General features: G+C 35.6%; 2 protein-coding genes across 3 annotated transcripts in view; both read left to right on the top strand.

Moving 5' to 3' along the window:
* The window catches only part of LOC128210869 (interferon-induced helicase C domain-containing protein 1-like), a 36,623-nt gene extending 13,980 nt beyond the window's left edge, over nt 1–22,643 (top strand). The window contains 22 exon segments of the mRNA XM_052915223.1: nt 2,992–3,132; nt 6,717–6,854; nt 7,354–7,549; nt 7,551–7,681; nt 7,964–8,578; nt 8,689–8,796; nt 9,444–9,779; nt 10,010–10,081; nt 10,466–10,723; nt 10,891–11,013; nt 11,643–11,693; nt 12,714–12,868; nt 13,351–13,535; nt 13,867–14,056; nt 15,592–15,661; nt 15,664–15,759; nt 16,004–16,099; nt 16,688–16,860; nt 17,192–17,330; nt 19,552–19,784; nt 20,944–21,124; nt 21,458–22,643. Coding sequence (XP_052771183.1) covers nt 2,992–3,132; nt 6,717–6,854; nt 7,354–7,549; nt 7,551–7,681; nt 7,964–8,578; nt 8,689–8,796; nt 9,444–9,779; nt 10,010–10,081; nt 10,466–10,723; nt 10,891–11,013; nt 11,643–11,693; nt 12,714–12,868; nt 13,351–13,535; nt 13,867–14,056; nt 15,592–15,661; nt 15,664–15,759; nt 16,004–16,099; nt 16,688–16,860; nt 17,192–17,330; nt 19,552–19,784; nt 20,944–21,124; nt 21,458–22,092 — 4,322 coding nt within the window. The 3' untranslated portion in view covers nt 22,093–22,643.
* A 17,921-nt stretch (nt 22,644–40,564) lies between these two features.
* LOC128211524 (antiviral innate immune response receptor RIG-I-like) lies at nt 40,565–69,187 on the top strand. Of its 2 annotated transcripts, XM_052916418.1 has the most exons (22): nt 40,565–40,677; nt 41,739–41,879; nt 49,040–49,177; nt 49,692–50,024; nt 50,304–50,918; nt 51,035–51,142; nt 51,562–51,690; nt 51,862–52,197; nt 52,460–52,531; nt 55,294–55,551; nt 55,716–55,838; nt 56,657–56,767; nt 57,815–57,969; nt 58,285–58,469; nt 58,757–58,955; nt 61,654–61,822; nt 62,075–62,170; nt 62,739–62,911; nt 63,404–63,542; nt 65,239–65,466; nt 66,926–67,093; nt 67,420–69,187. In XM_052916418.1, the coding sequence occupies exons 2-22, from the start codon at nt 41,741–41,743 to the stop codon at nt 68,052–68,054; spliced, it is 4,509 nt and encodes a 1,502-aa protein (XP_052772378.1). In that variant the 5' UTR covers nt 40,565–40,677; nt 41,739–41,740; the 3' UTR covers nt 68,055–69,187. The 2 variants fall into 2 exon arrangements, with proteins under 2 accessions (XP_052772378.1, XP_052772379.1); XM_052916419.1 differs by lacking the exon at nt 55,716–55,838 and having other exon boundaries at nt 67,420–69,183.
* The last annotated feature ends 2,902 nt before the right edge of the window (nt 69,188–72,089 follow it).

Raw genomic sequence — 72,089 nt, 5'->3', positions numbered from 1 at the left:
ATACTCACGTGCGTTGTGTAACGCCCGCTGTTTGCGTCGCAAGTTGTGCCCGTCCCTGGTAAGGAATGTATCGCACGCTTTTTGCGTCGTAGGTGGTGCCCGTCCCTAGTAAGGAATTTATCGTACGCTGTTTGCCTAATTGAAATAAAATGAGACTTAGCTAGGATTGGGTAATTTTTATTACTGAATCGGATGACTTGATATTATCAATTCACCCAGTGTCTACTGTAAAATTTATAGTTGGTTTAATTTTCCGTGAATCACCAAATACAATTTTACATTGAACTCGAGCTCAATTTACATAAAAACAGAACATGGGGGTGTGCGTTTGCCAGGCGTGTTTAAAACGAAAGTAGAAGTATGTTTTATTTCTGAAAATTTAAATCTCTATGGCACGTCATCTCAAACACTCGCCATACTTTAACCCGGCCTTGCATTATACTACCACCGCTCTTATGGGATAAAAATCTATTTAAATCTAGGGTATTTCCTAAGTAGTGGAGTGATAAGGTAAGATTTTGTTTTGACAGATAAAAAAAATGTGTTTATTTACTTTATTCCGAATAAACATCGATTTACTACTTAGTTAAGTCCTTAGCTAAGATATTTATACTGAATTAGTGTTTTTTTTTGTATTTCAGTTTTGTTTATGATAAATGTGTAATTTTAATTAATGACGGATTCCATTTTCAATGCTTTTATATCTATATTTCACAGATTATTAAAATATTTGCTTTGGAAGATCTAATTTTAAGAATACAAAATAACGACATTTGTAGTAAAAAACATTTGAGAGGTTTATGTATTTTTAACTTTGAGAGCATTTTCTGAAAGTGGTAAAACTAAAAGCATGCCTGGTAATCGCACACACGATTTTTTAACTTGAGACTGGTGCAACTTTGTTGTTTTATACAAAAAATTATATTAACGCGTACCCTCAGAGAAACGTTGTAAAATATGAGGCTAGTATATAAGGTTATATCTCGAAGAGTTCACTAGCTACAATAATGAGCCATCAGGGATACTTTTTATTATTTTGACATTTTTTATGTATCTCTGTCATAGTAAAAAATGGTCAAAAGACATTTTGGAGGACTAAGAACCCACATGCTGCTACATGTATGTCTCGGCTGCCCTTTAACCCAACTAATGAATTAATTATCACTTGATCTTATAGGTAATTGTTATATGGATATATCATACCAAGAAATACCAGCCAATTTTTTCCACTTTTCATTTCTCTACGAGAGTCAACTTCAGCTACACATTAACCCCTAATTGACCGAGATGAAAAGTCAAATTCTCCTGTTATCATGTCTAGGGGAATTGCTGCGGTTTGAGTCAAGATTTGGAAGAATGTATGAAAATCATGAAGAAGTATTAAGAGTAATACATAATTATTGACAAGTTAAAAAGGTTAAACGTATACATAAAATATGTTATTTGGAATGTAAATGTAACCTGTATTTATCTATATGAATCTGGTCGTTTCATAGGTCGAATTGTATTTAGGGTTATGCCTTAGTAAGCGTTTATATATTGATTTTACAATGGAAGCTTGATAGGTTTCGCATTTTAAAAAAGATACAAACGCTCTTTTAATTATTCATTTTAAAACCTTTGTTGTTCACTGTATTTTTTATATAAAATTCGTTAGTACAGTCGAACACCATTGGCTAGAACTAATAGGGACCGTCGAAAATACCTCGAGCCTCGGAAAATTCAAACCAAGCGGTATTTCTTACTTTCAGTATAAAAACACATTTTCGGCCCAACGAATTCGAGCCAAACGAGTTAGAGCCAACGGGGTTGTACTGTATACGTATACACCATGAAAGGGGCAATGTGAATTCATTTTCGTATTACAGATGTTTTGTCTTCATACCGTGATCGGCATAAGAACATATTTTGGCCGACATAAAATAATTATCCTTTAGTGACTCATTTTCTGTATAACATTGAGCCCCCCGTACCCCCGCCACCTCTAAAAAATAATAAATTGACTCCCTACGATCGTGACTATTTTTTAATATAACTTACTGCTGTTATCTCGCAATAAATAACTATAAATTATGTAGTTGTGGATAAAGAGACAACGTGATTTTCGACATCCACCGCAAAAAGACTCCCTGGTATGATTTTATTTCATGTAAATGAGTCAAAATATTAGTTTCAACATATATTTTTTACAACGATTGTGAAAAAAACATTATATCAATTACTCTTGTTGGTACGATTTTAAGCGAAAGTGTGAGCGCGCTTATTAGTGCGCTTACTGGACAACCAGCCCAGTAGTCGATAAATTGTGACGTGTGCTCCATTTTTTCTAGAATATAATGACTGGGTCGTAATTCTATTTGGGATAAAATACATACAAACGCAGGCCAAATCATAATAGTCTCTTATACAACAAGAGAAATCAAGTTGTTAAATAAATGGACACAATCTAAGCTAAAGGCGCTATTTTAATACATGTACATTTATATGGTAAGAAATATAGTAAGTTACTTTTGTTCTTGATGTTTTTAATCTTTAAACTCAAATGCTTGGTTTAGAGAGTTAAACTCTGTTGTCAAGGACATTTTTAAACTACAACATCGATTTACTACTTAGTTAATTATAGTTCTGCAAATCATGTTTATATTCAGTAATAAACCATTATTGAAATGTTTGTGTTATGTTTGACAAGTATCGAACTATACAAATTGAGATGAAACGTAAAACCGGAGAATCATGCACTATTCCAAAAACTTACCAGAGTCCTTGCTCCAATGCAATTCATGCTGGGCGTAATGACCATTAAATTTCGATGATTTAACTAATAGTAGATAACTGATAAAAGTTGCCTGGAGAATCACAAAACCATTGACTTGAACATTCTGCATGTGCCAGGTATATGCAGGCATAGCCCCTGAAAACAAGGGTTTCCTTCTTAATCGAAATTGGATATGATTTCTTGGCATGACTAATAGATGGTGTATAATTGTTCAGAAATGGCAGATCAGGAAGGTGCCAGTATGGATGATCTACCTAGAGATGACATTATCAAGGCGAATATCCTGGCATATCTTCCCCGTATACGCACCTTCATTCAATCAACAGATCTTCTCAGATTGAAATGTTATAGCAAAGGTATGTCAAAATAACATGATAATTTGAAGTTAAAGCTAATCATTTAAGCCATAAATAGTTTAAATGAAAGCTGACTTGGTAAAGCCTGTGCATCACCAATGCCCCCCCCCCCCCCCCCCCCATTTCAATACATGTCCGTTTTCAGGGCCCATGTCTATGAACAGTATCAAGTCTGACTCAGAAAAGAACCTTTATTGAATAACAAAAAATCATCTATATTCCATTTCTTTTTGTACTATAAAATCAATGTCGGCTTCAAATAGTTATAAAATTCTGGATATTTCATTATGGATACTCAACTATAATAAAGTTTCAATATAATTAATATTTGCAATTTTGCCACTTGAGTCTCAGACTTGAGACAGTAATCATGGTCCCTGACCTTTAAATATGTATTTCTTATTTTAGTTCTTAGTGTGTAATGTATGTCTTAATATTATACCTGAATTTAAAATATTAAGAAATTACAAGCTGACCAGAGCATGCAATACCCACATCTTAATACATGTATACGTTACCTGAAAATGCTTCGTGTTTTATTTATTAAATTTGCTTATTGTTAAATTTGCTTATTGTTGAAAACAGTTCACGGCATGTTTTTGTGTAATTATATACTATAGTGTGCCCCTACTGTAAGTATTAAATAGTCTGAAGCAAAACAAAGCGTGTCATATCCATTTCATTGTGTATGCTATTTAGAAATGTGTTTTACTTTGAAAGCCCATGGTTTTCTGTAAACTGTTCTTAAGTATGTAGTGTATGTTTTTTATAATGATATTTGTGTAAATACTATCAATACTGCCCATAGATAACGATTACATTCCGTCATGCTCACTGCCTTTTATGTTTCTGATGTTAAAGTAATACATTTACCACAAAAGGTATGTAATCATTTCATTTTATCTTTTTACAATTCCAAACAGCTATTTTATGTCATTTTATAAGCTTTCTTCTTACGCTTAACTTGACACTGGAGTGGCAGGTATGGAATATATATATATATATATATATATATATATATATATATATATATATATATATATATATATATATATATATATATATATATATATTTATATATGATGATATTTTTTCAAGTTTAACTCTTACAATTTATGTCCAATCTATGTGACCATGACGTGTGACCTACAATATATAACGGGTATTATTGGATGGGCTTCAATGTGTCCACAATATGCTTTGATGAGCAGTTGTTGATGGGTTTCGGTAGGGTTATCATTGAGGTAAATTTGACGCTGCTTATGTGGCCCATCGAAAGCTAAATGCACCATTGCTTGATAGGAACATGATGCAGATTAAACATTTGGAATTAATTACAACACATTTTGTTAAAATTTGTTTTTAAATTATTTAATTCCTTCTGTTTGTTCATTATTTAAACTTCACCATTTCCAATAAAAAATAAGTGTTTGTTTTCTTTAAACTTAAAAAATACAAACAACATATCTGATAAAAATGTGTATTTCCATTGCTCTCTATATTTTTATACACTACGTTGTTGGGGCTATTAAAGAATCACCTTGTCCCTTTCTCCCGTCCTTCCATCCTGGGACATAAGGACAAGTCAACTTTTCACCATTAATCCATATGTTTTTTAGGTATTGACTTCAAACTTTATACACATTATGATGTTGACTGTGTTGAGGAGAAGTACTGTGCAAAAGAAACATTGCTTTGTGTCTGTATTTTTTATTGTTATAGCTCTTTGATTATTTTATACTTATTTTTTTACTTCTCTCCATCCGGCAGTGCACAAGAACCATAACTCTGGCTGCAGACCCAGTATTTTTTTAGTTATTACCTTCATTAATTTTCATACTTATGTTTTGTCCGAAGCATAACTTTAAAGTCTTTGAGGTATTGAATTCAAACCTCACTCACATATAGATATTATAAGGAGAGGTGTAGTACTCGGAAACCATGGCTGCAGTGTTTTTAGTGAGCTATTAGTTTAAATTCTAATGTGTGGTCCAGAGCATAACTTAAAAGGTTTTTGAGGTATTTACCTCAAGCATCATATAAAGGTATATCTCGTTGAGCAAAAGTGCAGTGTACATGTACCATTAATCTGGGTGCAGTATATTTTAGTTATTGCCCTTTGTTAATTTTCATAAAGTTTCCGCTGTGTCCGTCAGTCCGTCGTTCCGTCCGTCACACTCTTGTCCGGATAATTCTTCAAAACCAGTGATGGGATTGAAATAAAACTATTTTATATAGATAGATGATAATCAAAGGAAGTGCAGTTCACAAGAACCATTATCTTATCATGCATATTTATAAAATTATCTCCCCTTTACAATTTTTAATAAGTGTTGCTTGTCCGCACCATAACTTCAAAACTGCTGATGAGATTGAATTAAAACTTGGTTTACAGATAGATGGCAAGTGCAGCACACAGACACCATACTCCTTTCATGTATATCAAGGTAGCTCATTTTTAATGGAAACCTCCACTTGAAACTCTTCAATTCTAATGTTTAAGCCTATGTCGTTAAGCACAAGATTACACAGCTTTTTAGGGTTTCAAGGTAGCGGTCCGAATCCACCCAGAAGCATTCACTCACTGATAAAGTGCAAAAGTGTTTACAATTCGCAAATACGTATATTTTTATAATAATGAAATATTGGGACCATGAACATTAAATGCTGTAACATTGAAACAAACGAAAATAATTACTGTAAATTTTGATTGTAATTTCAAACAGGCCCAAGTTCTTTCAAATAATTCTACACTAAAGTAATAATAATGATGAAAGTCAAGTGTATAAATCAAAAGTCTTACCTTTAATGTAATGGTAACTTACTTTTACACACAGGCTTATACACAGTATTAGGTTACTGCAACTTTTCTTTTACCTTGCCAACACTTTAAGAGATGATGGGTAATCATCAAACGAACGAACATTATTGTATTAACAACTACTTCTAAAAGAAATAGCGAGACACATGTTTTTTTATATATATATTTATACTCAAGACGCAACCTTTTTCATACATATATAAGCTCCAATGACAGAAAGTGACAGAAAATGGCAAAAGGTTCAGTAGAAACATAACGTCATGATAATATAGGACTGGTATTGAAAATTATCACCGTGGGGGAGTATGTTCACTATTGCTGTAAACTATGTATGACCTGCATACTCAATTCACTTAATATAGAAACAGTTGATGTACCTCATAGGTGAATCCAACATGTCTTGTACAGTTTGGAATCGTTTTGATTGTTTGTCAAAAAAAATATGGATTTACCTTTATTTATGTGAGCTCATTATTAATATGTTGACAATTTTGAATACACTATATATATATGTAAGAAAAATGATTGTGTATTGTATAATTCATGGTTGTATTGGACGTGTACCGGGTACTTAAATAATTGAACCTAAAAACCAGCCAAAACGTATCTGGCCCGTGGGCCCCATATAATTCGTCAATGTTCTACTATTTGCATCCGTATCTCAGTTTCAATTTACAATCGGTTTTCAGAATTTCCATCGGATGCTGATATGTTGCTCGGCCATTGATACCAACATGTTTACGCCCGTTTTTTTTCTGTGTAGAGCAAAGAAAGAGGATATTTGAACTGTCCCGAAGGAGCGGTGATAAAGCTGTTGAGCTCGGTTTGCGAATGCTTATCTATGATATAGAGGACTGCGGGCGTTTTACCGCGTTCAAGGAGCTGATGGCCAGCGAAAACGGTACACATAAAATGCTTTGTGGTAAATGACAAAAGTTATGCGTGAACATGGAAAAGTCACTTATATAAAATGAAAGAACGGAAACTACAGAGAAAGGTACCTTAGTGTAACAAAAAAAACTATTAGAGGCCGATTGGTCAAGACCGAACAGACACTATACTAGAGACACAAATGTCACAAGATAACAAAATACATAACACAAACATAAAGTATAACAATGAAAACTACAGGAACAAGCCCAGTAGCCGAAAACTCAAAATTAAACCCTGTTTAGAGGTACAAGACAAGGATACAAACTACAGTGAACTAGAGTTCCAAACACACGCCCTTATATATAAATGATCGAGTTTAAGCTTTAACGGAGCTATAAATTTTACTTGCAATGAAATCGAAAGAGTATTTCCATACATTTTCAGTATAATTCAAATTAAAAAGACTGCCTGCCAGGTACCTAAGAGTGAAATGATGTTCATGACCAAGCCATGTATTATTATTGCAGGATATCCAAAGATTGCCCGATACATCGAGGGTGAAATTGTTGCTTCAGATGAAAACTTCAGGAAACTTTTGGACCTATTTGCTGATCAAATAGTTTCAGTAGTGAATCCAACGGAGATTTTACCAACCTTGCTAACAAGAGATCTTATAACGAACGAAGATGTTCAGAGGATAAGAGCTGAAACTTCCAATCAGGGACGCTGCGGCATGGGAAATGCTTTTTAGATTACAAAGTAGAAAGGATAACTGGTTTAAAGATTTCTTGGTCATTTTGATTGACCATGGATATAACGATTTAGCGGAAAAACTGGAGCCGGATATGTTCAACAGTAATAATAAGCCATGTTATTTTCTAACGAACACAAAATATGAAATGTGTAACGGTCTGGTTATTTCTTTGAATAAGCAGTGCTTTTATTACATTGTCCTCTTTAAATGATTTGATTATTCTTAAAACGTGAAACATTCTATTCATTAGTGTAAATTGATTTCCAATTATAATATTGCCTGAAACAGTAAACATGCGAAACCCATGAATGAAAAAACTCCTATTATAAATGAAGTGATAACAAATGTGTTTCTACGCCTCATGTTTTATATATATGTTGCAGAGATTGTTGTGCAGAAAAACGAAGACACTCGGATGTATGACAATTTAAGAGATAGCACCGTTTCTATGACTTCTGAAACAAAAGAACCAAATGCTTTTGTGGCTGAAGGATGTGAATTTGGCAGTGGGGGGAACAAACAAGCAAACACTGATATGAAAATGTCAGATTTGAATTCAGAACCAATTGCCAGCTCTCATTGCAAACCAAACGAACTTGGTGAATCGGATACCTTAAAGATGGAGTTGGACGGACTTGGCATGGAATTTATAAACATGCTACTGCCGCAAAACAAGGAGGAAGTTGTGACTCCCTCCGATGATGATACTACAAGTTTTAAGGCCGTACAAGCAAGAACCTCCAGAGGTGACAGTCAGACAGATGATGCCTTAATTGCCGATAAAAGCGAAACTGATAAATTTCAATTAAGAGATTACTTTACTCGATACCCTAATCACGCAGAACTGACGCATTTGAATATGGAAATAGAAGAAACGCTTGTTAAAGTTATTGCAAGAGACAATAATTCAAGCGGATTAAGTCCACAGAAGTCTCATGAAAACCAGACACAGTTAGAAGTCGATGACAATTCTAGCAAGAATTCCGTTTCACAGTCTGGTAGGCAAAATGAACAGCAGTTTCTCAGTGAAGTTGTAATGCCTTGCTCTTATGTTAATTCAAGATACGCATTGTTGCTGCTATCTTGTATTTCTTTGTATTTTTTTCAGAGTTCAGCAACGATGAAATAATCGAAGGTAACTTGAAATCTTTTTCTAGATATATCTGTCCGTGTTTGGAGCCAACCGACTTTTTAAGGCTGCCTTATTTTAATCAAGGTAAGAGTTTGCATGGTAATTTTGAAAAAGCTTGCATTTCAAGTAAAAGTTATTGAACCTTGTTAAAGACTAATTATCTTACGTTTAAAGGCTCTCGAAAAGGCATCATTTACAATATGTTTGCGAAAAAACACATCTTTGAATTATATAATTATGTTATGGGCGCTAGGTAGCAGGTCCCATTTTCGCAAAACGGCCCGAGTGCAAACTGAATTAGTTTATGATCATTTATTTTTTACTCTTCTTTGCCAAATGATATTAAAACTTGTTTTGTGGTGATATTTAAAAAATACACCATCTTCAATGAGTTTCTAGAAGCGCGTTTACTTTCAATGAATGTTGTCAGGTTTCAATTAATGCCAAGACTAAGAAAATAAAAACTTTGACCTTTGACATTTCTGGAAATGGGCTATGATATCTTCATGAACGAAATTGACGACCCTGGACGATTTGTAGCTTTTTATGAGCTTATGGCTGGAAAAAATGGTATCGTAACAATTTAGTTCATTTACATATACTTTGCATTCGAAATATTGTATCGTAATGGTGATTAAATGAAAGCGAAAAATAAGATTTCTACGACTAACTTCCATGCGAATATGGTGAATTGCAGTGTGTTTTCAAAATGGTATGTTGGTATATCTTAGGTTATCCCAAAATTGCACGGTTATTGGAAGGCGAGTTCGTTGTTTGTGACGAGGATTACAGAAGATTGCTGGATTTATTTGTGGACGAGTTATTAGAAAAAATCACTGATCCTACAACACTTATTCCTATTCTTGAAAGATTTAAAGTTATAAATGACGCTGATGCACAAGAAATAAGAGCAGAATATGTCAATAAAGGGCCAAATCGAGCTATTTGGATCTTGCTGTTCAAACTTCCTTGTCGAGTAGAGACTTGGTTTAAGGATTTCATGAATGCTCTCATTGAATGCGATTTATTGGCACTGGCTGAAAAGTTGGAACCTGACATTTTCAAAAGTGAGATATTTCCTTTATTGATTTACATTACTTTTATCTGAATGTTCTTATTTTTGAAAATATTTGTTCTGTTTTTAGTTTTTGAAACCTATCAATAACATTAATTCCAAAAAATCACTTGTTTTCGAAAGTACGTAACCTAGACAGATGTTCATGAAATGGTATTAACCTAAAGGTTGGAGTAAATTTTCTTTATAGTAAATAGTTCTATAACTGATTTTCTGTTTTAGAATTGATGGCGCGACATAGGTACGATGAACGAGACAGTTGTGGTACCGAGACAGAAATAGCAACTTCATTTGGTAAAAAATAATTTCTGTGTGATATCTGAGCTAGTTTGTAAACTCTTTTTTAAAATTTGTTTTACCAAGGATAAGCTCAATGGTAAAGAAATCAAGTATAAACCCATTTAAGATGCACAATATAAGGGCCCAAGCCACATTAAACGAGAGACACAAACGTAAAAACATCACAGACCATATACGCGTAAATAGCCTGACAAATTAACGATGGGATAACCGCCTAGGGACGGTCAGTGAATCAAGTCAAATCAGGGTGGATGAATATTCCATTATTTTTAATGAGTTATCGTTTACATACATAGTGTAAATATTTTACTACTTACACTACCATTCATATGCCTTTTTTTGTGTTCACAAACAATATTTACAACGACCTTTTCGTAGATTGGGAAGAAGCAAAAAGCTGCCGAAATGGAGACGTCCCTGAATTTAGCGAGTTACTCCAGTCTTCTCCAATCATGTCCGATGAGGAAGAAACATATTTGAGGGCAAATGTTGCTGTTGATGACCTTACATCGGCTTTCAATGAACTTCTTCATAACACTGATAGCCATGAGACAGAAATATATTCTCGACTTCCCAAAGGGGAAACACGAACGACTGTTAATCAAACAAGGTCTCAGATGGATGCAACTGAAGCTGGTAAGGCTTTGACATTACTTACTCAGTTAAACGTGTACGGAAGACAAATGTATTTATTAATTTAGATGTTCAAAAACGTTAAACAACAATGATTATATTAGAAAGGTGAACTCTATTCAATTTTACCTACCCTTATATCTTATTAGAATTATTTTGATATTCTACAGGAAAGCGATTAGTTTATGACAAAGAGTTTTTATTGGCATGTAAAGGATCGCCCCTTTCTTCGATTTGTCCACCCGAAATAGCAAACATTCCGGACATTGATATACGTATGCCTACTAGAATCGGTTTGTTGAGTAGATTTAGATTTGTTAATGATGCCTTTCTTCTTCATTCGCTTATATATTCGCGGCATTGTATCATACATACTCTTCATTTTGTTTTGCATTGCCACCAAAATCCTTATTTCAATTTGACTTTCATCAAATAATAAACGGAGCTGCAATACATATCGTCACGTTAATTTTAATCAATTTGATAGTCATGTGTTTGGCTGGCATGAAAAGAGTGATACTGCTTTAAACAAATGAATTATACATTAATTATAATTTTTATAATTAATCATTTTGGACAGTAATTTGGGTCCGTATGTGATTATCTATGTCTCCAATTCTTAATTGGCTGTTTTGGTTTGAATATCAGAGATACATTGTTTGTTTAAAAAACGATAAGTCTGTCAATCTTTTCGTTCCAGTTCAAAACATGTGCACTCTCGAAATAAATGTTGTTATTTAACGAAAATGATATTGAAAATACATGCAAGTTAAACTTGCAAACACTCTTATCTAAGTAGGTCATTGTTGGTGTATTTAACTATTTATCTATCAATTCATCAATGATTAAAATATTTTGCATTGTGTTCTTTTTTAAAGTTTATTTCATTTTAATTCTTATAAAATTTTCTTCTATTACACAGATCCGGAAAGGGTCTTTAGCGAGGATGAGTTTGAGATAAATATTGAGACAGGTAAGTTGAATTGTAGGACTTAATATATATATATATTGAGATCTTTGAATAATATAATTAAGATTTAAATTCGTTTAGCATATAATATGCAGTTTAAGCCGTTGCAAGGAGTCGTTGTCAGTATTGCAATTCCTATTTTTGTTAATGAACAGTTCCAAACCAAAACTGCTGCTTTCATTATCATCTCGACTATTAGAAGAATATGGAGGCTATCCTACTCGCCCAAGCGTTAGCGTCCGGTTAAACTTAAAAAAAAAAAACAAGTTAGCATTTGCACTCATAACTCCAATACCCTTCACTCAATTCACTAAATACTTTAAACAATTGTTCAGGACCATCACACAATAAGGTTACATACCCTCATAGTTTCCTTAACACAAATGTTGGTCGCTGATTGACTTAGGAACTTTAGTTAAAGTTTTAGGGCTCTAAAGGTCAAGGTCACTAAAATAGAAAAACCCCAGCTGAAACTGAATTTCACAACGAAGGCTGAAGTTCTTCTGTCAATCATTGAAAACCTGGTTTCGTCGCATTGCGGCGTTTCTTGTTTACTTTCTAATTTGACCTTTGTGGTGCTTTTGACAGGCATATACTACATAGTTATTGTATTCATTTCCAAGACAACGCTGCGTAAAGTCGAGCGCGCTGTCCTACGACAGATCTTGTTATATATGTACTTTGTGCTTCTAAAGGATTTTATTTCCCTTGATAGAAGCATCAGTACAACATTGATAAAAAGTCAATAGCAAAAGCATATTGGACGTGTACGTTTCTAAATAATTATTCGTGTGACATTGTTCATGCATTTATTTATGATAACAATATAAATGACTATGATGCTGGTGAGGAGGAAATGGAGGAGCAGCATATAAACGCGGATGATAAGGCTGATGGTGTTGGTTATTGTAAAATATAGATTGTAATGTGAGTTTGGTCAAGATGCATTTTTGGAAGTATGTGAGAAATAATTATCAAATTTAAGTATATATGTTTGAAGTTTATCGTTCGGTTTGTTTCCAGACCAAGACGATCTTAAAACGAATGTTTATGACGTGGATATAAGTCTACGGGGTTACCAAGAAGAGTTAGCACAGGAGGGTTGCTATGGAGAAAACGTTATAGTGATGGCTCCAACAAACTCGGGCAAGACCAGAGTAGCATGTAGAATTATGCAGGTAATTCATCTTTTGAAAAATCATCTTTCAAAGGGTTTTGAGGAATGAATATGAAAAGGTTATATAAATGCCAAACTTTCTACCATTGTATATGAGTTCATGCTTTGTTTTATGAAAGAAACGGTTTGTATTCAAACACGTTTTTTCATTATTTTTGTTTATTATCTTTACAAATATGTATTGATATTGTATAACACCACTATGTACATATCATTACATAATGGTGTCTGATGAGAAGCAATAGAAGTTATTGTCACTTTACATTTATTTAAATAAAGATCGACTTACTTTAAATTAATGTTATTATAAATTGTTCAGTAAATTAATAATGCTGTTGACGCTTATCTGTTTAATCTTCGCTATTAGTAAAATTTGTACGTATACATCGTAGACTGATATTATTTTCATTGTTCTGTCGTTAAATCCTTAAAGTGCACTCATAATGACAAATCATGCATGATTATTTTTTTCAACACTTCTAGGTTCACCTAAGACAGAAAAAAGCAGAAAGAAAGAAGGGTCGTATTTTATTTCTTGTTGAAAACGAAGCGCTAGCCATTCAGCAAGGAGAAGTTTGTGCAGAACGACTTACAACTTACAGGACAAAGGTGTTCAGCGGTAACGTCCACAGGCTGAAAAGGCAAATGCTCTGGGATTTCCTTGAAAGGCAAGTCTGTTCGTAATTGTTAAAAACATGATGCAATGAAATTGGTAAAATGTCATAAACTGTTCGTGCAAACTGTCATATATGATGGCCGTCAGAAGTTTAATTTAATCTATTAAAATATTATGGTTTAATACAAAGTCCACCCAGACGTAAGAAGCTATTTTGACACGCAAATTCATGGTTGAATTTATGCACCAACTGTAATCTAAATGCATGATAAATATATAAAAAAGAGAATTGAAAACATATACTTTATAGGTATTTTGTTCTCCTTATTGAAATATTTTCAAGACTGACTTGGTTTTTTACTGTTTTGTTTTATTGATTGTAGAAGAGACATCTTTGTTGTAACAGCACAGATTCTGGTGAATGCTTTAAAGGCAAACAAAATTAAAAGCCTCAGCAAATTTTCTCTGATTGTGTTCGACGAATGTCATCACTCAAACAAACAACACATGTATAATCAAATTATGGCTCGATATCTTGACCTAAAACTGCGGGAGAAAGATGAACTGCCCCAGGTGAGTATCAATTGACGTTGCGTATTTGTTGTTACATGAATACCGTATTGAATGGCCTGTCGCTCAATAGCAAAAAAACTGTTTTAATTTAATAGCCGATGCATAATTTAGATAGAAAATCATGACATTAATTGCTCGAAATAAACATATTTTATTAAAAGCAATTGTGTTAAAATGGCGATCTGCGGCTCACCATTTTTCTGGTAGCTCATCTCGATAATCTCCACTTATTCGACCTCGCTTTTGTTGCGACAAATGCGTCGGTGACAGCGGCGTCGGTACACCAAAATACCTTGTTCAGACAATAACTAAAATTATTGATGAAATCGCATCAATAACTCAGGGTTTTGCCCTTTTTATGTCATAAAATGTGCAGTTTTGTGCAGACAATGTAGTATCCAATCATAATAAACTTTAGTGACAATGTTTGTTGGCGTATGTCTCGGTCAAGGTCGATCGTTTGGTAAATTACATCAGTTTCTTCATAGTATGTGTTTCCAATCAAGATAAAACACTTTGTGACGGTGTGTGAGAGCATAATGTCCCGATTCAGTTTGTTCATGGGATAAATTTCCTAATAACATATAGTGTTTTGCCCCCTTTAAAGCTGCACTCTCACAGATTGATAGGTTTTTCCCTTTTTTGTCTCAGACTAAGCTGAATTTGGCATCTATTCCTTCACTGCAGTAATATAAAATAACTCACTATCGAACAGATCTCAATTATTAGAAACACTGCCGGAATTTTCATTTTTCTTAAGGCGATAGTAACGCTTTTAGCCAAAAAACTTCAATTTCGAACATTAATATGAGAAACTGCGATCTAATTTTTTGTCAGCAGTCTTATATCAATGGTTTCCAGACATTTACGCAAAAATGGCTTATTCTAAGACAATAGAAATAGAAAAAAACCAATACGTTCAATTTGTGAGAGTGCAGCTTTAAGTTAAAAATAGTAGTTGAATGCGCAGACAATAACTTAATTAAGTATTGATTATCCAAATATGACGAAAGTTGGTAATATCGTTTGTGGGCACAATGTATCATTCAATGTCGATCGTCGGGTAAATAAATCTAGAGTTATGTTTATTCCATGTTCTGTAATAACTTAACTTTTTATTATCCTATCATGATGAATAATGAGGCATTCATGTCTTTGTCATGAATGATCTCGTAGTGAATTAACTCAGTAATTTCCAGAGTTATGTGCACACAATAACTTTAGCATTTATCACAAATTTATGTTGAAATTTTCTGACAGTGTTTGTATGGACAAAATCTCGATCAAGCTTGATGTGACAAATCGCCCGTGTTAATCAATCTGCTAGTGTTGGTCTTTTTGCATTTTTATTTATATTATATTGAACTTACTATGGTGTTCGCTCTAAACAGGCTACTCATCCGATTTCGAAAAAAAGAAGTTATACATTGAAGTAGTTTTATGTTGCTTGTTAAGTTAGTTGTTGTATTATTAAACAGGCGATCATATTAAGCCTCGACATTTGTTTCTAAATTCTATATATCCCCTCTTTGTAGATCGTTGGACTTACAGCATCCTTGGGCGTTGGTGGAAAGACTGAATGGGGCCAAGGAGTAGATCATATGAAGAAATTATGGCAAGCATGGACGCAAAGTTTATATGTACAGTGAAAAAGCCTGATACAATTATTGAATTTAAATTATTTGTGAACCCACCGGTTGAAGGTATGCCGACGGTTTATTCTTATTAATTTTGTTTGTTGGCATTGGGGCAATGAAGTAATGAAAAACGCACTGGAGTTTTGGCAATTGAATCTACATTCTAATGAGTCTGTATTATACATTTTTGATAGTTGCAAAACTTAATAACGACAGTTAATAAAAAGCACGTGTTATACAGAATAACGTTAAATTCATCGTAAAGGAAACCTATACGTTTTTAAATGGAAAAGTGTCTTTGTAATTACAGAACTATTGCCTGTGCCTGGAAGAGCTGTCGACTGCTTCAAAAATGCTGTAGAAGAAATGGCTAAGCGCATCGACACACATATGGCGACACATCGAGGTAAATTTACCATATTAGTGATTATTCAATTTTTATAAAAGGCTTAAGTTTTTGACAAATAACGAACAAGAAACTGATATAACATTTGTAAATCGTTTGATGTAATGAAAATGATGTTGTTTTGTATGTGTTGTAGGATCTTTAAAAACTATTTGAAACTCATTTAGATGAGTTATTGTCTTGCTTTGGTGTCGTCGTCGACTTCATCTTTGTAATGCCCCTTGAAAATTGGAAACATCGTTCCATAAGCTTCAACTTTGCCATAACATAATAACCTTATTCACATGAAACATTGTATATGTGTTACTAGTATCTAGTGCAGTGGGAATAGGAACATGATTGGCATGGCCCGTAATTCCGTTCAATATAATTACATGGAACATGGTATACATATTACAGTGGCAATGTGCATAATGTGCACATTTATGGCAAGGCCCATAACTTTTACTTAAATTATTGTCGAGTTATGCCCCTTATTCGACTGGGAAAAATCAGAACGTTGTAGTTTCTCCGCGGCGCTTGTTTTACCTTGATTTAAGACATACTTGTTTAGAGTTGTAAGTTATGATTGCTGTTATATGAATATAGCTGTACGGGATGCTGCTCCAGAGGATGAATTTATAAAGGCGATGTGCAGATTTCCACCGACATTTGGAACCGTCAAATACCTGCAATGGAATGCTGAGTTCGTGAAAAATATAGCAAAGGTCCGATCAAAAGACATTCGTCGAGTGATAATTCCTTGTCGGTTACATTTAGAGGTAACAATTTCAATTTTTAGATTTAAGTATTGACGTAAGTCCCTTTTTCGATGAAAGAAACAACAGAGAAACGTTTGCTTCGCGCTGTTATGTTTAATGCAGTTCGCACATGAGACACACAACCGTCTTATAACCATTGTATAGTAGTCCTTAGAAGTGTAGATTTTTTGGTTAAGAAAACGAATAAACAAAACGCCTGTCATTTGTACTATTTCGATCAGGAAAGGCTTGGTTTAAGGATAGCTTAACAGATGTGTACGAATTATACTTGAATATATCAATATATTGAGTTTGAAATAGGACCCATATGTAGTTTTATTTGTCATTCCAGGTGTACAACAAAGCGTTAATGGTGCATAGTGATGCGAGGATAAGAGATGCATTGGTTATCCTTGAAGAGTTTATGGAAGACTACAGGGTAGTTTCAGCAAAACATCCTACAGATGCCTTTCTCATGGCTCTTTATGATGGTAACTATTGTAAACTCAGTAATTAGTCTGTTCATTGATGCAATACGATCTATTTATATTGGTACAACTTAGATATATTAATCTACAACCTTAGATTATATCATTGATGTGACCAAAAGTGTATTATGTACCAATCAAACGGGGTCAGCGTGCGATTGGGGGCAGCAGCCCACACATTTTCCAATACAGCAATTACCCCCAAAACATAAAATTACATACTTAACACTGTTACAGAACGTCAACCTTAAACATATTACATGTTTATGAATAATGATCATGTATGTTTGGAGATTTTAGCTTGACTATTCGAAGAATAAGGAGGGCTTTATTACTCGCCCCAGCGTCGGCGTCGGCGTCTGGTTAAAGTTGAAGGGCAAGATGGGATTTTCACTTTTAACTCCAATACCCTTCATTCAATTTACTTAATACTTTACACAGTTCATCAGGGCAATCACTTAATGAGGTTAGATAACTCCATATTATCATTTATACATATTTTTGTTGAACTTAGGTTAAAGTTTTAGGGCAGGTTGGGATATTTATTAATAACCTAGGGTTAAGGTCACTGTTACTTAAAATAGATTACCGGTTGGTACTAAATAACTTTAGTTATGGTTGACATACTTGACCAAACTTGATATGTAGGAAGATTTAACGGAGGACTACAATGGAATTGGTGTTTGGGGCCCAAAGGACCCGGTTTGGTCACATCGGGGTTCTTGTTTACTTTTTAATTTGATTTTTTATTGCTTTTGACAGGCACCTATTACATCATTATTTTTACTTCTAGGACAAAGCGGCGTAGTCTAGCGCGCTGTCTTACGACAGGTCTTGGTGTTTGAATGTTTTATTTCGTGTTGGCATTTAAATTCAACCGGGGTAAAATCATATTCGGCACGAAAAAAGTTCGAAGTCTTTGTCTTTTTTTCGACGTTTCCCTCTTTGGAAGACTGCCGTTTTAGTACGACAACGCTTACGTCATGTTGTGTATCAATGACCTTATAAAAAGCTTCGTGACTCAGTTTTAGCCACGGTTGATGGGTCTTTTCAGAGATAGGCCATAATGTGGAATTCATTTCCCTCCTTTGTGGGATCGGCCATGGCTGTTGGCTGGCCATAAATTTGAGTATGAATAATAAGTCTATGTAAGAGTTCATTTTGGCGATATACAGCAAGGCCACAGGCAAGGAAAGCTCGCACCATTTTCTGTAAAACGCCAAAAATGATTTACTCTTTGGTGTTCGCACATATTTGTGGGCCAATGGTAGTCAAGCATTTGCCCCATTTACTGTAGCTCCATTTTATGTAAAGTAGATCTTACGGTAAATACAACCATGTTTTCGTAGAGAATATTTTGTCAGTCTACATAAATTGGTGCAGTCTTCTATTTTCTGTAGTATGCTGTTCCCTCTGCACTGCGGGAAGTGAATATAATTGACAGCTTACGGTACCGTTGTCTGGAGGCAGTTGAAGCTTACGTTATGAACCCAAATTTAGAATTGATGTGTTATAAACTATCGGATCGTATTTGCGACGATTTAGTACACATTTAAATATTTATGTGACAATATTCAAATAACAATTAATCTTTTACGTTAGATTTTCTTCTTCTTTTGTTATTTTCTTTCTAATACACAACCAAACACAATTCAGTACCAAAAAGTGCGTTTTTTTTTGTTGATTTTCATTCTCATGCGAAACTATATCAGAAGAGCGTTATTGAAAAGAGCATAAAATCATTACCAAGGTCATAATAATCAAAATATCTGCAATTTGTTGAATTTAAATGAAAAGTACCCTACAAGTCCACCTATCGGTGCTTTCCCCCTTTTGTACAACAATCGCACGACACTATATTACTGATTTTATTAAGCTTTTAGCTTTCGCGCCAAAATACCACGCGACTACATAGAGGGCGGAGCAAATGAGCCAAATATAGGCGAAAACCAAATATAAATAGACGATTAAAATGATGCGAAAACAAAACGGGTAAAGAAACCTTTACATTGCATGAGGGTATTTTTAATATTCCTTCATTTACTACCTAAAACCTGCTTAACATATACTATTTTGGGGACTGCATACCGAAAATGCTAAATGTTTCCGTGTATCTGGTAAAACCTCTAACTCCGAGTACTGTTTGAAAATAATATGTGCTATAAAAACTGGTTACACCCTGCATGTGGCATTACAAGCATTCACACATATCTCTATTTCTTAGATCTTCGGGAAGAAACATTCGACACGGAACCAGAAAACCCCAAACTGCTCAAACTTGAGCAAATCCTGTCTAGAGTTCTTTGTGAGGACAAGAATGGCCGAGGGATTATATTTGTGCGAACGCGGGAATTGGCTCAAGCATTGGTTAGATGGGTGAACGAAACAGATGGTTTGAACATTCTAAATGCTTCCGACTTTGTTGGACAAAGCGCGTCCGATTCAGTTGGAGGTATGGTATTTTATTGATTAATATATTTTTTTTATAAATAATGAAGAACTAAAGAATATAAATGAACATTTATAATCCAATCACGATGAGGTGACAGAGTATAGGCATAATGACTTGGTCAAGTTCGATCGTTGGGTAAATGGCGTTAGTAAATCCAGAGTCTTACGTTACTAAATAGTATGTATACGTCTTGTGTAGACAATATCGTTACAAATTTTTCTCCTTTGTGGTACAATTGTTTTGACAATAATTGGCTCTCCAAACAGGCGACAAATCCAATTCCAGACAGGTCTTGTTATGAAATACAAATGATTTAGCGTTAAAAAATAACAGGTTTTTTCAAACTTCGTAGTAAGCCAAGTTTTGTCTTTCATAGTTACACTCTACCCCTAAAACCTGATGCGTGGTATCTAAGTTACTGAGTGCATACAGTTAATATTAATAGTCGTACATTCGATTGTATTTAAATGTAGTCGATTCCATTGTTTTATCTTTGGGTGAAAGCTAAATATACACTGAATTACTTTTCTTATTCGACACGTTACATTTATTTCTGATGTAAAATGGCCGAAATATAATACAATACAGGTAATCGGTCTTGTATGTGCAACTACTGTGCTGACTTGTTAAAACTATCAAATAATTCGTAACAGTAAAACGATTACGTCGCAAATGATATTCAGATATTAAGATAAAACCAATGACAATGAAATGTGTAAATTTACAAGTAGAACTTATTTATAAAAGATGGACTCCTTGTCCAACGCATAAAGGATTATTGCTTCTTTTAATTAGTGTTTTTCCAGCTTAAAGTATATTAACGTTTGAGATTTTGACAGATTCGGTGTACAGCATTGAAATAACAATAGGAAAAGCTTTAGTTTACCATAAGGTCAATTAAGATAATGCTCTTAAGATAATTTATAACAATTATATACTTTAATTGAACTATAATGCTATTTTACGAACTGTTTCGGTGGTATGGCATAACATAGGCCGGTACTCCTGCTGAATGAATGTACAAAACACTCTTTATTGAAATGAACAAAAATAGTTTTGTACAGAAGGGGTTATAAATCGGTAAGTGATAATTCGCCAATACCAATTTGTGATAGAATGGTCATTACGTACAAGGTGATTTCCTACTTACATATATTGAACCAGCAATTCAAGTTGTTGCTGTTTAGGGATGACCAGAAAGATGTGTTGCAGTACTTTAAGGATGGACAACACCGACTTTTTATTGCGACGTCTGTTGCTGAGGAAGGTCTTGATATATCTAAATGCAACCTTGTGATTCGTTATGAGCATGTCACTAATGAGATCGTCAGACTTCAATCGAGAGGTAAACAATTGAACACAAACAGTTGAAAACGTTACAATTGACTTATCAGTGAACCGATCAAATTTAGAATATCGACATAAGTTTATACTCATTTATTTTAGCCCGATTATGACGACAGCTATAACCTGAAATATTTAGACGTATTCTTGTTTATTCACCAATCGAGATAAAATTAGGGTTTATGAAAGAATTAAATATTATCCTACGAGTATTTATTCAAAATATGATGAAAGTCATGTTATAAATAAAATTAAAGAATTAATGTTTGGAATTGTTTTCACGGTACATTTATCACTTCCTGATAATCTTGAATGCAAAATATACCAACTTCAGGGCGGGCAAGAGCGGAAAATAGCTTGTACTTTGTTATCGCGGAGAAGGACTCTTGGATTCTTGCTAAAGAGGAAAAGAACCATCAATGTGAGGAACTTATGAATCAGATTGTTTCGCACCTGCAGGTGTTCACTGAAGATTATGCGAACATCTGGGAGAGAGAGCTCTTAGAAATTCAAGAAAGAATGAAACAAGAAGAAGAAAAACAAGCAGAAGAAAGAGAGCTGAACATGGCAGCTAGAGGTGCCCGTTTTGAATGCTTTAATTGCAGTTCCTTTATTTGCTTGTCTGACGATATTAGGGTCATAAAATATGCACATCATGTTATCATTGATGAAGAAGCAAAACGACGTCTTACTCTCAAAAGAGGGGCTCCTAACTTTATTGAACCAGAAGGCGCCCAATATGGAGGGATTTTGTATTGCGCAAATGAGGAATGCCAACGGGAACTGGGATCGGTTTGTACTTACAAATTCTCTGAGTATCCATTGGTAGGATTGAAGAACTTTAAGAGTTTTGATAGATTTGGACAAGGTCGCGTGTTTAAGAAATGGAAACAGGTCAAATGCAAAATCGAGGAATTTACTTTTGAAGACTTGGAGACTGTTGTTGCAGAAAGACTTGCGAATGTTTAAACTGCTGGTCTTACCTTTGCGTTTGTGAAACATTTTGTTTTGTAAAATCACAAAGGAAAATTACTAGATCTAGTCAAATTATCAACGCCATTTAAAATACAAACATGATATGTTGTTAACTCTTAATTGATCCGTTTAATGTGCAATATGCTTCAAATCGTTCCATAATTATTAATTGTGTTATTTATTTTATATTTGTAAGTCAAATATTTATAGTATGCTTTGTGATACGTTGCAAGTCTTAGCTATCGTGTATAATTTATTGTAATAGTGGTATATGTTGTGGTTATGTCAAAATAAAGCAATCTGGTGATTATATTAAACAACTAATATAATAGTCGCTGAGCGTTTTTCCTTTCAGTAGTACTGCATTGTCCAAAACATATATTATTCAGATGTTACCACTTTGTAAGTCATCGGCTGCCAATTATTTTTTTCTTTGTACTGCACGTGTATTATACAAGTCATGTTTTTGCAATGCATATATGAATTGGCTTTGTGATTTGTTTTGTCATGTATTTATGTTTGACTGATAAAAATTGCTTTGTACACTTTGCTTTGTTACCCCATAGTATGGTGTTAGATTGCATGCAGAAGAACACAGCGACAGTCAAAAGCCAAATGTTTGCTTAAACTTATTATTATATTTTGTCATTATTTGAAATGGTATTTTGTTATTTATTTATTCATTTATCATTTAATTGCTTTTATAACATAACTTATGCCGCAGATGAGATAAAACCACATGCAATATTTTTCATATATAACTACATGTAGTGTTATAACTATGCAAATTAGGAAACTGCATCACATGAAAATGTATTCATACTCGCTGTCAAAAAACTTAAACAAACATGGCGTCGGTCGATATTTTCGTCGACGACAAAGTATCAATATATGGCAAAGGGACTTGTGTTGTAACCGAAATTGTTTTCCATGGCTTTGGAACATGAACATGGTAAAAATAGACGGCACTGAGTTTGAGGTAGAGCTTGAAGATGAGCATATTACACTTTTGCCTGAAAATGGTCCAGCGTCCCAAAAATAGAATAATAAAAAACGATTTTCCATTGCTTCTCAGCCGAAGTTGATGAATTTAATACAAAGCAAAGAAATAGAAACACTCTTGTAAAAACTGTTAATGATCTCAAGATATTTAAGGCATTCTTTGACCAGCCAGAAATTAATGAATCCCGAGAAATCCACGACATCCCGACTCAAGAACTGTCATCTCTGCTATGTCGCTTTATAATTAGCGTAAAAAAGCAAAATGGCGGCGATAACGAGTCTTCCTGATCTCTATTTGTGTCGATAGGCAGTTAAGAGAAAAGTCTACGAGGAGAGTATTAATACTGGGCAAGGGTTTGGAAAAAAATCGCGAGACACTGGCGATGAAGCAACGGCAGTTGAAAGGTGAGGGGAAGGGTTATTTTTCAAGGAAAAGCGATCTACTGACTGACGACGACATTGAACGGTTTTGGCAGACCATCTACACCAGACAGTATTTTGCAAACATTTTGGCTTTATAATAGGTGGTTCAGGAGCACAAGGATATGTGTTGGGGGACGTAGAACTAAAAAGTTAGGGCAGTGTTCATGTCCAGTGTACCTATAGCCCGATTATGTTAATCGGTAGACAAAACATCGAATATTCGAATACCGATTTTGACATTCGAATACCAAATGTTTGATCGAATATTCTGATATTCGTTTGCATCCCTATAAACTACATATCAAACTCATAACACGTAGACCAATGTTAGTTTTGTTTAACCGATCATCTCTAAATTCCAATCGTTCCACTCCGTGTTTAAAATGGACGATTCCGGGCGAATGATTTATAATGGACCATTCCATTCCTATTTTTCAAAATTCGACTACTGTGCATATCTGGAATAAAATATCCCATTCCTACATATATAATAAAATATTCGATCATATTTTATATGTGCATGTCTTTTTCGCATATGGTGCAGTTTCCGTATGTATCAAATGATCTTAAATTCAGCTTCGAAATTGCAAAGCTAATAGTTACACAACGTAGAACGGTTTAGTTCAGAAAAATTATAGAGATTAGTTCAGTTAACGACCGATGATCACAAGAGTATTAATCGAAGCGCCGCTGAAAGACTGTCAGTGATGTAAATGAAGCAAGCAAACACTTCCGCTAAGCCCTTTCAAATGAAAAGTGATCAATCGATTTCATACATTTGATGAACTCTCTTTAAAGTAGATGAAAAAAGATAAATCTGATTATGATAAGCACAAATATATCGTCCCTATATAGGCAGGTATCCAATGGCTTAAGATTATTAAATCAAGTTTGAACCGCTTTAAATCAGATTAAAGCATATTATTCATCTTTGAAATGCTTCAATGTTTGCTTTTTGACGTCGCTTTTAAAAGTTTCAGTACGCGAGTACATGCCTTCATTTAGTTAGGCTCTGTTTAAGCCAATGTCTTTAAAATGCAAATCCAATACAAACTATACGCAAGATTCAAGGAACAGAATGAAAATATAACTTAATATAAGTACTCTTTCAAGCCTGAATTTGCTTTTCAGAACTTTTATGAACAAACTCCACATATGTACAAGTTCTTTTTTAACTGCAAACCTGCAAAGTATGTTTACGTTTGTGTGAGTATTGCAAAGAATGGTTTTAAGGTAATACAAACGAACTGTACTAAATCTGTAAAATGAAGATGTTATATATTTATTTTTCGTGTCATTCTGAATATGTACATTATGTATTATTCCTCGGGCGTGTCTAGCATCTTTCTACGTATAATTCCTCGGGCGTAACTAGTATCTATTACGTATAATTCCTCGGGGCTAACTAGTATCATTATACGTATAATTCCTTGGGCGTAACTATTATCTTTCTACGTATAATAATACTTCGGGGCTGACTAGTATCTTTCTACGTATAATTCCTCGGGCGTGACTAGTATATTTTTACGTATAATTCCTCGGGCGTAACTATTATCTTTTTACGTATAATTCCTCGGGCGTAACTAGTATCTTTCTACGTATAATTCCTCGGGCGTAACTAGTATCTTTTTACGTATAATTCCTCGGGCGTAACTAGTATCTTTCTACGTATAATTCCTCGGGCGTAACTAGTATCTTTTTACGCATAATTCCACAGGCGTAACTAGTATCTTTTACGTATAATTCCTCGGGGCTAACTAGTATCTTTCTACGTATAATTCCTCGGGCGTGTCCAGCATCTTTCTACGTATTTTTCCACAGCGGGTCCAGCATCTTTCTACGTAGTATTCCTCGGGCGTAACTAGTATTTGTACGTATAATTCCTCGGGGCTAACTAGTATCTTTCTACGTATAATTCCACGGGCGTAACTAGTATCTTTTGTCACGTAACAGAGTTACGTATAAAATGTGACGTAATACCGTAATACTTTTATCAAAGTTATATTTAAGATATAATTAAGATTTAATTAAATGTATATGTGTCTACATACTGTATGTTTAGTAATGTAGGGCATATTTGATTGTCATTTGAATATGGAGACGGTTGACAGCCGACCTGGTACAAATGTACAAAATGGTCATGTTAATTACAAAAACGTGTATTCCTTGGGTTGTAAAGCTGTCATATTTAGACCACAAATTAGTATAAGAGAGAGGGGTTAGGCAAGGCAAGGAGAGCGGCCTTGGGTCCTTAATGGACGGCAGTTAGGATGCGGGATTACCTTAAATGTCATGCTGTATTTAGAACTTATCATTGTACTTAGAAAGAACGGTGAACAATAAAGACAATAATCACTTGAACAGTTGTTGGTTGGTTACTGAACGAACTATCACGAAAGTTAAGTGAACGGTGGCATTACGTGACACTTTCTACATATAATTCCTCGGCCGTGTCCAGTATTTTTCTACATGACAGTTATATTTATTCTACACTGGATTTAAATGACAATGTTTAAAGATGGAAAATATCAAAATTCAAGGACAACACCCTTTCATGAACATGGCTGCACTTGAAATATTTCAAGGCACACTGTGACTTTATGTTAAATGGCTTACTCCCTGATTGTGTTACGTCACACACTCATACCAAGCAATGTAACAGTTGATACATAATTCATTACTTATATCGCTGAACTTGAATTTTATTACGATCGTAGTGATTGAAAATATTGTTACTATGACAAAGCAAGTACTTTTTATGGAGTAATCAGAAAATAAATATTTCTGTAAACCCATTATTCTATTGTATTGTTAAAGGAAACCTTACATGTTCTTACATTTCTTACTTTATTGGATTTTATTTTCTTCTTTGACTAATTATTTTCGCTTATTTTTTTTTACAAAACTTTACTTTCCTTATGTAACAAAACTAAAATAAAACATTTCCATCTCATGTGTAACATATATCAATATCAATATTGGAGTAATATCTTTATAGCAGACACTTATTAAAATTATATTTATTGTTATCATATCAAATGTATTTTCAATGATGGTGTAAAATGTATGTTATGCATGATACTGAAATAAAACTGTATCAGAAAAAGGGTCATGCTCAAATGATAGTTTTAAGAGCCTGATGTTTAATTGCTGTTATTGTGATTCCGTCCTAGTTTCAATGTCATTTGACGGTTTCGAAAGGTTTTTAAAACGACAGCAAAAACAACGACGTCAACGTCACTCGCGGAGCATAGCGCATTGTTGCTCACGTTGTTTACATAAAAGGTTGTTCAAATCCCCCATAGGAATGTAACGTTTGCTGTTTACGTTATATGCTGTGCCCTTCCCCAATAGGAATGTTATGTACGCTGTGTAACGTTAAAGACTGTGCCCTACACCACAAGGAATGTTAAGTAAGCTGTATAACGTTAAAGGCTGTGCCCAAAACCACAAGGAATGTTAAGTACGCTGTGTAACGTTATAGGCTGTGCCCAAAACCACAAGGAATGTTAAGTACGCTGTATAACGTTATAGACTGTGCCCTACACCACAAGGAATGTTGAGTACGCTGTGTAACGTTATAGGCTGTGCCCTACACCACAAGGAATGCTAAGTACGCTGTGTAACGTTATAGGCTGTGCCCTACACCACAAGGGATGCTAAGTACGCTGTATAACGTTATAGGCTGTGCCCTACACCACAAGGGATGCTAAGTACGCTGTATAACGTTATAGACTGTGCCCAAAACCACAAGGGATGCTACGTACGCTGTATAACGTTATAGGCTGTGCCCTACACCACAGGGAATGTTAAGTACGCTGTGTAACGTTATAGACTGTGCCCAAAACCACAAGGGATGCTACGTACGCTGTGTAACGTTATCGGCTGTGCCCTACACCACAAGGAATGTTAAGTACGCTGTATAACGTTAAAGACTGTGCCCTGCACCACAAGGGATGCATAGTACGCTGTATAACGTTATAGGCTGTGCCCTACACCACAAGGAATGCTAAGTACGCTGTATAACGTTATAGGCTGTGCCCAAAACCACAAGGAATGTTAAGTACGCTGTGTAACGTTATAGGCTGTGCCCAAAACCACAAGGAATGTTAAGTACGCTGTGTAACGTTATAGGTTGTGCCCTTCCCCAGTAGGAATGTTATGTACGCTGTATAACGTTATAGGCTGTGCCCAAAACCACAAGGAATGTTAAGTAAGCTGTATAACGTTATAGACTGTGCCCTACACCACAAGGAATGTTAAGTACGCTGTGTAACGTTATAGGCTGTGCCCTACACCACAAGGAATGTTAAGTACGCTGTGTAACGTTATAGGCTGTGCCCTACACCACAAGGAATGTTAAGTACGCTGTGTAATGTTATAGGCTGTGCCCTACACCACAAGGGATGCTAAGTACGCTGTATAACGTTATAGGCTGTGCCCTACACCACAACGGATGCTAAGTACGTTGTATAACGTTATAGACTGTGCCCTACACCACAAGGAATGCTAAGTACGCTGTATAACGTTATAGGCTGTGCCCTACACCACAAGGAATGCTAAGTACGCTGTGTAACGTTATAGGCTGTGCCCTACAACACAAGGAATGTTAAGTACGCTGTATAACGTTATTGGCTGTGCCCTACACCACAAGGTATGCTAAGTACGCTGTATAACGTTATAGACTGTGCCCAAAACCACAAGGAATGTTAAGTACGCTGTGTAACGTTATAGGCTGTGCCCTACACCACAAGGAATGCTAAGTACGCTGTGTAACGTTATAGGCTGTGCCCTACACCACAAGGAATGCTAAGTACGCTGTGTAACGTTATAGGCTGTGCCCTACACCACAAGGAATGCTAAGTACGCTGTATAACGTTATAGGCTGTGCCCTACACCACAAGGGATGCTATGTACGCTGCATAACGTTATAGACTGTGCCCAAAACCACAAGGGATGCTAAGTACGCTGTATAACGTTATAGGCTGTGCCCAAAACCACAAGGGATGCTAAGTACGCTGTATAACGTTATAGGCTGTGCCCAAAACCACAAGGGATGCTAAGTACGCTGTATAACGTTATAGGCTGTGCCCTACACCACAAGGGATGCTAAGTACGCTGTATAACGTTATAGGCTGTGCCCAAAACCACAAGGAATGTTAAGTACGCTGTCTAACGTTATAGGCTGTGCCCAAAACCACAAGGAATGTTAAGTACGCTGTGTAACGTTATAGGCTGTGCCCTACACCACAAGGAATGTTAAGTACGCTGTATAACGTTATAGACTGTGCCCTACACCACAAGGAATGTTGAGTACGCTGTGTAACGTTATAGGCTGTGCCCTACACCACAAGGAATGCTAAGTACGCTGTGTAACGTTATAGGCTGTGCCCTACACCACAAGGGATGCTAAGTACTCTGTATAACGTTATAGGCTGTGCCCTACACCACAAGGGATGCTAAGTACGCTGTATAACGTTATAGACTGTGCCCAAAACCACAAGGGATGCTACGTACGCTGTATAACGTTATAGGTTGTGCCCTACACCACAGGGAATGTTAAGTACGCTGTGTAACGTTATAGACTGTGCCCAAAACCACAAGGGATGCTACGTACGCTGTGTAACGTTATAGGCTGTGCCCTACACCACAAGGAATGTTAAGTACGCTGTATAACGTTAAAGACTGTGCCCTGCACCACAAGGGATGCTAAGTACGCTGTATAACGTTATAGGCTGTGCCCTACACCACAAGGAATGCTAAGTACGCTGTATAACGTTATAGGCTGTGCCCAAAACCACAAGGAATGTTAAGTACGCTGTGTAACGTTATAGGCTGTGCCCAAAACCACAAGGAATGTTAAGTACGCTGTGTAACGTTATAGGTTGTGCCCTTCCCCAGTAGGAATGTTAAGTACGCTGTGTAACGTTATAGGCTGTGCCCAAAACCACAAGGAATGTTAAGTACGCTGTGTAACGTTATAGGCTGTGCCCTACACCACAAGGAATGTTAAGTACGCTGTGTAACGTTATAGGCTGTGCCCTACACCACAAGGGATGCTAAGTACGCTGTATAACGTTATAGGCTGTGCCCTACACCACAACGGATGCTAAGTACGTTGTATAACGTTATAGACTGTGCCCTACACCACAAGGAATGCTAAGTACGCTGTGTAACGTTATAGGCTGTGCCCTACAACACAAGGAATGTTAAGTACGCTGTATAACGTTATTGGCTGTGCCCTACACCACAAGGTATGCTAAGTACGCTGTATAACGTTATAGGCTGTGCCCAAAACCACAAGGGATGCTAAGTACGCTGTATAACGTTATAGGCTGTGCCCAAAACCACAAGGAATGTTAAGTACGCTGTGTAACGTTATAGGCTGTGCCCAAAACCACAAGGGATGCTAAGTACGCTGTGTAACGTTATAGGCTGTGCCCAAAACCACAAGGAATGTCAAGTACGCTGTGTAACGTTTTAGACTGTGCCCTACACCACAAGGAATGCTAAGTACGCTGTGTAACTTTATAGACTGTGCCCAAACCACAAGGAATGTTAAGTACGCTGTATAACGTTATAGGCTGTGCCCAAAACCACAAGGGATGCTAAGTACGCTGTATAACGTTATAGGCTGTGCCCTACACCACAAGGAATGTTAAATACGCTGTATAACGTTATAGGCTGTGCCCAAAACCACAAGGAATGTTAAGTACGCTGTATAATGTTATAGGCTGTGCCCTACACCACAACGGATGCTAAGTACGCTGTATAACGTTATAGGCTGTGCCCTACACCACAAGGGATGCTAAGTACGCTGTATAACGTTATAGGCTGTGCCCTACACCACAAGGGATGCTAAGTACGCTGTATAACGTTATAGGCTGTGCACTACACCACAAGGGATGCTAAGTACGTTGTATAACGTTATAGACTGTGCCCTACACCACAAGGAATGCTAAGTACGCTGTGTAACGTTATAGGCTGTGCCCTACAACACAAGGAATGTTAAGTACGCTGTATAACGTTATAGGCTGTGCCCTACACCACAAGGTATGCTAAGTACGCTGTATAACGTTATAGGCTGTGCCCAAAACCACAAGGAATGTTAAGTACGCTGTATAACGTTATAGGCTGTGCCCAAAACCACAAGGGATGCTAAGTACGCTGTATAACGTTATAGGCTGTGCCCAAAACCACAAGGAATGTTAAGTACGCTGTGTAACGTTATAGACTGTGCCCTACACCACAAGGAATGCTAAGTACGCTGTGTAACGTTATAGACTGTGCCCAAAACCACAAGGAATGTTAAGTACGCTGTATAACGTTATAGGCTGTGCCCAAAACCACAAGGAATGTTAAGTACGCTGTATAACGTTATAGGCTGTGCCATACACCACAAGGGATGCTAAGTACGCTGTATAACGTTATAGGCTGTGCCCTACACCACAAGGGATGCTAAGTACGCTGTATAACGTTATAGGCTGTGCCCTACACCACAAGGGATGCTAAGTACGCTGTATAACGTTATAGGCTGTACCCTACACCACAAGGGATGCTAAGTACGCTGTATAACGTTATAGGCTGTGCCCTACACCACAAGGGATGCTAAGTACGCTGTATTACGTTATAGGCTGTGCCCAAAGCCACAAGGAATGTTAAGTACGCTGTATAACGTTATAGGCTGTGCCCTACACCACAAGGGATGCTAAGTACGCTGTGTAACGTTATAGGCTGTGCCCTACACCACAAGGGATGCTAAGTACGCTGTATAACGTTATAGGCTGTGCCCAAAACCACAAGGAATGTTAAGTACGCTGTGTAACGTTATAGGCTGTGCCCTTCTCCAATATGAATGCTAAGTACGCTTTGTAACGCATGCTGTTTACGTTATAGGGTGTGATCTACCCCACCAGGAAATTCAGGTACGCTTTCTAACGAAAAAGGCTGTACCCTACCCCAATAGGAATGTTAAGTACGCTGTGTAACGCACGCAGTTTACGTTAAAGTCTGTGCCCTACCCCAATAGGAATGTCAAGTTTATTGTGTAACGCACGCTGTTTACGTAATAGGCTTTGCCCTACCCGACCAGTAATGTTAAGTACGCTGTGTTACTTACGCTGTTTAATTTATATGCTTTGCCCTACCCCAACAGGAATGTTAAGTACGCTGTGTTACGCACGCTGTTTACGTAATAGGCTGTGCCCTACCCCATTAGGAATGTTAAGTACGCTGTGAAACGTTATAGGCTGTGCCCAACACCACAAGGAATATCAAGTACGCTGTGTAAAGTTATAGGTTGTGCCCTTCCCAACTAGGAATATCAAGTACACTGTGTAACGTTATAGGCTGTGCCGAACACCACAAGGAATATCAAGTACACTGTGTAAGGTTATAGGCTGTGCCCAACACCACAAGGAATATCAAGTACGCTGTGTAACGTTATGGGCTGTGCCCTTCCCAACTAGGAATATCAAGTACACTGTGTAACGTTATAGGCTGTGCCCAACACCACAAGGAATATCAAGTACACTGTGTAACGTTATGGGCTGTGCCCAACACCACAAGGACTATCAAGTACGCTGTGTAACGTTATAGGCTGTGCCCTTCTCCAATATGAATGCTAAGTACGCTTTGTAACGCACGCTGTTTACGTTATAGGCTGTGCTCTAACCCACTAGGAATTTTAAGTACGCTTTGTAACGTAAAAGGCTGTACCCTACCCCATTAGTAATGTTAAGTACGCTGTGTAACGGACGCTGTTTGCGTTATAGGATTTGCCCTATCCAACTAAGATTGTTAAGAACGCTGTGTAATGCATGCAGTTAACGTTAAAAGTTGTGCCCCACCCCAAAAGGAATGTTAAGAACGCTGTGTAACGCACGCTGTTTACGTAATAGGTTGTGTTCTACCCCATTGGGAATGTTAAGTACGCTGTGTAACGCATGCTGTTTACGTAATATGCTGTGCCCTTCCCCATTAGGAATGTTAAGTGGTTAAGCACGATGTGTAACTTACGCTGTTTACGTATACAATAGGCTTTGCCCTACCCCATCAGGAATGTTAAGTTCGCTGTGTAACGCACGCTGTTTACCAAAAGGCATGTGTTGTTGGCGTAATGACTACATACTGTCAAATGACTTTGATCTTGTAGCAATTACAGAAACGTGGCTCGGAACAAAAGTGGATAAAGTCTGTGTTAACGAACTATTGCCAGACGGATATAATATAAAACACGTGCCTCGGATGGGAAAGGAGGGTGGAGGTGTTGCAATTGTTTATAAGTCTGCAATTCAAATTAAAGTACTATCATCTAGTAACGCAAACGAATTCAAACAATTCGAATACATGGACTGTAGCATCAGTGTTCGTGACTTTTCAACACGCTTGTTAGTAGTATATCGTCCACCACCATCAAAAGACAACGGTCTAAGCACAGCTTCGTTTCTTAATGAGGAATGGCCTGCTTTCCTATCCAGATATGTGACAATTAACAAACACATAACAATTCTTGGTGATCTGAATTTTCATCTTGATGACCCAAGTTATCGAGATTCCGTTAAATTTCTCAGTATTCTAGACACATTTGGTTTTATTCAGCATGTTCATGAACCAACTCATGTAGGTGGACATACATTAGATGTTGTAATCACAAAAAAACAATGAACATTTTATATCAGATCTAAATGTAAGTGATCCCGGTTTCACTACTTCAAAAGAAAAAAATTCACGTGATCATTTTGCAGTGTTAATGACCATCAAAACATCCAAACCTGCACCTATTCGTAAAACAGTCTCATACAGAAAATACCGGAAAATCGACATTGATTCCTTCAAAAAAACATAAAATCTTCTGATTTGTGTACCTCAGACATAAGCTCACTAAACGTAGATGAAGCTGTGGACAAATATAACTCTGTACTGAAGTCACTTATTGACAAACATGCTCCTTTGCGAACAAGAAATATAGTGTTAAGACCAACCTGTGCATGGTACACGGATCAGTTACATGAGGAAAAACATACCAAACGTAAGCTTGAAAGAAAATGGCGAGAGTCAAAACTAACAATCGACCATGAAATCTACAGAAATCAATGTGAAATAGTTAACAAGTTATTGAAACAGGCTCGAGAGACATATTATATAAATGAACTTCAATTACGTGATCAAAAGAACCTATTCCAAGTCGCAAACCATCTTCTTCGAAACAAAAAGGAAGTTGTGCTACCATCTCACACATCGCCCAAAGAACTAGCTCAAGAGTTTAGTGACTTTTTCGTTGAGAAAATTGAAACGATCAGAAACAATATCGCATCAGCTGATAACACAAATCTTGAAAATACTACACTTGAAATGCAAGACTCAGAAGTGAAATTTAATGAATTCGAACCCGCAACAGAAGATGAAATTTCTAAGCTAATTGCAAATTCTTCCACCAAATCGTGTGAACTTGACCCAATTCCAAAATGGTTATTTTAAGAATGTTCCATTGAGCTTGTTCCAATAATTGCAAACATTACCAACATCTCATTGAGGGACGGAGAAGTGCCATCGTCATTCAAACACTCGCACATTCGTCCTCTTTTGAAAAAAGAATCATTGGATCCTGACATATTCAAAAACTACCGACCAGTCGCAAATCTTCCGTATTTTTCGAAAATCATTGAAAAAGCTGGAGACACTCGCTTAGAAAGACATCTGGAATCCAACAATCTACATGAACCTTATCAATTTCATTCCACAGAAACTGCCTAACTTAAAGTGCAAAACGACATCTTGCTAGCACTGGACCAACAAAAAGTTACTATTTTAGTGATGCTTGATCTATCTGCGGCGTTTGATACCATAGACCATAAACATTGGTCACACGTCTTGAACATCATTTTGGCATTTCTGGGAAGCCACACGAGTGGATGAAATCGTATTTAAGCGACCGCTACCAGACCGTATGTATTGACGGTGAGCTTTCCGAGCCCGTGCACATGACCTATAGTGTCCCCCAAGGTTCCGTCCTGGGTCCTAAATTCTATGTCATGTACACAAAACCTGTTGGTGCTATTTGTCGAAAACACGGACTTAATGTACATTTCTACGCTGATGATTCCCAATTGTATTTGTCGTTTGAACCAATAGATGAATCAACTATCGAAGACATGGTAAATCGTGTAGCAAATTGTGTTTCTGAAATCATGCACTGGATGAATAACAATATTTTGAAACTGAATTCGGATAAAACGGAACTTATAGTTTTCTCATCTGGTCATAAGTCTGAAAAAGTATCAAATCATACAGTAACTGTTGGAACATCTGTTATCACTCAATCAGTTAACGTCAGAAATCTTGGTGCTTTTCTAGACTCTCGGATGAACATGGAATCGCATGTTAAGTCTGTGTGCAAATCAACTTACGCTCAGTTGAGACAGATAGGACGCATTCGACAGTACATCAACGAGGATGCTACGAAAACACTCGTAAATGCCTTAGTAACATCTAGATTGGATTATTGCAATTATCTCTTGTATGGAGTCCAACAACAATCATTGAACTTGTACAAAATACTGCTGCTAGGATAATTACCAGAAAGTCAAAGTTTAGTCACATCACGTCAGTGCTTAAAGATCTTCACTGGCTCCCAGTGGATTACAGAATCAATTTCAAAATACTAATTCATGTATTTAAATCACTTTATGGCAAAGCTCCACAATACATTAATGATATGATCAACGTTTACAAACCGACTAGAAATCTACGTTCAGCCAACCAATCGCTAACTCTTGTGCCACCAAAAACAAAACTTAAATTTGGGGATAGGAGCTTTTCTGCAGCTGCTCCTAAACTATGGAACACTTTACCAGCACATGTTAGAGACTGTACTTCTCTTGAAAGCTTCAAACGACAACTAAAGACTCACTTCTTCGTTCAGGTTTATGGGAACTGAAAACTGAATCGCTTACTTTATTAACTGTGATTATGTAATTTGGAACAGTCAAGATGGAAAATATCCCATATTCCAATATCTTAATAGAATGGTTTTATTTCATATTATATTCCATTTAAGTATTAGTCATTCGATTGTTTTATCTATGCTTTCAGAATATGTCTTAGAAAACTGCTTTATATTTTTAATTCCATGCCTATTTTTAAGTATTAGTCATTCAATTGTTTTATCTATGTTTTCAGAATATGTCTTAGAAAACTGCTTTATATTTTTAATTCCATGCCTATTTTTAAGCATTGCTTTCACCTTGTTCAGTATATTTTGCGCAGATGTGTTGCTTATTTTCCTAAATTTTAGTTGGTCAGTTTGGAGTATTTAAAAAGTTATCATACTTTCAATCGCAGTAGGGCAATCTGTTGCGGACACTACACACGTACATTGTTATGCATCAATTTTTTCAGCTGTAATCATTAACCAGCACTTTTAATTGTCTAATCCATTGAAGAAACTCATTTGCCAAATATAAAACCCAACTTGGTGGTTGTTTATTGATGGTTTGTGTATATTTTGTTTATTTGGATGTTATTTACTTCTTGCAAATTATTTTAGTTGTGTGTCTACATTTATTTATTTATTTAAAAAGGAGGCAGGTAAACCTGGGCTGTGTTCATGATGTCAACTGTAAAGGTATACTTATAAAAACAAAACAAAACATTTGAGGTGTTAAGCTATGCATTTATTTGAAATTAAAAGAATATCAATACCACTATTTTGTTGCGGACACTACAGTTTGAACTCCAGAAATGTACTTGTTACAATAAAGTATAATATGTATTTGAGAGATGTTTTTGTTAAATTTTGTTAAAGTACATTTAAACTCACAGCAAATTTTAGACCTATTTCATGAGCTTTCATTTGGTGTTTATCAATTTATGCGTATTGTATCATGAAAAGCTGTGAAAATATTTCTTTACAGAATCAAATTTATATGGCTTAATTATCGCATTCTGTCCAAAGTGCTTCCTCCAGAGACAATTCAAACACCTATTTACCAAAAAGAAACAAAGTGGAGAGAGCAACTTTCAACTGTAAAACTGTAACAAAAATAACAGAAACATACATGCCATGTTGCGGACACTACACATTTGAACGCCTAACGCTAAGTAACTTGTAACTGGAGAAATAACAATATTTCTTGTACATAACTTATATCTTTATTTTAACAAGTTCAAAACACATGTACTTACATGTTTTAATAACAAAATTGAGAAAACAGTAAAGACTATTTTGTAGAGTAGATTGTAGACACAGATTTAAAGTTTTCCTCGAGAGATTCAGTGTCAGTCTTTGTTAATTTCTTTGTGTAAGGCTTTTTCACACAGGAAGTTGTTGATACTTTCAGCGACTAGTGCTGCATTGCAGCAGATCTGGCAGTGGCAGCATCTTTTGTTTGTTTCACTAATTTTCCTCACATTTTTTGGCTTTAACAGATAAAATGTTGTTCGGCCTATTTTCTTGTCTGGATATTTCTGCAAGAAGGCTTGATGGGCTTCTGTTATTGTTGCTGTCATGATAAACTTTGGCTGGCATTCTTTTGTCACATTTTCTGATTTGGAATATAGCGGCTTACTTCTCCTGATATAAAAAAACTATTTTACCACAGCTTTTGTTTCAGCTGTTATCTCGCCTGCTTTTGCTTTTCTTACTCTGTTCCTCCACCAGCATTTGTCTTTCAGTGCTTTTGAACAAACGCAATTTCGAATTGTATTCCTCCGTCTGCAGATAGAGTTGGGATCTCTAATCATAGAAGTTGTTGGGGTTTACCTATAATTTTTTTTTATTTGTTTTATTGTTAAGTTTCCTCAAGCTAATGCATACATTGTTGGGATAAGAGAGAGGTTTGTGCACTTAAACTGGTTTAACCCCCCTCCCCCCCCCCCCAGTAAATTTACATTTTACTGACTGTTCCAAGGCGGTACCTAACAATCCTTGATAAACATACCTAGTTTTTTATATATAAAGTATGTATGCAGTGTGCCATTTGTTGAGTTATGTGCTGTTTTTTATGTTTCTTGTTTGTGTTTATGTTATATGTCTTTGGCGTTAACCCCGTGCCATTAAACCGTGTTTATGTTTAAAATGTTTGCTACTGAGCTTGTTTCTATAGTTATTCGCATAATATTCATCTGAAATGTTCTTTTCTTTTTCAGTTTAGTTGCACTTTCATTCATAACGTAGGCTAGTGTTTTCTCGAATGGCATGTTTCTTTTCCCGTTTTTGTGTTATTTGACTTTGACCTTCTGGTGTACTATTTAGACTAGATACAGTTTTCAATACAGATTCTCCAAAGGCATCCACTTCTCTTAATTTTGGAGAAGTAAGAATCCCTTTCTCTTTGAGTAGCTCATTTGTTGATGGTGATGTGGCTAGTTTCTCTACCAGTCTTGCTCTTTTTGCTGGTGTAGTTGGTAAGGTCTCTTTGACTCGTTTCAAAGACAGTGTTCAGGCACCTGGATGTGAAGGGAAATTTTGCACTACTGTTGTTTTCCTTTACTCCATGAATGTTAGTGTTATTTTGAGTTCCTACTTGATTGTCTTTATTGTTTTCATTTTCAGATTGAAGATCAATGTTGCTTTCATTTACAGTTTGTTCATTTCTAATGGGTTCTCCTTGTTTAGTGCTACTTTCTTTAAGCTTTAATCTCAACGCCAATTTTGTGTTCTTAACACTGCTCTCTGCTTTCTATATTCTGCTTGCTTCTCCTTTAGTGATATAACCATCTTTTTTGCTGTACTGTTTTTGTTGTTATTTATTGTTTTATGTGTTTTCTGTTGCTTCTTTTGAGCCCTATACCTTTGTATTTCCTCACACTTTTTTATCTTCAGTTCCCTTTTCAATGTTTCATTATTACTAGCGTGTTCTTTATGTTTAGCACGTTCGCGTTTCTTTCTTTCTCTATCTTTCTGTTTCAACTATTCATGTCTATTTTTGTCTTGTTTTAACTTTGCATGACCTTTCCTACATATCTCAGTGCTAGTCATTGGTTTAGTTTTCATTTTTTGTTCTGCAACGAAATGAAAAACGTGATAATAAGCACTGGACAGTTCCTGTAGTGTCCGCAACAAACCCAGAAAACAAGATACAGCTGTACATAGTATTAATTGTTCTTATAACATATTTTGCTGTTTTGAAAGGAAGTACTTATGAAGCTTTTCACTACAGTACACTTTCAGAGTACATAGCATTTCCAAAATATTGTTCCAGGATTAACATACAAAATATTCAAATTTGCATTATGGGCCTGTAAAATCATCCTTAGATTGTTTACCTCATTCTCTTTGCTGTTTTATGATAAAAATGAATTGGTTCTAAATATTTACAGCGAAACAAATGATTAATTAACACTGACTTGTATAGAAATATACAGTTGGTCTTTGCGTTGCGGACACTACAGCATTGCGGACAAAGACATTTAACTGCTGTTGCCTAATTATTCAATGTAGGGAGAAGATATTTGGTATTTTTGTTTGTGTGTTTATGCCATTGTTGAGGAACAGTAAGTGCCCTCTGTAAGTAAACTGTAAGAGTGTTGTCTGAAGCCCTGTTGCGTACACTACACATTTTGGATGTTTGAACTGACCAGAAACGAGAAAACAGAACTTCATTTTATCAACCGCAATTGTTCTCATTCTTTGTTGTTATCAAAATGCATATGTATTCATCCTTTAGAACATATTTAAGATAAAATCATGATTATATTTATGTAAAATATGTCATGTTTTACAAAAGAAGGTGAAAAAAAGCAAAATTCATAACGAAGGACCGGTTTAACATAAATTAACATTACTTGAAAAGTAATCGTCCGATTTTGGTAAAATAAAAAACATACTAGGCACAAAATATTTTTGGAAAAGGGAAATTTACAAGCTTATCGTATAAAATTGCCTCAATTTTATAGATTTAATAATGAAAAATATCATTTTTCTAAGTTCAACAGCATAACGATGAAAAACATCTGATTTTTAGCACCAATTTTATGTCGTACAACATACATACCAAATATAGGCATGTTATACCTCGTTGTCAAGCTAAATCCATCCTTTAGCTATATAAAAAACACTGTTTCAAAGTTAAATATTCAGTAGTATCTTAAAAACATAAGTATAACAAAGCTTCATTCTGTGTGCGCAAAATATACTGAATAAGGCGTTTGAACTTTTCACATTGCTTTAAACTTGCATATATATTTTTCCTTTCTGATTAATTTGTACTGTTTAACCATATATTGTTAAGCGCTTTTGAGCATTTTTGGAAAGAGCGCTATATAAATGTGGTATATTATTATTATTATTATTTATTAATGATAGATTGCACCCACGCTAATCGGAATGTAACGCAACTTACGTTATAACAGAGATGTCACGCACGCTGTGAACGTTTAATGCTGAGCCCATCACCACTAAGCGATAATGCACCAGTCAATTGTGTAAATATAGCGGGAAATGGGCCTTACCTAGGGTCCCTTGGATATGGGGGCATTTGGCGGGAATTTTACCATCTGTTCGTCTTCGCAGGGCGGGGATTTTAGCCGGGGTTGGCTGAACTGGAAGTCAAAGTCCCCGCTATTCCCCGGACACCTGGGTGAAGGGCTTCGTTACAATTGACTTGTGCATAACGCATATATATCCTGGAATTTTCCAAGCCCGAATTGGAATAAAATGAGGCTTAGCTGGGATTATGTTATTTTTATAACTGAATCGGATGACTTGAAAATTTTAACTTCCTCTAGTGTCAATTCATGATTTACATTCCGCATAATTTTCCTTGTTCAAATCACCAAATATAATTTAACATTGAACTCGAGCTCAATCACATAAAAACAGAACATTGGTGTGTGCGTTCGCCAGGCATGTTTATAACGAAAGTGAAAGTGTGTTTTATTTCTGAAAATCTAAACTTATCTCTATGACACGTCATCTTACGTCACTAATCGTACTTTAACCCGGCCTTGCATTATACTACCACTGCTAAAACGGGATAAAAATCTATTTTTATCTTGGGGATTTCCAAAGTAGTGAACTGTACTGATAAGGTAAGATTTTGTTTTGACAGATGAAAACATGATTTTGTGTTTGTTGATTTTTATTTACTTTAATCAGAATAAAGCGGAATTAACCAGGATTTATACTGCAATTGTTTGAATGCTACCGTTCATGTAGGTGTTTTGTTTTTGTATTTCAGCAGTACTGAATTGTTTATGATAAATGTGAATTTTAATTTATGATGGATTCCATTTTCAATGCTTTTATTTCTTTATTTCACTGACTAGGAAACTATTTGCGATTGTAGATCTTGTTTTAATATTAAAATAACGACATTAAGTGTAGAAACCATTTGAGAGGCCGGTGTATTTTTGACATTGAGGGCATTTTCTGACAATGGTAAAACTAAAGTTACGCCTGGAAATCGCACACACTAACTTAATGTGTGTGCGATGTAACGTTAACTCATTGTTGTATGATACAACAATTTGAAGGAATGATTACGTTCTCAAAGAAACCTTGTAAAATATGAGGGATGTATCTAAAGTAATATCTCTTAGTACACATATGTCTCGGCTGCCTTTGAACCCTACTAATGAATTAATAACCACTTGATCTTGTTGTGTTTTTTATATGTATGTATGTACATGTATGTATGTGTGTATGAATTACGGACACTACGGACCATGGACATTACGGACCAGACATTACGGACCAGATTTAGGGACACTACGGACCAGATTTAGGGACATTACGGACCATCTTCGGAAACTTACGGACCATGATTTAAACATTTTTTTTTAAATTATTCACTCATTATTCACTCATTAGTTTTTAATTTGTTAATAAATACTTGAATACTCAGTATGACGTTATATCTTCCATATTTAAAATACATTGATGTTTAACATTGGAATTCATGGGATTTTTCAGTTACATTAAAGATAATTGTCATACTGAGCACTCATATTGAAGTATTTATTAACAAATTTAAGACCAATGAGTGAATAAATTAAAAAAAAAATGTTTAAAAACATTATAAATCATGGTCCGTAAGTTTCTGAAGATGGTCCGTAACATCCCTAAATCTGGTCCGTAGTGTCCCTAAATCTGGTCCGTAATGTCTGGTCCGTAATGTCCATGGTACGTAATGTCCGTGACCCGTGTGTATGTGTGTATGTATGTATGTATGTATGTATGTATGTATACTAGTATATAGTGTATATCTCTTTAGAAATGGCAGAAACTGAAGAGTCAAATATGGATGATCTGCCCAGAGATGACATTATCAAGGCGAATATTCTGGCATATCTTCCCCATATTCGCACTGCCATTCAACCAACAGATCTTCTCAAATTGAAATGTTACCGCAAAGGTATGTCAAAATAACTTGATAAGCTTATCATTTAAGCCATAAATAGTGTTAATGAATGCTAACGGACTTGGTATAGTATGTGAACCACCAATACCCCCCCCCCCCCCCCCATTTCAATACATATCTGTTATCTTGGCCCATCACTTCGGACAGTCTCAAGTCTCAAGCCTTAGTCTAGACTCAGACTCAGAAAAGCATATATATTCCATTTGTTGTACAGAAATCAATATCAGCTTTATATAGTTATAATATTCAGCTATTTTCATCATTGATACTAGAAGGAAGTTACAAGATAATAAAGATTTGCAATCTTGCCACTTGAGTCTCAACTCATACTTGAGACAGTTAGTTATCATGGCCCCTGACCTTTAAATGTGTATTTATATTAAAATAAGCCTAATTTTAGTTCTTAGTGTGTAATTTATGTCTAAAAATTATTTCTCATTCTGAGATATTAGGATATTTCAAGCAGATCAGAGCATGCAATACATGCTGCTTATTGTTGAAAAAAGGTTCTTGGCATGTTTTCGTGCAATTATATCTATATTGTGCCCCTAGTGTAAATATTAATAAGTCTGAAGCCAAACAAAGCAGGTCATATCCATTTTTTTTTATTATGTATGCTATTTAGAAATGTGTTTTATTTTGAATGTAGCCCATGGTTTTCTGTAAACTTTCTTAAGCAAGTAATGTATGTTTTTTATATGGATCTCAATGTGAATATTATTAATACTGCCTATAGATAAAGATTGAATTCCAATATACTCACTGCCTATTATGTTTCTGATGTTAAAGTAATACATTGACCAAAGAATGTACATGTATGTATTCATTTCATTTATCTTTTTAAAAGGTTGTTCAAATTATTTTATTTTTCTTATAAAAGTGTCAAAATTTAAAATTTCATACAAGCTTCATTTTAATATTCTTTCAAAATATAAAACAATTCCAAACAGTTATTATATGACATTCTTATAAGTTTTCTATGTGGGACTAACTTGAACCTGGAGTGGCTGGAATGGATAATTTAGGGTGTGTTTTTATTGGTCGCAATTGAATTTGTACGGGTCAACTTGAATTAGGGTTAAACTGCAAGGGCTTGGTGTTGTTGGCACGAATGAAGTAATCTTATTTAATTAATATAATCATATTTTTTCAAGTTTAACTCTTAGAATTTTATTGAAATATCATATTATTACTTTTAACAATACCAGAAAAGTAAATGGCCATATTTTAGTGTCCAATGTGACCATGGGCGGCTCCAGGACTCGCCGTTAGAGGGGGCGTAACTTAGAGGCATATCCTTTTTACTTTTGCCACTCCCTCAGAGGGAGGTTTGGGGTTCCTCCCCCATGTATATTTAATTTCTAATCCGAAATGGTGCACTTTGGGCGTATTTTATTACTTGTCTTACCAAATATTGAAATTAAATGTAAACTTGGAACTTGGACAATTGGGGGGGGGGGGGGGGGGGTAGATGAGGCGCGCCAGGTGCCTCCCCCCCCCCCCCCAGCCCCACTTAATCTGCTTGTGGTGCTTGTGGTGACTGGTGACCATTACCTGTGATCTTCAATATCTACTGGACATTGGATGGGCTTCAATGTATTAACAATATGCTTTGCTAAGCAGTTGAGGGGTAATCTTTATACTTACTTTTTGTCTAGAGCATAACTTAAAGTTTTTGAGGTATTGACTACAAACATCATATACAGTTATATCTGATTGAGGTAAAGTGCACTGAACAAGAACTATAACCCTAGGTGCAGTTTCTTTTGAGTTATTGCCCCTTTGTTAATTTTCATACTTTTTCTTTTGTCTGGAGCATAACTTGAAAAGTGTTTGAGGTATTGACTTATAAATGTGGGGGCATTTATTTCAGTTTTTGTCCATTGTTTCATATTCCTTAGTCTAAAGGCGAAGTTGATACTGTTCTTAATTAGGCGGGGGATATTACTTTACTCTAAAACTTTATATGTTGTTAAGTCATTGACTTCAACTGTACAAGACAAATATTATTCAGTGTTAAGTCAACTCAATAAAAAACTTTGCTATACTTTTAAACAAAAAAATGGCATTTCCCTGATGTTAAGCTTGTTATTTCTATATAATAGGACAATTAACTTAATTAATGCCTTCTCACCGACATAAGGCATCTAATGAGTATACATCATTCCAGTGATATTTCTCATTACAATAAGGTTGTGAAGTGGGGGTATTAATCACATCTAGTGACAACTTTAGTTGTTTTTGGTAAAGTAAACTACACCTTCAACCAGCATCACACTATCAGTACATTTATCTAAACATATACTATTTTCAGATGTTACATTGCTTCCAAACATTATAAAGAAAATCAAATCATATTATATAAATCATAAGTAAGAGTAAAAGGTTACAATTACATACATTGTTTAACATGGTAGAAACGCTTAGTTTCTAATCCAGAATATAAATAATAGTACATAATTAAAAAAATGCTTCTTTCTTTCCTTTTTAATATCTTAATTACTAATCCATAGAATAAAGTTATAAAAGTTCATTATTTTTCGTTCCGAATTGAATAAAAGATGTAAGAAATGTTCCTTTTTAGCTCGACTATTCGAAGAATAAGGAGATCTATACTACTCACCCAAGCGTCGGCGTCGGCGTCACCCCTTGGTTAAGGTTTTGCGTGCAAGCACACATAGGTTAATATCTCAGCAACTACTTGAGGTATTGCATTGAGACTTTATACAATGGTACTCAACCATCTAACCTACTTAATTAACCAAGTTTGATAACTCTACTTTGCATTTAATTCCAATAATAGGCCTTTATTATTTGACTTAGAAATTCTGGTTAAGGTTTTGTGTGCAAGCACAAATAGGTTAATATCTCAGCAACTGCTTGAGGTATTGCATTGAGACTTGATACAATGGTACTCAACCATCCAACCTACTTTATTTACCAAGTTAGATAACTCCAGTTTGCATTTAATGCAAATAATTGCCCTTTATTATTCGACTCAGAAATTCTGGTTAAAATTTTGCATGTAACCACTTTTTAGTCAATGCTTCAGCAAATACATCATGTATTGCATTGAAACTTTACACACAGGCTCCCAACCATTTAACCTTTTTGTTAAATCAAGTAAGATAACTCTATCGTTCATATTATATAATTTTTGCCCCTTTATTATGCGACTTAGAAATTCTGGTTAAGGTCTTGCAGTTTAGCACACATAGGATAATATCTCAGCAACTACTTGATGTATTGCATTGAGACTTTATACAATGGTATTCAACCACCCAAATTCTGGTTAAGGTCTTGCATGTTAGCACACATAGGATAATATCTCAGCAACTACTTGATGTATTGCATTGAGACTTTATACAATGGTATTCAACCACCCAACCTAATTGAATAATAAAGTTAGATAACTGTGTTTTGCAAATAATGGCCTTTTATTATTACACTTAAAAATTTTGGTTAAATTTTTGCATGTAACCACATTTGTGTTAATATCTCCGCACATCATGTATTGCATTGAAATCTCATATAACAGTGATCCATGCATGTTTCGCCAAAACTTTCCAATCCTTACACTGAAAAGCGGCGAAATAGTCGAGCGCACGGTCTCTGTGACAGCTCTTGTTATTGTAGAAATATTGTTTTAATTTATTCGTGATTTTCTTAAAAGACTACAAGTCATAATAGCGTATGCTATGTCAGTCGTGTATGCATCGCATCCGTGCGCCCATGCGTCTGTCGGTATGCACTTGCTTGTGAACGCGATAAAGTCTTTAGTTTTGAATGTCTCTCAATGAAACTAGCACAGTAGTTAGATATCCATGAGAGCGAGGTTCTTTTTTTAAACCATACAGATCCACCAATGCATGACTGGCGTACGACCCTTGGAATTATCAAAATTGTTATTGTAGCCAAGTCAAAAATTACAGTCTAGGAGAGACAATCTGTTTTTAGAGTGTGCAGTTAATTTTTGTTTTACTTTCCCTTGCCTTTCTTAAAAAGGTGAAAAGTATAGTTTAAGAGAGACATATTGTAATCAAATGACATTGACTTTGACCTTTTGACCTACTTTTTTATTATGCACCCAGAATGGAGAGCATAAAGTAACCGCTTTGTCCTGCCGTCCCTCCTTCCGTCCGTCACACTCTTGTCCGTCCGTCACACTATTGTCCGTTCGTCACACTCTTGTCCGGATAATACTTCAAAACTACTGTTGGGATCATCCTTAACAGCATCTACAACACATTGCCATGCCAAGTTCCTCTCATTGGGCGTCATGTTGTTACACTTATGGCGGTTGTTTGGACGCCCAATATGCTAGTCGTGAATAATATGTTACGAGGATATCAAACTCCTATTTATTATTCAATTTTGACATTGAATAAATGTCCTTTTCACTCACTGTTGTTTATTATTCACGTCTCCCATTTAATTGAACTTGTCATGGCCAGCCCCTCATAATTCAGTAGCAATACTTAAACCTTGGTATATAGATAGATGGCAATGGAAGGAGGGTATATAGATAGATGGCAATAAAAGGAAGGTATATAGAAAGATGGCAGAGAGAGAAAGGTATAAAGATAGATGGCAATGAAAGGAAGGTATATAGATAGATGGCAATGAGAGAAAGGTATATAGAAATATGGCAGTGAGAGAAAGGTATATAGAAAGATAGCAATGAGCGGAAAGTATATAGATAGATGGCAATGAAAGGAGGGTATATAGATAGATGGCAAGGAGAGGAAGGTATATAGATAGTTGGCAATGAGAGAAAGGTATATAGATAGTTGGCAATGAGAGGAAGGTATATAGATAGATGGCAATGAAAGGAAGGTATATAGAAAGATGGCAATGAAAGGAGGGTATATAGATAGATGGAAGTGAGAGAAAGGTATATAGATAGATGGAAATAAAAGGAGGGTATATAGATAGATGGCAATGAAAGGAAGGTATATAGATAGATGGCAATGAAAGGAGGGTTTATAGATAGATGGCAATGAAAGGAAGGTATATAGATAGATGGCAATGAGAGAAAGGTATAAATACAGATGGCAGTGAGAGAAAGGTATATAGATAGATGGTAATGAAAGGAAGGTATATTGATAGATGGCAATGAGAGACAGGTATATAGAAAGATGGCAGTGAGAAAAAGGTATAAAAATAGATGGCAATGAGAGAAAGGTATATAGAAAGATGGCCGTGAGAGAAAGTGTATAGATATATGGCAATGAGAGGAAGGTATATAAATAGATGGCAATGAGAGAAAGGTATATAGAAAGATGGCAGTGAGAGATAGGTATATAGAAAGATGGCAGTGAGAGAAAGATATATAGAAAGATGGCAATGAATGGAAGGTATATAGATAGATGGCAATGAGAGGAAGGTATATAGATAGATGGCAATGAGAGAAAGGTATATAGAAAGGTGGCAATGAGAGAAAGGTATATAGAAAGATGGCAGTGAGAGAAAGGTTTATAGATAGATGGCAATGAAAGGAAGGTATATAGATAGATGGCAATGAGAGAAAGGTATATAAATAGATGGCAATGAGAGGAGGGTATATAGAAAGATGGCAATGAGAGAAAGGTATATAGAAAGATGGCAGTGAGAGAAAGGTATATAGAAAGATGGCAATGAGAGGAAGGTATATAGATAGATGACAATGAGAGAAAGGTATATAGAAAGGTGGCAATGAGAGAAAGGTATATAGATAGATGGCAATGCAAGGGCGGTATATAGATAGATGGCAATGAGAGGAAGGTATATAAAAAGATGGCAATGAGAGAAAGGTATATAGAAAGATGGCAGTGAGAGAAAGGTATATAGAAAGATGGCAATGAGAGGAAGGTATATAGATAGATGGCAATGAGAGGAAGGTATATAAATAGATGGCAATGAGAGGAAGGTATATAGAAAGATGGCAATGAGAGAAAGGTATCTAGAAAGATGGCAGTGAGAGAAAGGTTTATAGATAGATGGCAATGGAAGGGCGGTATATAGATATGAGGCAATGAGAGGAAGGTATATTGATAGATGGCAATGAGAGGAAGGTATATAGATAGTTGGCAATGAAAGGGAGGTATATAGATAGGAGGCAGTGAGAGGAAGGTATATAGATAGATGGCAATGAAAGGGTGGCATATAGATAAATGGCAATGAAAGGGCGGTATATAGATAGATGGCAGTGAGAGAAAGGTATATAGATAGATGGCAATGAAAGGGCGGTATTTAGATAGGAGGCAATGAGAGGAAGGTATATAGATAGATGGCAATGAAAGGGCGGTATATAGATAGGAGGCAATGAGAGGAAGGTATATAGATAGATGGCAATGAAAGGGCGGTATATAGATAGGAGGCAATGAGAGGAAGGTATATAGATAGATGGCAATGAAAGGGCGGTATATAGATAGATGGCAATGAAACGGCGGTTTATATATAAATGGCAGTGAGAGAAAGGTATATAGATAGATGGCAATGAAAGGGCGGTATTTAGACAGGAGGCAATGAGGGGAGGGTATATATAGATAGATGACAATGAAAGGAAGGTATGTAGAAAGATGGCAGTGAGAGAAAGGTATATGGATAGATTGCAATGAGATGAAGGCATATAGATAGATGGCAATGATATGAAGGCATATAGATAGATGACAATGAGAGAAGGTGCAGTTGACAAGAATCATAATTTTTTCGTGCATATTAAAAAAATATCTCCCCTTTACCATTTTTAATAATTGGTGCTTGTCCGCACCATTTCTTCAAAACTACTGATGAGGTTGAATTAAAACAGTTTGTACAGTTTGGAATCGTTTTGATTGTTCGCCAAAAGAAAATACGGATTTGCCTCTTATTTATGTGAGCTCATAATTAATATGTTTACAATTTTGAATATATTAAATACATTTAAGACAATAACTGTGTATGTTATTGCTGTGTTTTATAATTCATTGCTGTATTGGATGTGTACCGGGTACTTCAAAAATTGAACCTGAGTACCAATCAAAACGTAGTGTTCGTCAATGTCCTACTATTGCATACGTATCTCAGTTTCAATTTACAATCGGTTTTCAGAATTACCATCGGATGCTGATATGTTGCTCGAACTGTTGCCATCGATACCAATATGTTTTTCACCCGTTTCTTTTTCTGTGTAGAGCAAAGAAAGAAGATATTTGAACTGTCCCGAAAGAGCGGTGATAAAGCTGTTGAGCTCGGTTTGCAAATGCTTATCTATGACACAGAAGACTCCGGGCGTTTTATTGCGTTCAAGGAGCTGATGGCCAGCGAAAACGGTACACTTAATACAAATAATGTATGATGTTTTATGGGGAATAAAATGCTTTGTCGTAAATGACAAAAGTTATGTGTGAACATGGAAAAGTCACTTATATAAAAGAAACAACGGAAACTACAGGGAAAAGGATCTTAACTGTAACAAAATTCCTGTATTAGGTCGATTGGTCAAGACCGAACACAAAACGTCACAAGACAACAAATATATAACACAAACATTTTTATAACAATGAAAACTACAGGGACAAGCCCAGTAGTCGAAAACTCAAAATCCAACCCTGTTTAGAGGCATAAGACAAGGATACAAACTACAGTGAACTTGAGTTACAAACACACGCCCTTATAAATAAATTATCTGGTTTAAGCTTTGGCGGAGCTATACATATTACTTGCAATGAAATCAGAAGAGTATCAGCGCTCTTTTTCAGTATAATTGAAATTAAAAAGTATTTGCCTGCCAGGAACCTAAGAGTAAAATGATGTCCATGACCAAGTCATGTGTTATTATTGCAGGATATCCAAAGATTGCCCGATACATCGACGGTGAAATTGTTGCTTCAGATGAAAACTTCAGGAAACTTTTGGAACTGTTTGCTGATCAAATAGTTCCAGTAGTGAATCCAACGGAGATTTTACCAACCTTGCTAGCAAGAGAGCTTATAACGAACGAAGATGTTCAGAGGATTAGAGCTGAAATGTATAACCACAGCAGGGACGCTGCAGCATGGGAAATGCTTTTTAGATTACAAAGCAGAAAGGAGAACTGGTTTAAAGAGTTCTTGGTCAGTTTGATTGACCATGGTTATAACGATGTAGCTGAAAAACTGGAGCCGGATATGTTCAACAGTAATAATAAGCCATGTTATTTTTTAACGCACACAAAATATGAATTGCAAAATGTGTCTGGTTATTGCTTTGAATAAGCAGTGCTTTTTGCTATAAATGATATGATTATTCTTAAAACGTGAAACATTTTATTCATTAGTGTTGTAAATTGTTTTTCAATCATAATATTGCCTGAAACAGTAAACATGTGAAACCCATGAATGAAAAAACTCCTATTATAAATGTAGTGACAACAAATGCGTTTCTACATTTCTTGTTTTATATATATATATGTTCCAGAGATTGTTGTGCAGAAAAACGAAGACACTCAGATGAATGACAATTCAAAAGATAGCACCGTTTCCATGAATTCTGAAACAGAAGAACCAAATGCTTTTGTAACTGAAGGATGTGAAATTGGCAGTGGGGAGGACAAACAAACGAACACTGATATGGAAATGTCAAATTTGAATCCTGAATCAATTGCCAGCTCTCATTGCAAACCTAACGAACTTGGATCGAATACCTTAAAGATGGAGTTAGACGGACTTGGCATGGAATTTATGGACATGCTACTGCCGCAAAACAAAGAAGCAGTTGTGACTCCCTCCGCCAATGATGATACTACAAGTTTAAAAGCCGTACAAGCAAGAACCTCCAGAAGTGTCAGTCAGACAGATGATGCGATAACTGCCGATAAAAGCGAAACTGATCAATTTCAATTAAAAGAATCCATTACTCAATACCCTGATCACGAAAAACTGACGCATTTGAATATGGAAACAGAAGAAACACTTGTTAAAGTTATTGCAAGAGACGATATTACCAGCGGATTAAGTAGACAAGAGTCTCATGAAAACCAAACACAGTTAAGAATCCATGACGATTCTAGCAAGAATCACGTTTCACTGTCTGGTAGGTAAAATTAACAGCAGTTACTTCGTAACGTTCTGACGACTTGTTCTAACGTTAATTCAAGATACACGTTGTTGTTGTTGTTGTTGTCTTGTATTTCTTTGTATTTTTTTCAGATTTCAGCAACGATGAAATTATCAGAGGTAACTTGAAATCTTTTTCTGGATATATCTGTCTGTGTTTGGAGCCAACCGACTTTTTAAGGCTGCATTATTTTAATCAAGGTAAGAGTTTGCATGGTAATTTTGTAATAGTTTGCATTTCCATTTAAAGTTATATAACCTTGTCAAGGACTAATTATCACTACGTTTAAAAGCTCTCGAAAAGGCATCATTCACAATATTTTTGCAAAATGACACATCTTTGAAATATATAATTATGTTATGGGCGCCAGGCCAAAGGTCTCATATTTGCGAAACGACCGAGTGCAAACTGAATTAGTGTATGATCATTTATTTTCTACTCTTCTTTAACAAAATAATATTAAATTTTGTTTGTGGTGATATTTACCAAAAACACCCCTTTGAATAAGTTTCTAGAAGCATGTTTACATTATATGAATGTTGTCAGGTTTCAATTAATGCGAAGACTCAGAAAATAATAACTTTGAACTGTATGATATACCGATTATTTCTTGAAACAGAGCAACGCAAACGGTTGAGAGACTGTGAACTCAGCATGGCTGTCAAAATGGGCTATAATATTTTCATGAACGAAATTGACGACCCTGGACGATTTGTAGCTTTTTATGAGCTTATGGCTTCAGAAAATGGTATTGTAACAATTAAATTAAATTTTATATACTATGCATTTTAATTGTAAGCGAATACTATATCGGAATGTTGCTTAAATGAAAACGAAAAATAATATTTCAATGACTAACTTCCATACGAATATGGTGAATTGCTGTGTGTTTTCAAAATGTTATGTTTGTATCATTTAGGTTATCCCAAAATTGCACAGATATTGAAAGGGGAGTTCGTTGCTTGTGACGAACCTTACAGAAGATTGCTGGATTTATTTGTGGACGATTTATTAGAAAAAATCCCTAATCCTACAACACTGATTCCTATTCTTGAAGGATTTAAAGCTATAAATGACGCTGACGCACAAGAAATAAGAGCAGAATATGTCAATAAAGGGCATAATCGAGCTATTTGGGTGTTGCTGTTCAAACTTCCTTGTCGAGTCGAGACTTGGTTTAAGGATTTCATGAATGCTCTCATTGAATGCGATTTATTGGCACTGGCTGAAAAGTTGGAACCTGACATTTTCAAAAGTAGATATTTCCCTTGTTTATTTACTTTACTTTTATCTGAATGTTCTTATTTTTGAAAAACAATTTTCAATGTTAGTTTTCCTTTTAGTTTTTGAAACCAAATATCATCCAAAAATCAATAACATTAATTCAAAAGATCTGTTGTTTTCGAAAGTACAAAACCTAGACAGATATTCACGAAAAGGCATTAAATTTCTTCGACAAAAAATAAGCACTCAAACGACCATGTAAGCATAGTTCTATAACTGAATTTCTGTTTTAGAATTGATGGCGCAACATACGTACGATGAACGAGACAGTTGTGGGACCGAGATAGAAATAGCAACTTCGTTTGGTAAAAACCCCTAAATTCTGTGTGATATCTGAGCTAGTTTGTAAACTTCATTTTTTTACAATGTTTAGCTCGACAATTCGAAGAATAAGGAGGGCTATACTACTCGCCCCAGCGTCGGCGTCGGCGTCCGGTTCAAGTTTTAGGGCAATTTGGGATTTTCACTTATACGTCTAATACCCTTCATTCAATTTGCTTAATACTTCACACAGTTATGCAGGGCCATCACATAAAGAGGTTAGATAACTCCATATTATCCTTTATACAAAATATAGCACCTGATTGACTATTGAACTTAGGTTAAAGTTTTAGGGCAGGTTGGGATATTTATTAATCACTTCTATACCCTTATGTCAATTAAATTAATACACAGTTGTTCAAGACCATCAAACAACAAGGTAACATAACTCCACATTATGCTTAATACAAGTTATGGCCCCTGATTGACTTAGGAACTTAGGTTAAAGTTTTAGGGCAGGTTAAAGTTTAAGGGCAAGTTGGGAGTTTCTCTCATAAGTCCAATACCCTTCATTATACCCCCACAAACGAAGTTTGAGGGGGTATATAGGAGTGAGCTTGTCGGTCGGTATGTCTGTCGGTCGGTCGGTCGGTCGGTCGGTCGGTCTGTCTGTCGGTTTTCATGGTTTCCGGACGATAACTCATGAAAGGCTAGACAGATTTGAAAAACTTTTGGTACACAGGTGTAACATCAGATGATACCGGTCAAGTTCGATATTGGGGCTGGTGGGGCCAAGGTCAAGTCACTGTTACTAAAAATAGAAAAACGGTTTCCGGACGATAACTCATGAAAGGCTTGACAGATTTGAAAAATTTTTGGTACACAGGTGTAACATCAAAAGATACAGGTCAAGTTCGATATTGGGGCTGGTGGGGCCAAGGTCAAGGTCATTGTTACTAAAAATAGAAAAACGGTTTCCGGACGATAACTCATGAAAGGCTAGACGGATTTGAACAATTTTTGGTACACAGGTGTAACATCAGAAGATACAGATCAAGTTAGTGAGCTTGTCGGTCGCTCGGTCGGTCGGTCGGTCTGTCGGTTTTCATGGTTTCCGGACGATAACTTATGAAAGGCTAGACATATTTGAAAAATTTTTGGTACACAGGTGTAACATCAGAAGATACAGGTCAAGTTTAATATTGGGGCTGGTGGGGCCAAGGTCAAGGTCACTGTTACTAAAAATAGAAAAACGGTTTCCGGACGATAACTCATGAAAGGCTTGACAGATTTGAAAAAAATTTGGTACACAGGTGTATCATCAGAAGATACAGGTCAATTTCGATATTGGGGCTGGTGGGGCCAAGGTCAAGGTCACTGTTACTAAAAATAGAAAAACGGTTTCCGGACGATAACTCATGAAAGGCTAGACGGATTTGAACAATTTTTGGTACACAGGTGTTACATCAGAAGATACAGATCAAGTTAGTGAGCTTGTCGGTCGGTCGGTCGGTTTTCATGGTTTCCGGACGATAACTCATGAAAGGCTAAACAGTTTAAAAAAAATGGTACACAGGTGTAACATCAGAAGATACAGGTCAAGTTCGATATTGGGGCTGGTGGGGCCAAGGTCAAGGTCACTGTTACTAAAAATAGAAAAACGGTTTCCGGACGATAACTCATGAAAGGCTTGACAGATTTGAATTGTTTTTTGGTACACAGGTGTTACATCAGAAGATACAGGTCAAGTTCGATATTGGGGCTGTTGGGGCCAAGGTCAAGGTCCCTGTTACTAAAAGAAGAAAAACGGTTTCCGGACGATAACTCATGAAAGGCTAGACGGATTTGAACAATTTTTGGTACACAGGTGTAACATCAGAAGATACAGATCAAGTTCGATATTGGGGCTGGTTGGGTCAAGGTCACTGTTACTAAATATAGAAAAATGGTTTCCGGACGATAACTCATGAAAGGCTTGACTGATTTGAACATTTTTGGCAGTAACCTTGGAGTTATGGCCTCTTTTCAAAGGAATGGTTTGCCATTCCTGTGTCCAGGCGGCATTTGGGGGTATTCGTCACTCCTGTGACAGCTCTAGTTCAATTTACCTAGCGTCAAAGTCATCTTATGTATGGAATAATTTAGGTTTGACATTTAGTGACCAAAATTGGTATATAGGAAGAGTTTATGGAGACCTTTCCTGGTATTGTGTTTGAGGCCGCTAGGATCAATGTCAAGGTCAAAGTTACTATTAATAGAAACATGGTTGGTATTGAATAGCTTAAGTAAGGGTCGACATATTGCGAGCAAACTTGGTTTATATAAAGAGTTTATAGAGACCGTTCATGAAATTGTGTTTTGGGCCCCCGAGAGTTATGGTCACTGTTTACTTTTTTATTATTTTTTATTGCTTTTGGCAGGCACATACATCATTATTGTATTCACTTCAAAGTCAAAGCGGCGTAGTCGAGCGCGGTGTCTTACGAAAGCTCTTGTTTAGTAAAAACAAGCCCAGTAGTAAAAGAAACAAATATAAACCCATTTTTGAATAACAATATTAGGGCTTAAGCGACATTGGACGAGATACACAAACGTACAAAACATCACAGACCATAAACGCGTAAATAGCTTTACCAATAAACGATGGGATTACCGCCTCTCATGTCAAATCAGGGTGGACGCATATTTTATTCTTTTTAATGAGTTATCGTTCATATATACATGTAAAGTGTAAATATTGTACTATTTGCACTGCCATTCGTATGCCAATTTAGCGTACACAAACAATATTTACAAACTTTCGTAGATTCAGAAGAAGCAAAAAGCTGCGGAAATGAAGACGTGCCTGACTTTAGCGAATTACTCCAGTCTTCTCCAGTCATATCCGATGAGGAAGAAACATGTTTGAAAGCAAACTCCGCTGTTGATGACCTAACATCGGATTTCAATGAACTTCTAAATAACACTGATAGCCATGAGACAGAAATATATTCTCGACTTCCTAAAGACGAAGCACGAACGACTGTAAAACAAACAAGGTCACAGATGGATGCAACTGAAGCTGGTAAGCTTTTGACATTACTCACTCAATCAATCGTGTACGGAAAACAGTGTCATTTTTAATTCAGATGTTCAGAAACATTAAAAATCAATGATTATATTGAGAAAGTTAAACTCTATTTTAAGTTTACCTTCCTTTATATCATATTATATTTTGATAATCTACAGGAAAGCGATTAGTTTATGACAAAGAGTTTTTATTGGCATGTAAAGGATCGCCATTTTCTACGATTTGTCCACCTGAAATAGCAAACATTCCGGACATAGACATACGTATGACTACTAGAATCGGTTTGTTCAATACATTTAGATTTGATCATCATGATGCCTTTCTCCTTCATTCGCTTATATCTTCGCGGCATTGTATACCTAGTTTTCACTTTGTTTCGCATTTTCACCAAAATCCTTATTTCAATTTGCAATTTCATCACATCAATAAATGGATCTGCAATACATATCATCACGTCAATTTTAATCAATTTGATAGTCATGTGTTTGGCTGGCATGAAAAGAGTGCTACTGCTTCACAAATTAGTTATATATTAATTATATATTTTTATAATTAAACTTTTTGGACAGTAATTTGAGTCTGTATGTGTTTTTCTATGTCTACAATTCTGTATTGGCTGTTTTGGTTTAAATATGAGAGAAATTGTTTATTAAAAAAACGTTGAGTCTGTTATTTTTTTCGTTCCGGTCCAAAACATGTGCACTCTCGAAATAAATTATGTTATTCAACGAAACTGATATTGAAAATACATGCAAGTTAAACCTGCCAACACTCTTATCAAAATAGGTCAGTGTTGGTGTGTTTAGCTATCAATTCATCAATGATTAATTTGTTGTAACATCGTGTTCTATTTAAATGTTTATTTAGTATCAATTCTTATTTCATATTCTTCTACATATTAAGTGTTGTGCGTTTATATAAATTGTTGTGCGTTTGTGTCTATTTAAAGGAGAAACTATGAATTCGTTATTTAACTTTATGTTTTCCGAATACGTAAAAGGTATGTATTTCATTGTAGCAAACACGCAGATGTATGTTGAAAAGTCCAGAGAAGTATTTATTTTAACTGTATAAAGAATAACTATACGGTATGTTTTAGGTATCCACGACACTGAAGACAATGAAGAGAATAAGATACGAAACGATTTAAACATAATTGGACCGGAAAGGGTCATTAGCGAGGAAGAGTTTGAGATAAATATTGAGACAGGTGAGTTTACCACAGTGTAGGTCTTAATATTCTGGTCTTGGTGATCATTGAGTAATATAATTATGATTTAGAATTTGTTAACATAGGATATGCAGTTTAAGCCGTTGCAAGGAGTCGTTTTCAGTATTGCAATATATATTTTTGTTAATGAACAATTCCAAACCAAAACTGCTGCTTTCATTATTATCTCGACTATTCGAAGAATATGGAGGCTAAACTACTCTCCCCCAGCGTTGACGTCCGGTTAAATTTAAAGGGCAGTTCACATTTTTACTTATCACTCAAAGTCAAATACCATTCACTCAATTCACTAAATACTGCAAACAGTTGTTCAGGGCCATCACAAAATGAGGTTACATTACCTCATATTATCCTTAATACAAATGTTCGCCGATGATTGACTTAGGAACATAGGTTAAAGTTTTCGGGCACTAAAGGTCAAGGTCACTAAAATCGAAAAAAATCCCAGCTGAAACTAAATCGCAAAACGAAGGCTGAAGTACTACTGCCGATCATTGAAAACCTTGTTTCGTCGCATTGCAGCTTTCATGTTTACTTTTTAATTTGACTTTTTGTGATGCTTTTCACAGGCACATATAACATAGTTATTCTATTCATTTCTAAGGCAAAGAGGCGTATAGTCGAGCGCTCTGTCTTACGGCAGCTCTTGTTATGGATGTACTTTGTGCTTCTTGGGGTTTTATTTAGAATGTATATTTCTTCAAAGAAGCATCTGTACAATATTGATAAAATGTCAACAGCAAAAGCATATTGGACGTTTACTTTTCTAAATAATTATCCGTGTGTCATTGCTTATGCATTTATTAATGATAATTATGTAAATGATTGTGGTGATGATGAGGATAAACAGAAGGAGGAAATGGAGGAGGAGCATATACATACGGATGATGAAGATGGCGGTGGTGGTTGTTGTAAAGTATCGGTAGTGATGCGAGTTTGGTCAAGATGAGTTTTTGGAAGCATATAAGAAAAATATATCAAACTAAAGAAAATATGTTCGTAGCTTATCGTTCGGTTTGTTTCCAGACCAAGACGATCTTGGAACGAATGTTGATGACGTGGATATAAGTCTACGGGGTTACCAAAAAGAGTTAGCACAGGAGGGTTGTGATGGAGAAAACGTTATAGTGATGGCTCCAACAAACTCGGGCAAGACCAGGGTGGCATGCAGAATTATGCAGGTAATTCATCTTTCAAAGAGTTTTGAGAAATGAATGTCAAAAAGTTTATATAAATGCCAAGTTTCCTACCATTGTATATGATTTCATGCTTTATTTTATAAATTAAGATCGAGTTACTTTAAATAATTGAGATTATGAATTGTTCAGTAAAGAAATAATGTTGTTGACGCTTGTCTACTCCATCTTCGCTCTTAATAAGAATGAACGTATACCCCGTAGACTGATTTCATTTTCGTTTTTCTGTTGTTAAATCCTTAATGTACAATCATAATGGCAAGTCATGCATGATTATTTCTTTCAACATTTAAATTCTAGGTTCACCTAAGACGGAAAATAGCAGAAAGAAAGAAGGGTCGTATTTTATTTCTTGTCGAAAACGAAGCACTAGCCATTCAGCAAGGAGTAGTATGTGCAGAACGACTCCCAACTTACAGGACAAAGGTGTTCAGCGGAAACGTCCACAGGCTAAAAAAGCAAATGCTCTGGGATTTCCTTGAAAGGCAAGTCTGTTCGTAATTGTTTAAAACATGACGCAATAAAATTGGTAAAATGTCATAAACTGTTTGTGAAAACTGTCACATATGATGTCCGTCATAAGCTTTATGTGATCTATTAAAATATTTATGTAATCTATTAAAATATTTATGCTTTATGTAATCTATTAAAATAATACAAAGTCCATTCAGTCGTAATATTTCATCATATCTTTTTAGTGCATTTTGTTCTCATTATTGAAATATTTTCAAGACTGACTTGGTTTTAAACTGTTTTGTTTCATTGATTGCAGAAGAGACATCTTTGTTGTAACAGCACAGATTCTTGTGAATGCTTTAAAAGCAAAGAAAATTGAAAGCGTCAGAGAATTTTCTCTGATTGTGTTCGACGAATGTCATCACTCAAACAAACAACACATGTATAATGAAATTATGGCTCGATATCTTCACCTTAAACTGCGGGAGGGAGTTGAGTCTTCTAAAATGCCCCAGGTGAGTATCAATAAATATTGACATTGCATATTTGTTATTTCATCTCAGCGTATTGAATGGCCTGTCGCTCAATAGCAATAACCTTTTTGTCCTTGTTTGTTGAAAATTGAATGATTTTGACTTTTGAGCGACAATCTTTTAGGTCAGTGTTTTAATACGACATTTGAAATTCATTTAAAAGTTGATTAAGTTGTGATAAAATATCGATCTGCGACATACTGTATAAGTGGTTATGTTCGCTGGTCAAAAACTTTGCGAATTGAAGATTTCCCACGTTTCGCTGGCAGAAATATGACTGTGCGTAATATTTACACGAGTACGTTAGATAAATTCTGCCAATTGAAAGATATGTTGTCAATTTTTAGTAATCGGTTACTCGGGTTTCATAAATAATAATAATCATCTAAATATAAAGGAATAGTATTCTCAGTTTGATAATTATTTTGTGCAGTTCAAAACAATACTGTTCAATACACATTTCATTTAAAGCCGATACATGGTAACAAAGAAACAGTCGCTATGCCATGCTTTATCACAAATGATGTGTGAAAACTAATATGTAGCTTTTGTTTGATTGTACAGATGTGATGAAGCTGCTCTGGCTTTTGAAAAGTGCGGTATTCAAAATGTTAATCAATATTTTGCATTTTGCATTTATTAAACAATAAAACATGTTTGTGTACATAATGTTAGTAATAAAATTAGTATTTTGTAAACATCTGATGGCGTGGATATTTACGCTGGTCAATATATTCGCGAATTTTGTCAAATCGCGAAATTCGCAAACATTTCCACGTCGCGAACTGAACCACTTATACAGTACCAGTTTAGTAGCTCAATTCGCTAGTCTCCACTTATGCGACCTCGCTTTTGTTGCGACATATGCGTCGGTGGCTCCAGCGTCGGTACAGAAAAACCTTGTTCAGGCAATACCTTGAATTACTTACGAAATCGCATCAGTAACTCTAGGGTTTTGCCCTTTTTATGTCATAAAATATGTGCAGACAATATAGTATCGAATCAATATGGAACTTAGTGACAAAGTTTGTTGGCGTATGTCTCGGTCAAGCTCGATTGTTTCGTAATTCACATAAGTTTCTTCATAGTTATGTCCCATGTATGTTAGAAAAGAAGGTTTATGTCTTGTGCAGACAATTACTTGGGTATTTTTCCCATTCGTGATAACACCTTGTGATGGTGTTTGAGGGCATAATGTCCCGGTTCAGTTTGTTCATGGGATAAATTGTCTTATAACTGGTAGTGATTTGACTAATGACTGGTAGTGTTTTGACGAGCTTTTGTCGTCACTTGATTGTCGTCGGAAGCGTTGGTCAAGTTTTGTGTTTAGGTGTACATGGAAACTATCAAAGGTATCACTTTGAAACTTGGTGAACTTGTTCATGTTATACCCTTCTTCACATTGTACCCTTGAGAATTGGACATAGCTTCTTCCATTGTTGTTGGATATCACATAAGTATTGATTTCATTTTTTCATAAATGGATAATGCACTTCAACAGGTTTTTGAGTCACACATTTGGAAGGGCAGGGAGAAGGTGTGGGATATTTAGATATGTTTGGCATTTTTAATTTTTAGCTAGTCTGATTTTTTAAGATTGTGCTTTGGTCACTTACGTGCAAACTATCAAAGCTATCACTTTCAAACTTTGGAATACCTGTTCACTATCAAATGTAATAAATGAAATGAATAAACGGTAAAAGGATAAAATTAGACGAGCGTTCAACACCCGCAGGCGGTGCTCTTGTTATTTTTTGTCTCAGAACAAGCTGATTTTGGCATCAATTCCTTCACTTCAGTCATATTAAATAACTCACAATCGAACAGATCTCAATTATTGGAAAACCTGCCGAAATTTTGCCTAAGGCTTTAGTAACGCCTTTAGCTATAAAACATCAATTTTCGAACAATAATGAGAAACTGCGACCTATTTTTGTCAGCAGTCTTATACCACTGGGTTCCAGACATTTGCGCAAAAATTGCCTTATCCGAAGATTTTCTTTTTATTAAAGGTGACAATACGTTCAATTTTTGAGATTGCAGCTTCAAGTTAAAAAATTGTAGTTGAATGTGCAGACAATAACTCATGATTTGAATATCAAAATCCAACGAAACTTGGTTATATTGTGTGTGAGCACAACGTATCGTTCAATGTCGATCGTCGGGTAAATAAATCTAGAGTAATGTTTATTCCATTTTCTGTAATAACCTAACTTTTAATTAACCAATGATGACGTATGATAAAGCATTATGTCTTTGACATGAATAATTGCGTAGTGAATTGATTTACTCAGTAATTCACAGCGTAATGCTACATTTTCATTTAAAAATAGAAGATTTACATTTTGTGCAGACAATAACTTAAGCATTTATCACCAAATCACGTTGAAACTTTCTGAAAGTGTTTGTATGCAGAAAATCTCGAACAAATTTGTTTGTGTGACAACTCCGCCCTATTTATCAATCAGCTAGTGTTGTCTCTTTGCATTTTTATGTATTTGATATTGATTTAACTATGGCATAAACAGGCAACGCATCCGATGCCGCGGAATTTCATTTATAAATTGAGGTAGTTTCACGAAGCATGTTCAGTTAGTTGTTGTTAAGTATTAATAAACAGACGATCATGTTAAGCTTCTTTATGTGCTTCTAAATTCTGAATTATATCCCCTCTTTGTAGATCGTTGGACTTACAGCCTCCTTGGGCGTTGGTGGAAAGACTGAATGGGGCCAAGGAGTAGAGCATATGAAGAAAATTATGGCAAACATGGACGCAAAGTTTCTCTGTACTGTGAGAAAGCCTGATACAATTCAGGAATTGAAATTATATGTGAACCCACCGGTTGAAGGTATGCCGACAGTTTATTCTTATTAATTGTGTTAGGTGTCATTGGGACAATGTAGTAATGAAAAACGCGCTGGAGATTTGGCATGGAATCTTTATTCTAATAAATCTAATTGATACATTTTGATTGATGGAAATCTAAATAAACTAAATAACAACGGTTAATAAAAAGCACGTGTGATACAGAATCACGTTAAATATATCGTTAAGGAAACCTGTTTGATTTTGAAATGGAAAAGTGCGTTTGTAATTTCAGAACTATTGCCAGTGCCTGGAAGAGCTGTCGACTGGTTCAAAAATGCTGTTGAAGAAATAGCTAAGCGCATCGACGCACATATGGCGACACATCGAAGTAAATTTACTGTATATTAAGTGGTTATTAAATTTTAATAACAGGCTTAAGTTTTTGACAAATAACTAACAAGAAACTGATATTACGTTTGTAGAGTTTTCAATATTATGAAGATAAGGATGTTGTTTAGTATGTTTTGCTAGATCTTAAGAAATATTTAAGAATGATTTAGATGAGTTATTGTCTTGCTTTGGTGTCACCTTTGTTATGCCCCTTCCAAATTGAAAATTATTTCCCTAAGCTTTAACTTGGCCATAACATCATAACCTTATTTACATGAAACATTATACATGGGTTACTATTATCTAGTGCAGTGGTAAAAGGAACATGTATAGCATGGCTCGTAATTCCGTTCAATATAATTATATAGAACATTGTATACATATTATAAGTGACAATGTGCACATTAATGGCAAGGCCCACAACTTTGACATTAATAATTGTCGAGTTATGCCCCTTATTCAAAACAGTGTTGGCGTTTGCTCCGATGCGCTCTTTTTACCTTGAATTAAAGAAGTTAACTGTCAGATCAGGGTTTTAAGTTATATTTGCTGTTATATGAATCTAGCTGTACGGGATGCTGCTCCCGAGGATACATTTATAAAGACAGCATGCAGGTTTCCACCGACATTTGGAACCGAAAAATACCTGCAATGGAATGCTGAGTTCGTGAAACAAATCGCAAAGGTCCGATCAAAAGACATCCGTCGAGTGATAAATCCTTGTCGTTTACATTTAGAGGTAAACATTTTAATTTTTAGGTATTTTTTCCGAATGGAAGAAGTCAAAGGCATTGTCAAAGCCTTGTCGCCGACGGCTTACAAACACTTAAATTTTGACGTTAAATCATAAAACGCTCCATATATTAGAACTAAAAATGTATAGGATACGCACTTGTACAGCAAGTACCATATATCAGGCTGAAGTATTGAGGTAGTTCCCTTTTTCGGTGAAAAACAACAACAGAGGAACGTTCGCTTCGCGCTGTTTTGTTTAATGCAGCTCGCACATGAGTTACACAATCATTTTATAACTATTTTATAGTCCTTAGAAGGATTTGGTAGATCATTTAGTTCAGAATACTCGTTAACAAAACGTCTGTCAGTTTTACCATTTCAATAAGGAGAAGGCTTGGACTCAAAAGAATGAGTACAAATTACACTCCAGTGTATGTATTTCTAAATACATTTAGTTTGAAATAGGAACCATATATAGTGGTATTTGTCATTCCAGGTGTACAACAAAGCGTTAATGGTGCATAGTGATGCGAGGATAAGAGATGCATTGGTTATTCTGGAAGAGTTTATGGAAGACTTCAGGGTAGTTCCAGCAGAACATCGTACCGACGCCTTTCTCATGGCTCTTTATGATGGTAACTATTGTCAACTAAGTAATTAACCTGTTCATTGATGCAATACTATATATTTACATCGACACGACTTGGATCTATTGACTCACAACCGTGGCTTATCTGACGTGGCCAAAATTGCAATATGTAAAACATTAATAAACGGGGTCAGTGGGCGATTCGGGGCAGCAGCCCACACTTCCTATTCCAATACAACTATTACCCAAACATAAACATGACATAATTTACACTGTTACAGAACATCAAACACTTTCGGTCAACATTTAACATACTCTGTGGAGGCTTTGACTGACGTAACGGTTCGCAATTTACTATAAAGTGACACTGCCTTCACAGAAGAACAAAATAAGACACTGTTCGATGCAGTTCACCTCTTTGTTCAAATGACAAAAATATTTGATAGCCAGTGACAGTCACTTCCTACTACCAAATATCAATCCAACCCAGATTTGTCTCTTTTCTATATACATGTGATATTCAGCACTACCAATCAGGGCTCAGTGAAGAAAAGACACTGGAAGTTGTTCATTTAAACCAACCATCCTACCCTCTTTCTTTACTCTTATCCTCTTTACCTTCTTATTCTGTTCTCAAACAGAATTAACGACTTTTGTATTCGAAAACTAAACTTATTATAGCATTGTTAATCACACAAAATGTTTAACTTTACGCTACTTTCTTGTCTGTGTACATCGTCTGCAAAATATCTTTAAATATTTGATAAAAGTATATGAAGCCAAATCACATTTAAACACTACCACCTGATCTAATCCAACAATATCAATATCATTGTGTCATCTACATTGTAAGCTGTACAAATGTCCGTCATTAAATATGTACTTCTGCTAAAGTATGGAGAAGAACTTTTTAAGATATATTTATCTTTCGTTCTAATCCTTTTCTAGATTGTACATGTGTTTTCTGTTAGTCTGTATAATATGTGTGTATACGCTGATGAATAAAATATGTTTAAACTAACATATAACATGCATATGAATAATGATATGTATTAATTACAGGTCAGTATAATTTATGTGTGTTTATAGAGTTTTGTTTGAATGTTTTATTTTGTGTTAGCTTTTAAATTCAACCAGGGTTAAATCCGATAGTATTCAGCACGAAAACAGCTCGAAATCTGTATTTTTTATCGAAGTTTCCCCGCTTTGGTAGACCGCCGTTTAAGTCCGACAACGCATACGTCACGTTGTGTATCACATGACCTCATATAAAGCTTAGTGACTCAGTTTTAGCCACTGTTGTTGGGACTTTTCAGGGATCGGCCATAATGTGGAGTGGAATATATGTCCCTCCTCTCTGGGATCGGCCATGGCATTTTGGCGATCTATGGAAAAAGGAGAGCGCGCAGCAAGGCCGCATGCGAGAAAGCTCGCACCATTTTCTGTAGAACGCCAAAATGGACTCTTTTGGTGTTCGCACATATTTTCGTGCCAATGGTAATCGACGATTTACCCCATTTACTGTAGTCTTATATTCCTCCATTTTCTACCTGAAACTTGCTTAACATATACTAGATAACTATTTGTTGAGACCGCATACCAAATAATGCTTAATTTTTAGTTTCCGCGTGCCGCGTAACACCTTTAGTTCCGAGTACAGTTTCAAAAGAATATGTGCCAAAAAGAATGGTTACACCCTGCATGTGGCAATACAAGCATTCACACACATCTTTATTTCGTAGAACTTCTGGCAGAAACATTCGACACGGAACCAGAAAACCCCAAATTGCTCAAACTTGAGCAAATATTGTCTAAAGTACTTTGCGAGGACCAGAATGGCAGAGGCATTATATTTGTGCGAACGCGGGAACTGGCTCAAGCATTGGTTAGATGGGTGAACGAAACAGATGGTTTGAACATTCTAAATGCTTCCGAATTCGTTGGACAAAGTGCATCCGCTTCAGTTGGAGGTATGGTATTTTATTGATTGAATTTCATAAACAATGACGACTTGTATAAATTAAGTATTTATTATCCAATCACGATGAGGTGACAGATAATAGGCATAATGTCTCGGTTAAGTTCGATCGTTGGGTAAATGGCGTAAGTAGATCCAGAGTTATACGTTACTAAAATGTATGTGTATGTCTTGTGTAGACGATATCGTTAGTATTTTGTATCCAACATGATGAAACTCGGTGACAGTGTTTGTGGGCACATTTAATCGATCTTTTTTCGTTGGGTGAACCGACTCAATAACTCCCAAAGTTATGTCCCTTTTACATTAAAAATAGGTTTATTTTGTGTAGACAATAACCAGTATTTATTACCCATTCATGATGCAATATGATGACAGTGTTTGTGGTCATAGTATCTCGGTCAAGCTTGACTGTGTGATAAATCGCTATAGTTATAACCCTATTTACTATAAATTTTGCTCCTTTGTAGTACAATTGGTTTGACAATGGCTGTCCAAACAGGCGACAAATCCAATTTCAGAGAAGTCTTGTTATAAAATACAAATGATTTAGAGTTAAAAAATAACAGGTCGTTTTGAAATTAACAGTAATCCAAGATTTGTCATACATGGTTACACTCAACCCCTAAAACTTAAGGCGTGGTATCCAAATTGCTGAGTGTGTACAGTTAATATTATATAGTCGTTCTTTCGATTGTCTTTGAAATTCAAAGACAATCGAAAGTACGACTATATAATATTAACTGTTTGAATGTATTCGATTCCTTCGTTTTAACTTTGGGTAAAGGCTAAATATGCACTGTATTACTTTTCTTATTCGTCACGTAACATTTATTTCTGATGTCAAAATGACAAAAAGATGGATACAGGTAGTCGGTCTTGTATGTGCTAGTACTGTTGCTGGCTTGTTAAATATATCAGAGAATACGTAACAATAAAACGATATTCAGATAAAACCAAATTCCAATGAAATGTGTAAATTTACAAATAGAACGTATTAAAAGCATGTTGCAGATAAATGATGAACACCATGTCCAACGCATGACAAGGATTTTTGCTTCTTTTAATTAGTGTTTTCTAGCTAATTAGTGTATTCTAAAATCTATTTACGTTTGAGATTTTAACAGATTTGGTGAAAAGCTATGCAATAACAATAGGAAATGCTTTAGTTTCTCAAAAGGTCAATGACGATAATGCTCTAAAGATGATTTAAAACATTATATATTTAAATAACAGTATATATTTAAATTGAACTATAATGCCACTTTTGTTCAAACTGCTTCGGTGTATGGCATAACATAGACCGATACTTTTACAAATGAATGTATAAAACACTTTTTATTGAAAGCCATTTGTAATAGAATCGGCATGCCATCTTGGTTGGTCATTACGTCCGAGATGATTGCCTATTTACATATATTGAACCAATGAGTAAAGTTGTTTTTGTTTAGGGATGACGAAGAGTGGCCAGAAAGATGTGTTGCAGTACTTTAAGGATGGACAACACCGACTTCTTATTGCGACGTCTGTAGCTGAGGAAGGTCTTGATATATCTAAATGCAACCTTGTGATTCGTTATGAGCATGTCACTAATGAGATTGTCAGACTTCAATCAAGAGGTAAACACTTGAAGACAAATAGTTAAAAACGCTACAACTGACATATCAGCGAACCGATGAAATATCGACACAGGCTTATACTCATTTATTTAAGCTCGATTATTACGACAGCTATGACCAGAAATATTTAGACGTATATTTGTTTATACACAGATTGAGATAAAAACTGCGTTTATCAAAGAATAAAAAGTATTATTATACCAGTAATTATTCAGAACATGATGACAGTCATGTTTTTGTTTTTTAAAGAACCAATGTTTTCATTTGTTTTCACGGTACATCTATCACTTGCTGATAATCTTTAATGCAAAACTTACCAACTTCAGGGCGGGCGAGAGCGGAAAATAGCTTGTACTATGTTATTGCGGAGGAGGACTCTTGGATTCTTGCTAAAGAAGAAAAGAATCGTCAATGTGAGGAACTTATGAATCAAATTGTTCCACACCTGCAGGTGTTCATTGAAGATCATGCAAACACCTGGGAGAGAGAACTCTTAGAAATTCAAGAAAGAATGAAACAAGAGGAAGAAAAACAAGCCGAAGAAAGAGAGATTAACACGGCAGCTACAGGTGTCCGCTTTGAATGCTTTAATTGTAGTTCCTTTATTTGCTTGTCTGACGATATTAGGGTCATAAAGGATGCACATCATGTTATCATTGATGAGGAAGCAAAACGACGTCTTACTCTCAGAAGAGGGGCTCCTACCTTTATTGAACCAGAAGGCGCCGAATATGGAGGGGCCTTGTATTGCGCAAATGAGGAATGCCAACGGGAACTGGGATCGGTTTGCACTTACAAATTCTCTGAATTTCCATTGGTAGGGCTTAAGAACTTTAGAATTGTTGATAGATTTGGACAAGGTCGCGCGTTTAAGAAATGGAAAAAGGTCAATTGCAGAATCGAGGAGTTTACATTTGAAGATTTGGAGGCCGTTGGTGCAGAAAGACTTGCGAATCTTTAAACTGCTGGTGTTGTTTTTGCGTTTGATGAAACATTTTGGTTTGTGAATTACAAACGACAATTACTAAATCTAGCGAATTATCAACGCCGTTTAAAATACCAAAATAAATATGTTGTTAACTCTTAATTGATGCGTTTAATGTGCGTTTTATAGTTTGCTGCTATTCATATTGACACTGACTTGAATGACATTCGTTGAAGCAATATGCTTCAAATTGTTCAATAATTATTGATTGTGTTATTTAATTGATATTTGTAATTCAAATATTTATGGTACGCATTGTGATACGTTGCATGTCATAGCCATCGTGTATAAGTTATAGTGATAGTGGTAAATGTTGTGGCTGTACCTAAGTATAGCAATCTGGTGATTATGTTAAACATCTAATATAATATTTGCTGAGCGCGTTTCCTTTTAGTGGTACTGCATTGTCCAAAACATATATTGTTCAAATGTTATAACGTCAGTCAGTCGACGAATGCGAATTAATTTCTTCTTTGTACTGCACGTGTATTATACTAGTCATGTTTTTGCATATCTGAATTGGCTTTGTGATTTGTCTTGGTGATATGGCTGTACATATCATGTTTTTTGTTCGACTGTTGGAATTTTTCTATGTATGCTTTGCTTTGTAGCGCCATAGTATGTTGTTAGATTGCATGCCGAACAACACAGCGACAATCAAAAGCCATATGTTAAATGTTTGCTTAAACTTATTTTTTGTCATAATTTGAAATGGTATTTTGTGATTTATTTATTAATTTATCATTTAATTGCTTTTACATTATATTTCAATTTTCTATGTATGCATTTTTATACATGTTGCTCTGTTTACTAGTATTTATACAATTTAATGAATCCATTATTTCTATTTGCATGTGAGAAAGTGCATACATTGTCTGTGATTGCCATTTTCTTGTTATTTCAATAAATGTAGTTATATTGCTATTAAAACGTCCATACATAAACATTAGTTACTGAGTTAATAAAGTCGATATAAATTCTGAGAATTGTTATCTGATTAAGAATTAAATATTTTACAAACAACGGGTAAATTAAAGTGCTGACGATTGTAAAAATGCATATCAAACTCATACCCCGTAGACCAATGTTAGTTTTGTTTAAACGATCATCTCTAAATTCCATTCCGGTCCAATTTTTCAAAATGGACCATTCCGTTCGAATTGTTTAAAATGGACTATTTCATTCCCATTTTTTTCAAAATTTGACTACTTTGCAAGACATGTCTTAAATAAAACATCCCATTCATACATTAAAATAAAAGATTCGATCATATTTTATGTTTGCATTTCTATTTCGCGTATGGTGCAGTTTCCGTATATTATCTTAATATCTTGTACCAATCGATTGCAAGTTAAAACAATAAATGATCGTAAATTCAGCTTTAAAATTGCAAAGCCAATAGTTACACAACGTAGACCGGTTTAGTTTAGAAAAATTATAGCGATTCGTTCAGTTAACGACCGGTGATCACAAGAGTATCAAATATTTATCGAATATACAGGTGCCGTTGTACTGCTTGAAGAATTAAATAAATGGCACATAATGAACCCAGAACGAAGTTTTACGTTAACATTGTCCCAAAGTATGACTTTCAGAAGATAGCTTCTAAATATTGTAAAATATGTTAGATTTGCTTGTGTTTTAAATCTTGATTTTTTTAGAAAGATGCAACGCTGAAATTTGGGCCAAGGTATGCACCATTGAAGATTGTCAACAATCGTGTCAATAAGTTATCGTGTATTTAATAATGAATATATATATTCACACACACACACATGCAATGCAATTTCATTTTAGCCAGATTTTTCAACGAAAAAATACGGCTAATAGAATAGCGAAAACCGGACAGGCGGACTTTAGGATGTCTGGGTAACGGGTTGGCTGGTCTGTACTCTGTTGGCTACCTGTAAAACTGTTTCGTGTTACCTCTGTTAATTGCCCTTCCGCGCTACTGACGTTTGTTGCCTCGTACCGCCTGGTTCTGCAAATGCGCGTAAGGTTGAAACGGTGCTTGAAATGAGGGTGGGGGCTTATCAAATTCAGTTGGAGTGTTTCTGACCTCCGGATAACAAGACATGACAAAACTGTCAAACCTTTTCGATATAATACTGAATGTTACTTATCTTTGAGTTGACCCTTTGTTCGAAGTCGACTAGCTGTTTGAAGTAGATTGGTGAACATTTGAATGGAGATTAAATTCGGCAATATTAAGTTCTCATCCAATTTGCACTTTTTCTCGGAAATGCTGGTCATAGTCAGATGAGGTATCTAACTTGTGGCGAGTAATATTTTAAAGACAATCAGAGTTTTATTTACCCGGTCCATGACCTTTCACCGAGAAGTCCATTACTACCAGTGTTAAGAACATGGCCACCTTCAAACGCGAATCAAACAGTCTGAAAGCAACGGTACAGCCGAAAGCAGTAACCGATTTATCTTGTATCCGAGTGGAAGATGCATGCATTGAAACATCTTGCCAGGAAGGATAGCGAAGTTGACTTTAAAATAAGATCAACAGGGAAATGTTCAACCTTAAAAGTGACCCGGATGGGATGCTCGGATAGCCTGAATAATTTGAAAAGCAGAGAAAGAAGAGTCTCTTCAAAGAAAACGGAATAAATGTTGCCATTCGAAAAGGCAAATTTCATTCTTTGGGACTGGGTCATCCAAAAGAATAAGGGGATCTTTGGGTGGTCTAGAAACACAGTAGGAGTATGGGTAGTACATGTTTAAGAAATGAGAGGGGACTGTAAGCATTAGCAGTGTATTGAAAGAGATGTATTTTAGGTTTTATACCCTTATCAGAATTTGGAGTGAATATAAACTTATTTGACAAATACACCGACATGAAAAGTGGATTAATGTCTCTGATGTACAGGTGTTTAACTCTTTAAAAATGGAATATAATCATCAGTGTAAATGCTAGATGTCTGCGGATGATTCGACGCCAAATTTCAACGCAGGGAAGAGTAATGAAGGAAATAAAAGGAAAGCTCAGTCACCACTCATAACAGGTGGACACGCGGAAAGTGAGACCGCCATTGATACCGTGTACTCAGACAGTAGTCCATATTTGGGGACAATATCAACCCATGTTTAACATTCTATAGACACAACCGTATGCCGGGAGTCCACCACTTGCGCCGTAATGTATCTAACCCCTCCCATGCCTCCCTGTGCTGCGCAAATGATGGCTGAGTTGAAGTAGAGACCTCAGTTAAAGAATTAAAGTCAAAATACAGCAATCGTACATTCTCCTTTCAGAACTAAATGACTCCGTGTTGAAAAAGAAGGATAGTACAGGCCAAAAAAGTGACACAAGACAAACTGTTAAATGAGGACTTGTATGGTATAACTGAGCAAATTGGCGAAAGTTGTGAGGAAAAATCAAAACAAAGGTTCTACAAAATATTCTAGATCAGGATGCAAATGGCATCGAAGCAGAATGGGCAAAACGTGGGGGTCGTCCAACCCCTAACAAAGCTCGATCGATTATAGCAAAATTCAAATACACTTTTATTTTTAGATATCACGGTAGAATATTGATAACAAAAAGTAAACAATAATTTGGAACAAACAGAAGATATTGCCTTACAACAAATTAAAACTAGAGCTGTCATTGGATGTGAATAATACCCCCGCTATTCCACCTCCTTGTAATAAGAAGTATCATTGGGAGTTATGTATGCTCATTGAATGTCTTATGTCGGTTAGAAGGCATCAATTAAGTTAATGGTCGTACTATAGAGAAATAAGGGCTAAAACGTATGGGAAATAAATCACGACGATTTCTGTTTTCACAGCACAGTTTTTAATAGTGATGTCCAAAGACGAATGTTTATACCTCAAAAACATATGTTATCAAAGGAAGTAAATAATATAACAAAAGCAGTCACAAACTGTCATATCCCCCGTCGAATGAAGAACAGTATCAACTTCGCCTTCCGACATAGGATTGCTATCAAACAACGGATACTAACTAAAATAATAATGCAGTCAGAGTAATCATGG

This window comes from Mya arenaria, chromosome 12 (genome assembly GCF_026914265.1).
Source record: "Mya arenaria isolate MELC-2E11 chromosome 12, ASM2691426v1".
Taxonomy (NCBI): Eukaryota; Metazoa; Mollusca; class Bivalvia; order Myida; family Myidae; genus Mya; species Mya arenaria.
The sequence above is the reverse complement of the archived record's forward strand: the minus strand, read 5'-3'. Positions and strand labels throughout refer to the sequence as shown.

Bases quoted from the DNA above. Each gene is read 5' to 3' on its own strand.
- LOC128211524 (XM_052916418.1), top strand. From the start codon at position 41,741: ATGGCAGAAACTGAAGAGTCAAATATGGATGATCTGCCCAGAGATGAC. The intron at 51,143-51,561 runs GTAAGAGTTTGC...TTCTTGAAACAG, and splicing joins GCTGCATTATTTTAATCAAG to AGCAACGCAAACGGTTGAGA. The intron at 57,970-58,284 runs GTAATTCATCTT...TTTAAATTCTAG, and splicing joins TGGCATGCAGAATTATGCAG to GTTCACCTAAGACGGAAAAT.